The following is a 68,419-nucleotide window of genomic DNA, read 5'->3' as shown; positions in this document are numbered from 1 at the left end:
GTGACACGCGCCAGAGACCGGTCCTCTGCTCAGCTTGTTCTTACGGCGCCTGGGCCTGCGCTCGGCTGTCCCGAGAGAGGCCAGCTCCCAGCTGAGCTCCACAGCCTCCTCCGTCTGTCCCCGCTCGGCCGCGGCGTCACCCCTGCAGAGCTGCCGCCCGGTTCAAAATGACTGTGGTTCAGTAACAAGAGCACTCGGCGCCCGAGCCTCCAGCGCGGCTTGGGAACGGCCGGTGACGACCGTCGCTTCCAACGCAGGGACAGTCGGCTCCGGAATGGCCACAGGCAGATGTCCCCGAGCGTCCTGGCGAGAGAGAGAGAGACTGCGTCGCTAAGGCAACGCACATACACCTGGCTCCAGTGGTACCTGGCCAGCCCTCTAGGCAGTGCGAGTTACTGCGTCTTCTCCTAAACATCACCGCCACTGAGAGAGAGACCAGGCCTGTCCCGCCGTCCGCCCTGCCCAGCCAGCGTGGTCTGCCAGTGCGGCTGGAAGGGGCCCAAGCCCTGGGGCTAGCGCTGAGTCCCTCGGGACAACGTTCCCACAGCCTGGCAGAGCCCCGGCCTGCTCTCCTCCTCGGGAGGCTTTGTAGGCTCTCAGGCCATGGGAGTTTGGCACCAGCTCTCCCTGGCTAATTGACTTTGGCCTTCGCTCCGTTACCAGGCTGCCCTGGTATTCGGGGCGGGGGGGGGGGAGAACCACCCATGAAGCCGCCTCGAAACCCTGCTGTGGCTGGGAGCAGGCGGCTCCCGAACAAGCATTTCCCCCACCCCCACCCCCACGCATCACCTTGTAACGAGAGCAGTGGGGGCCTATGCAGGCAGATCTGCTGGGCAAACACCCCTGCGGCTCCACCGCTCCCAGCTGTGGGCGAGCTCTCAGGGTGGGTGGATATTCCTCTCCCCACCACTCAGCCTGAGATGCTCTGGCAGAGCAAACAAGCTGGCTCTTAGGCTGTGGGCCAGCCCCTAGAGGGGGATGGGAGCTGTGGATGCCCCGTGCATCCTCCCGTAATCCTCCTTTGCAGCATCAAGCAGCGTCCGCCCCCTTGCCCCCAGCCTCTCCCTCTGCATGGAACGGGCGCCCCAGAGCACACGGCCCGCAGCCCTGGGGTCGGAGAGCTGGCGTTCAGGCCATGGTATCTCACATGCTGCCTTTGCAGCATGGAGGTTAGTGACAGAGGTGGTTCCTCTGCCTCGCCAGGGCAGGACAGGCCCCCTCCAGCACCTGTGCCAGGCCTGTGAGGGGCTGCCAGGCTGCCCACTCCAGTGGTCTCTGAGCACCCGCCTGCTCTAGCTTTAAATGGCCCAGGCGATGGGGCTCCCACAGCCGCATCACCCTCCTGGGCTGAGCCCTCCCACCTGCCTCGCCATACAGTCGCAGGGGAAAGTTGCGCTCTCCAAGGGGTCCCTTGCTGGCACCCCCAGACCCTGCCCAGCTGATGTGGATTGCTATGAGCTGCAGCTGGCCCTGGTGCTGGCTGGCCCCAGGGGATGTGCTGCCCCAGATGAGTGGAGGGGAAGGGCTGGGTGGCGCCTCGCCTGGGGCAATAATGTCGCAGAGTCTGCGTGGCTCAGGCTATCCCCTGGCTATGCCCGGCCCAGTGTGTGGGAATTGGGGGGTGGGGAGGCGGTGGCGTGTACAGAACATCCCTTGTGTGGAAAATATTTCAGTGGGAGGGTGTCTGGGCCAGTGATAGCAGCAGCAGATTGTGCTCTCTGTTCCCAGCTCTGGGAGGGGACTGGAAGTCAGGACGCCTAGGTCCTATTCCCAGCTCTGCCACTGACTCACTGGCTAACCTTGGGCAAGTCACCGCCCTGCTCTGTGCCTCAGTTTCCCCTCCATAAAGCAAGGGTAATTTCTCCCTCCCTGCTGTTGGGAGGTGCGGGGGGGGGGGCGCTCTGGCATTGGGACAACGTGGTAGAAATGCAGAGCGAGCTGGCTGATGATCCGACAGCAGTGGCCCCAGGCACTGCTGTAGCCATCCGAGGCCATTGCTGCGGGGTTGGTAAGGCTGCTGTGGGGCCCTGCACCCCAGCATTGTGGGGCCTCGCCCATTCCCCAGCTGTGCCAGGGAAAGCCCCCGGTCAGCATGGCTCAGGGAGCGCAGCGCAGACCCAGGGCGGTGTGTGTGTGCCGAGGGGTGGTCTGTGGGGACTTGTGTCCTTTGGCCCTGCTCCTGCGCAGATCGTTGGCCAGCCTCGGTGCCTGGTTCCTGGGATGGAAAGGGGAGGGAGGAATCGGCATGGCCGGGGCTGAATCGGTGGCTGATCCCCTGGGAAGGGGCAGGACTGGAGCCCTGCAAAACGGAAGCACCTCGTCTTCAAGACAGCTTGATCTAAACCCTATGTTCCAACCCGGCTGCCCAGCGGCCTGGCTCGTCCTCCGTGACATTCCACCATGGACAGTCATAGCGGCAGCGTACAGCACCGTGCGCCTGGTTGCGTCTGCCCCTTGCTGCTCAATAAACCTGGATCTGTCTGAATGAGCCAGTGTGGTGTGAGTCTGGTTTCTGGGGTCCATTCTCTGCTAGTGTGTGGCACTGCTGGGGTGGGGTGCAGAGCTGCGAGGGTAAAGGGGCACCGTTCACTAGGGCACTGCAGACCCCACGGATTCAAACCAGGGAACCCATTTGGCCTCGAGAGCGCTCTCTGGCCATTGCACTGGGCCAGCCCCGGGGTCACCCCAGAAGGGTCCATTGGACCATCTCTGCTACAGTATAAGAGGGCAGTATGTGGCTGTTAGCTACTGGTATGAGCCCCCCACACTGTAATTTCTAAGTGCCCTCAGTAGGTTCAAGGGTTAACGACAGCAGTGAACTCCGCTAGTGGAGACTGGCTCAGCTGCGTTGTCCTCGCTGGAATTGTGCTGATTAGCACCAGCTGAGGATCTGGCCACCGGCTGGGGCCTCCCTCCTATTCAGATTCTGAGACCGGGCCCGTCACCGTGGCATCTGGCCTCTTTGATCTCACAGGCTGAACCCAGCCCAAAGTGAACGGTTCTGCTCTGATGCTGAGGCGGGTTCCAGGTGTGAGGGGAGGGGGCCAGGATCTAATATTCAGATACCTGCCCAATTGCCCCTCAGCTGCTGGGAGCTCCATGCACAAGATTGGGTTGGGCGTCGTCTCTGGAATGGCTGGGAGCTGTTACCATCTGACTGGCGGGCTGCCCTCATGCGATGGGTAGTGTCCTCCGCTCAGCTAGTGCACAAAGGTTCACCAAAGCAGCGTTGCCAATGCTCATGATTTTTGGTGCTTCTCCTAAAGCCCCAGCTCTAGGAGTCCTGTGACTAGGAGAGACTCTCACCGAAAACGGGACCCAAGTGCGATTGAAACCCAAAAGGCAAAGAAAACACCCCTCGAATGTATTAGGGGTGCCCCTTTTCTCCCGCCCGGGAGGCCAAAATCTGGGGGTTCACTGGGTTGCTTCGGTTAGGGTGAGACAGCAACCATATGAATCAGGGTGTTCTTGGGGTAAACTCGGATAGTGCACCCTGGCCTGCTTCTCCAGACAAACGAACAGCAGCTGGCCAGTCCCTGGCTAAGAAACCCCCATGCCTGCCCCTCCCACCAGCCCTGTGCCCAAAAAGCCATGGCTCTGCTTCCCATCGGGGACATGCTCACAGCTGCCACCCCCACCCCCACAGCCTGCAACTGCCCTCCAGGGAGCGGCCCCAGAGCCGCGAGGACACGCCTGCAGTCTGTTCTCGCGGGCGGCCCGGCCAGCACCTGCAGCTGGTCTGTCCCCATGAAGGGGCTTGAGGCGCTGTCTGCTGATCAGCAGGGTGCTTGACCGCCCTGGGGCTTTCCTGATGGCTATGATGGGCTTTGGGCCCAAGACTCCCGCGGCCGGCAGCCATCGGCCCCCTCCGTCACAAGGGGAGTTTTCAGAGACTGACGGTTTTAAACCAGCCTCGTGATCTTTGAACGCTAAGGGTTGGCCAGGCCGAAACCAGGCTCAAGAAATGCCTCCTTCCCCTCTCCCGGCCCACCACCCTTTGGCCCAACGCTGGCACGGGCAAGCCCCTGCCTTTGGCTGGGGGGAGCTTTCCAGCCAGCAGGTCACAGCAGCACCATTCAAAAGAACAGCCTCCTCTGTGGGGGGACACTGCCCAGATGTCAGCTGGGCGCGCTGGACCCTTCCCTGGGGGGAGACCCCCGTACCCTGTGGTCCCCCAAGCCATCCCCATGGTGGGGAGGGGAGCCACACCGCCAGCTTTGCCTGGGGATCATGCACTGGCCCAGATAGGCCCGTCCTTGGGGTTGTGACAGCAGCTGCTGGGGGGGTTGGTTGTAAGCCAGCCCTGTGGGGTTGTGTGTAGGGCACAGGTCCTGCCCCCCCTTTGAGTCTGACCCTGATGAGGGGGCATCTTGTGATCAGAGCCCTCCCACTCGCCGACCCTAGCAACCTGCCTGACAGCGGCTGGCCCTAGACCCGCCACCTCCTGAGTAGCGCCCCACGGCTGGGTGTGATGGAGCCAGTGAGGAGCTGGGATGGGGGTGGGCGAGGGGGGTTAGCTCAAGCTGTTACAACGCCAGCTCATAGCAATGTGGGGTCAGTCACGGTGGTGTGGAGCTGGGGCACCTCCCCGCCGCCAGCTTCGTTAAGGTCTGCACTTGTGAGGCCTTCAGCTGGGCGTTGGCATTAGACTGCGCCCTGCTCTGGAGAGGAGCGCCTTCACAGCCGGGGTTAGCAGCCACCAAAAAAATGATGGAGCTTTGTTCTTTGGGGAGGCAGGACTCCTGGGTTCTCTTCCTGGCTCTGCTGCTGATTCGCTGCGTGAGGTGGCACCTCTCAATTTCTCTGCTGCTCTCCCCGGGCCGCTGTCGGGCAGGAACAGCTGGGTTCAATCAGCCGAGCAAGGAGCCCGGGGAGGCGACCGGCACAGGAAATTCCACTTTGCAGAGACACTGATCCCTTAGTAACTTGGGCAAAATCAACCCCCCAGCAAATGGGGCTGCGCCGAGGGCGGCAGGGTGCCAGGATGGCACACGCTCGGGCAGAGGGGTGGGGAACGAGATCTCAGTCCCCTCCCATGGCCACTGGCTGCTCTTTAACACCAGCAGGTCCCGGCCCAGCGAGGGCTGCGAGCTGCGGCCGGGCGCGTCCATCAAGAGCCAGTGCTGGGGACGCAGCCGACTAAGCCCTTGAGGACCCCGCATGTGTGGGGTGGGGAAACCCCTCGGCCCGGCCCCCAGTGGGGACAAGGAGCCCCAGAGCCGGAGTCTCGGCGCAAGGGAGTTGGTGGCTTCCTCCACCCACCCACAGGAGGGGCAGAGATGCCAACGCTGGGAGATCGGTGTCCCCACATGAGCTGGGTGCCCCCCTCCTGCCTCATGCCTGGCATTCTGCCCACCTGAACTCCAAATCCGCCCTGCCCCAGGCTGGTCTGCACAGGCCCAGCCAGGGAAGGGTTAAGGGGCTGGCCCTGTGAGTGGGCCAGCTGGCTTATAAACCCCAGGGCTTGGGGGCAGGGAAGCAGTGTGTGCTGGGAGGAGATGGCTCAGAGCATGGGGCCCTGCACTGGTAAGGGTGGTTTTACCCCCCTGGGGCTGGGCTGCCCCACGTGGTCGGGGTGAGGATTAGCTAGTGCATAAGTTCTCTTCCTCCTCCTCCCCAGCTGGCCTGAGAAGCCAGGAGACCTGGCGGGAGGAAGGCAAAGCAGGATTGCTACCTGCTCCAGGGCAGCAGCTGGTGCCAGGTCCAAGACCACTCCCACTCGCTGGCACGGGGGGGCGGGGGTGAGCCCTGGTGTCCGGGCCACGCTCTGACTCGGGCCATTGCCCCCCCGGCGATGGAGCACGGCATGACTTCCTGGCCTAAGCTGCGTAGCGGTGTTAAAAGTGGCAGCCACGGCCTGCCCCAGAAGTGGTTGCATTTCAGCAGTGGGTGGCGTGTTCCTGCTCTGGGGCCCTTGGGGATCCTGCAGGATGAAAGACGCTGGAGACGTCTGTTAGCGGGGAGGGGTGCTTCAGAGCTCACTGACCCCCATCTCTGTGTGTACCCTGCTCTCTAGCAGGGGCTCTCAGCAACTCCCCACATCTTCCCCTTCCACGAGGGGTTCTGTGTTCCCCACGTGCCAGGTCCCCCAGTCCCCACCCCCATGGCAGGGGCTCTGTGTGCACCCCCAGCCCATCACCAGCATCGTTTCTCCCGCGGGAGGCTCAGCCAGGGGTGTTAATTGGGGCCAGGCCCCAGCTGTTTGAGCTACAGCCCCTTGCAGAGGTGCTTGAAGCTGTGGCTGTACTAAAGAGCTGGCAGGGGCTTCCCGCCCCTGGGGCCTGGAAACCTGGCAGGGCTGCCAACCCCTCACCCCATGGGCTGCCCTCTGCCCAGTGCTGTCTAGCCATGCTGGAGGCAGCCAGCTTCCTCCCAGGGCAAGGGGGTGTGGGCCCCCTGGAGAGAGGAGGAGCCGGGCGCCCCTTTAGCCAGGGAGGGCAGAGCAGGCCTGGGTGGGCCGGTGCTGCAGGGCGGGGTGGCAGGTGACAGAAGGAGCTACCGGGGAAGGCCTGGATGTGCCAACCTTGGCCAGGCAGGAGGCTCAGTCCAGACGCCTGCCCTGCAAGGAGGGGGCTGGGTTGGTGCTGCCCAGGACCCCCAACCAAAGGGGGGGGGTTGGCGTGGGTCTGCCCAGAGCCATGCTCAGGACCTGCGGGTGCCTCCTGCTAGTGATGGGGTGTGATAACTGTCTGACGCAGCGCAGCAGGCCATGACCACCCCACTGGGCACAGGGATGGCTGGGGGCGGGCCACAGGGCAGGAGGTGGATGGGCTGGTGGGTGGCACAGCCCTGTGCCAGTGAGGGGGGGAATCATGCTCAGGGAATAGGGGGGTAGCAGGCCCCTAGCGCTCTGGTCAGTGGCCTTTGCTAGTTGTTGTGGTGAAGGCCCTGGCTCCTGTCTGGTCTTCCCCCTTCTGCCCCCCCCCCCCCCCTCAGGAGGGAGCCAGGCACCTGGCTAGCACAGGCTGGGGAAGGGGGGGCAGGAGAGTTCCAGCCAGGACTCCCCACCCCAACCTGCAGCCCACAAGCCCCCCTCCTCCCTAGCACAGCTGTCCAGGGGCAGCAGGGGAGGGGGCCCATCACTCCCTGGGGGAGGAGGGAAGGGCTGCTGGGCCATACAGCTCATGGTAGTGCCCCTGCCCTGGCTGGAGCTGGGCCCGTCCTCCCCACGAGACAGCAGCCAGGTTCCAGGTGCTTCAGCGGGGTGTGGGGGGGTGCTGCACCCCACCCGCCACTTTCAGGAGAGCATGATACAGTCTGCTTGGGTGCTGCCCCCACCCAGGAGGGGCCTGCGGGGTCCATGTCCCGGGCACCGCTCAGGGCTGGTGGGTGGGTGGGTGGTGGTCCTTGCCCCGTCCATGTGGCAGAACCCCCCATCTCTGTTCATGCCGACTGGCCAAGGCCCCTCGCTGGCACAAAATCCCCTCCAAGGTGCATAAACACCCCCCCACCCCTTAGGCCAATCGCAGGAGGCTGCCCAGCAGCCGCCCGGCTCCCCCTGGGACAGAGCCCCCTCCTCAACCCCCCTTCCAGTCAGTGAGGCCTGAGGGAGCCCTGGTGAACAGCTGGCCATCGACCACCTGACTGCGTCCGTCTCTGGGTCCGTGCTGCCCATCCCTCCCCCCATTCCATGGGCTGAAGATCTGGGGTTTTCTCCAGAGCCGCACCAGCCTTGCAGCAGGACCTGATTTCTGCTTCTCGTCTGGCCGTGTTTCGGGGGGGGGAGGGCAGCCGTCGCTCTGCAGGCCTGCCTGATCCTGCCATCACGGCGAGAAACGCTGCTCCGTGCTTCCTGCCGCAGGAAATCGGCAGCAGACCCCCCCGAAGCAGCGTGAAGAACCAGGCGGAATGGCCTGGCTGTGGAATTCCCCCAGGGCAAGCGAGGGGGGGAGGGGGGAGAACCACATCTGTTGGGAACTTGAAAACTCCGACAAGAAACGCTTCCGTTATCCCCCCATGAACAGCCCACCTGGGCCCAGGCCTGGGAGGTAACGCTGCAAGGCCTGAAAGCTGGGATGGGAGAAAAGTTTGGGACTTTGCCAAGGTAAGTGTGGGGGCTGGGACTGAAAGAACAGCTGCCTCCCATAGCTCCTTGATCCCCTTGTGCTTTACAGGCTCTTGGGATAGAGATCCCCCCACCCCCCTGAAATGCAGCTGTCTCTGGGGTGGAATAGGGCAGCTGACTACTAGACACAACAGGAATTAGGACTCCTGGTTCTATTTGCTGCTGAGTGACCATGGGGAAGCCTCCTCCCTTCTCTCTGCCTCTATTTCCCCATGTGCAAGGTGGGATAAGGGGTCTTTGCATCCCAGGGGGTTTAAGTGCTTGGAGACGTTCAGTTGCAAGGCCCCTGTAGTGTTACTATTAACGATGGGCTGGGTCAACGGCTGACACTTCTCAAAAGTATTTCACCCATGGATCTAAACCTGAGAGGTGGGTTGTTTCCTCCCCCCCACACACACACATACACACACACATACAATGCCTGGTCACACTCTCTTTCCAGCAGGTCACACTTTATTAGGCTGCTGTTCCAGTCTGCGCAGGCTCTGCATGGGGAGGGCGCTCGGCTTGTTGGTGAACGGGTGCCACTGGCCCTGGATGCTGGGGTTGTCCGTATGGAAGGGCTTGCGGATGCGAATGATCTCCAGCCCCGACTGGTTGGCCAGCTTCTGGACCAGCTGCGTTATCTCAGCCACTGTCTTGTCGGCGATGATCTCTTCCCTCACTGCTCCGTTCACTGGAAGGAGAGAGAAGAACCCAGGGAGTTAGCCCAGACCCGCTCCTATCACCGGACACGCAGGTTACACAAGGCTAGTAATAAAGCACATGTCTGGGATCCCTTTAAATGAGGCGCTGCAATGTGAGCTACATGGACTCCCCCCCCCTCCTCTCCCCACTGCTGAAATGCAGCCACCTCTGGGGTGGAACGTGGCAGCTGTTTAACCGCGCGCAGCAACACTGCACAAAACTTGAGGATGGGATGCAAAGGAGAAACAAATTTAAACTGCAGGGGGCTTGGGGCGGTAGATCACCCTCCCCATTTGGAATTTGGACATTGAAATATTGCCCTGATCCACGCCTGCTTAGCTGTAGGTCTGGGCACGTGGCTGCAAGCCAGACCCCTCTGTCCTTCCCACCCAGCTACCCCTCGGAGGGGGATGCAGGAGAGACTCCTACACTTCTGCTAGCTTTGGGCTGAGGGGGCGTCTGGCTGTTCTGCCCCCAGCGGGAGGCACAAGGATCTGCGTCTTGTCGGCTGCCTGAGTCATCCAGCCCCCCCAGGAATAACAGGCCACGTGCTCCTGTGGGCTCCACAGGAAGACCCGTCTTGGCACTGTCAGTGTGTCTATGTGCTGGCACAGCACAGCGAGGGGGCCGTCTTCACTTCCCTCTGGCCTCCCACCATCGGCGCGCCTGGCCCTCCCAGGGAATCAACGCGGCCCAGGCCCAGGCAAGCCCCCTTCCCGCCAGACCCCGGGGCGATTCCTGTGCAAGCCGGGGAGAGGGGCTGCTGCTATTCTTAGCCCAGCGTGATGCGATCTGCAGCGGCAGGTCCCCTTCCACAAGCCTGCGCTAGAGCCTCCTGCGGTTCTTCATGGCCTGGTTTTTAAAACCCTCCGCAGCCCCCTCTGCTCAGCCAGTGCTGTCTGCTCCGCTCTCTAGCCGTGCTGCTGACAGGGGCTGGGCCGGCCGTGGGGGGAACCGAACAGGAGAGCTCCAGCTAGTGCCAGGGCAGGCTCTCCCCGCACCAGGGCGCCTGCCTCTGCTGAGCGTCGGAGAGCGGTTCTGAATGGGCCAGTTACCGGCTAAAGGGCTTAGGGAGCGCGGCGCTGGCCGCGATGCAGGCAGCTGGCCCCCAGCTGAGACCCCGCCAGCTCACTGCACCCAGGCTGCAGGACTGCTGGCCTCAATACCCTGCCAGCCGCATCCAGAGGTGTCAGTCAGGATGGGCAGGATTTTTGATCGGTGCCCAGGCACCTTACAAAGAGGAAACCCCACTGGCCTTTTGGCTTAAAGGCCAGCAAAGGACTCCTGCTTCCCCGTAACAACAACCGCGTCCCTGCGGTGAACCCAACAGCCCCTCCAGCCTGACCAAGGGGAGAACGTGCAGCAAGGCCCAGGTGGGAGATCCAGGGCCAGGAGTCTTTCCCGAGACCTCCCCACCAGCTATGGAGAGTCAACGGCACTTGTGGCCATTAACCCCTTTGCTGCTGGGGGAAGAGGCCTTGGCTTTCTCCAGGATGGGAACGATCTTAACGAGTGCTCAGTGAATGGCACACAGCCGGGTAACGCGCTCCCAGCAGGAGCCTGCCAGAGAACTGGGGGTGGGTAGGAAGGGGGCAGGCTGGAGGGCAAGAAGGGGCAAGTTCTCCTGTAGCTCAGCGCTGGCAGGTTTCAGCTCCGCTTGGAGCAGCACATGCAGGGACTTGGTGTCAGACCGTCCTGGCGAGGACAGTTCTCTTCCAATCGCTCCGGGTGTTCGGAGCCCACTCTGCGGGCAGGGGGACGCAGGGCTGAGGAAGGGAGTTCCCTGGCAGGCCTGGGGAGGGTTAAAGCGCCAGCAGGAAACTGCACTTTAGACAATTGCTGATCCTTCCAGAGCTGCTTGGGTTTGTCAGCTGGGATAGCCCCGCTCTGCGTGGTGCCCGGGTGGCAGCCCGGCTAAGGGGACTATGCGAGGGCACTCCTGAATGGAAGCCGGCAGGAGCAGGGCTGCACGCAGGCTGCAGAGAGCTACTGCCTTCAGTCAAACACCGAGCTCCTGAACGCTTCCTCAGCCAGAGACAGGAGACAACTGGCCATGGGGCTGCAGGCCCAGCAGGGCGGGAGAGGGGGAACCTGACTGGGGGGCCTCAGCGGAAAAGGGGGGTTTGCCCAGTGACCAGCCCCCTCTTCCGCCCCTGTCCCGATTACATCTACCTCCTCCCCTCACCCTGCTCCAGCCCATCCTAAACGCTGCCCCTGAACATCACTTAGTCCTGCACCCTCACCCGCTGTGAACCACTTCTCTGGCTCTCCAAACTGCTCTCCTTTTGCCTTCAGGGCCTTGCTACATCTCTGCTGGCATCCCTCCCCCCTTTCTGCTCTCCCAGGAACCCCAGCCTCCATAACTGCTCTCCCACGTGCCTCTGTCCTCAATGCCTGGGATACCCTTCCCTTCACAAACCTCCCGGGCAAATGGCGGCCCTCCCCTGAGCCACATCACTCCTAAAAACTTGCTTCTGCTGCATCACCTACAGGTAAGTACTTACCTTCTCTCCCCCCCTTCCCTCCCAGATGTGACCGACTGTGTCATCTGATCAAGTGCTAACAGGGCTCTCCTCGCCAGATCATCTAAGCAACTAAACTGAGTCATCCTCTTTTAGCAGTCTGGGTCCCTTCTTACCATGTGTTATATCCTCCCTTGTCTGTCTAGTCCATCATTCAGCCTGTAAGCGCTTTGGGACAGGGTCCTGTCTTCTGCCAGCAGCCTAGCTGCTTGGGGGCACGATGCAATTATCTCACCATTTCCAGTGAGCAAAACTCCGAGGCGGAAGTGACTTTCTGTACAGCTACCCCAAGCTCTGAACTGCCAAACAAATGGCCTACTGCCAGCGAGAGCTGATTCTAAGAGGACATGTCTCAGATCAATGCATTTCCACACGTGATCCCATGTCGATACCTCTCTAGCCTTTCCATCCACAGCAAAATGGGGAGTGCTTTGCATTTTCTTCTCCAGATACAGTTCTTTACCCTGCTTTTTGTCTTATTTGTGCATCTGAGAAATCTATTCTAGGGAGACAGCACCACCTACCCTTCAGAAGGCGTACTGCGATGCTAAGATAGTACTTCTCTGGCAAGACGTTAAAAGCCCATTGAAACTGCCTAGATTTCAAATTAGCTGTGTTGCTATAACCACATACCTGCCAGGAAATGAGACAGACAAGGTGGGTGAGGTAATAACTTTTATTGGACCAACTTTTGTTGGCGGAAGAGACAAAGACAAACTTTTGTGCTACACAGAGCTGTTCCTCAGGGCTGAGCTCTGTGTAGGCTGAAAACTTGTCCTTGTCTCTTCCACCTACAGAAATTAGGCCAATAAAAGATTATCTCACCCGTCTTGTCTCTCGTGGATTTCAAGCTGACAAACAATGACTTAAATATAGTTGCAGGTCCTACAGCTCGTCCTGACCAACTGCTGCGGTCTTACAATCACATTTTTCAATTGTTTTTTCTCTTCTTTGCTGCTGCAAGAGACCCAAAACAGGGGAATTGGAGTACATGAGGCATATGTGCTGTCAAAAGCAAGATTACACAAACTTCCTTCTAGTTTCTTGTTAGTTCTCTTTGTTGCTTTAACAACAGATGCATAATTTTCAGACTATGACTAAACTGGGTGTCCATTTAACAAAAGCCAGCATTTTCTTGGGCACTCTGACAGCACAATATGAACTGCACTATACTTCCAAAAGCTTAGTCCCCGAATCCAGCCATCAGTCTGGTCTGGGTATAGTTTTACTTGGTGGAGTTTGATTCTCTCCATCCACAAAAGACTCGCAGCTCTTCTGCCAGAGAAGTCTGCTGTCATAAGTCTAGAAGCTGGGGCTTGTCTATGCTTGAAAATTAATTCAGATTAAGATAGCATGTAAATGTAAAGCATTAGCTAGTCCTGAATAATTCCATGTGTGGACACTCTTATTCTAGAGTAAGAATGCCTAGTTCTGGTTTAACTTAATCCACTTTCAAAGTGGGTTTATCTTTTACCTTCATACAGCTCTTCCCTTTAATTCAAGCCTCTTTGATCTGGGAGGAAACACCCGCCAGTGTGATGCTTTAAATCCCCTGTTTTCCGGGATGACTGTTAAATAGCAGGGGAGTTCTCCACAAGTCTCCCCTTCAGTTAAGGTGGAAGCAGCATTTTTCATACTCACAATATTCTGCAACCACTGTGGGAGTTCGGCATTTCTGTGGGGTCACGTACACCACAACGCCAGGGTTCTGCTTGGCAAAGTCCAACACTTTCTCTTCTATGTAGCCTCTACAACAAAAAAGCAGAGAGAAATCAGAGGTGAGGGGTCAGTACTGTACCGCCTATGTGTGAGCTCTGTGACCCACCTTACAGAAGGCGTCAGGGTGCAGGTGTGCTCCCCCCACCTGGCACCTAGCAGCCTGCTGAGTGAGACACGGGAGCCAGGATGGAAGGTCTGAGTGCAGGGAGTAGGAGCTTAGTGCACAGATCTTAACGTGTCCTTCGTGAATGGTCAGCGCGCCTGGGGGTCAGGGGTTGGCTGTACACTCCTATCCCCCCCCCCCGGGGGAGAGGTCAGAGTGCAGGGGTCAGAGCGCCTGCCTGCCCACAATAGAGGCCAGAATGCAGGGGTCACAGGACCTGTCTGTCCCAGGCAGCAGTCAGAGGTCAGAGCGCCTGCCTGCCCTGGCTAGAGGTCAGAGTGCAGGGGTCAGGGGGTCACAGCACCTGCCTGCCCTGGTCAGTGTGCAGGGGTCATGGCACCTGCCTGCCCGGGCTAGAGGTCAGAGTGCAGGGGTCAGGGGTCAGAGCGCCTGCCTGCCCCCTTAGAGGTCAGAGTGCAGGGGTCAGGGGGTCACAGCACCTGCCTGCCCTGGTCAGTGTGCAGGGGTCAGGGGTCGGTCGGGACGCACCTGGCCCCGCGCGAGGTCTGCCCGCCGGGGCTGAAGGCCAGGCTGAGGCGCTGCAGCTGACACACGTAGCGGCCCAGCCCGTTGCGCAGGACGCTGCCCAGGTAGCGGCTCGGAGTCCCGCGCGCGGTCATGGCGCCGGGCGGCTCTTCCGGCTCCGGCTCCGGCCCCGGCCCGGACGTGACGCGGAGCTGTTGTGGTTCCGGGTCGGGGGAGGATGGCGCCTTCCTTGCGGCACGTGGGGGGCCCGAGAGCGGGCGGGGGCGCGTGGGGGGCGCCGGCCTGAGGGGCGGGAGCGGGGTCAGCACCGCTGGGGGGAGGGGCCCCGGGCCAGGAGGCGGCGAGGGGGGTTAGGGGGCGGAGGCAGGGAGGGGGCTGTGGTAGGAGGGGGTGTAGGGGGACTCCGGGGGAGCGGGAGCCGGGGGGGGGGGCAGGGGGGCAGGAGGCGGCGAGGGGGTTGCGCGGGGGGAGGGGTGCAGGGGGCTGCGGGGGAGTAGGAGGAGGGTCAGGGGGCGGAGGCAGGGAGGGGGCTGTGGTAGGAGGGGGTGTAGGGGGACTCCGGGGGAGCGGGAGCCGGGGGGGGGGCAGGGGGGCAGGAGGCGGCGAGGGGGTTGCGCGGGGGGAGGGGTGCAGGGGGCTGCGGGGGAGTAGGAGGAGGGTCAGGGGGCGGAGGCAGGGAGGGGGCTGTGGTAGGAGGGGGTGTAGGGGGACTCCGGGGGAGCGGGAGCCGGGCGGGGGGGGGGCTGCAGGGGGCTGCGGGGGATAGGCAGTTGCGGGAGGGCAGGAAGGGTTGTGGTAGGAGGAGGCGGTGTAGGGGGACTCCAGGGAGTAGGCGGGAGCCGGGGAGGCAGGAGCCGGGGCTGCAGGGCGAGCCTGGTGAACTTGCGGTGCCCTGTGCGGGAAGCTGGCACCGGCAGGATGATGGGGGTGCCCCCCTGCAGAGCCCCCCTGCGCCTGCTGCCTGCGCTCGCCGGCTGGGCGAGGGGCCGGGGTGCCCCACTGAGCACAGGGGACCTGACTGGCCCCTCCCGGCGGCACTACAAGAAGGAGACGCTCCCTGCCTCCGAGGGCCCCATCCCGCCCGTGACCGTCACTGAGATCCGCCAGTACCTGCGAGCCCAGGGCATCCCCTTCCACGACGGCTACAGCTGCCTGCACGCGCCCAGCCACTTTGTGGAGGGGCCGGGGGAGCAGCAGCCCCCCGCCGGCAGCGCCCGCTACAGCCTCTTCATCGACAAGACCACGGGCAGCTTTGTGTGCACAGCCACCCTGGCCGAGGGCACTTGGCAGGACTTCCAGGCTAGCGTGGAGCTGAAGCACAAAGGAGTCCCTCAGGCTGGCCTGCAGCAGCTTGACGGGGCGGACCAGGCTGGGGAGGATGCCCGCCATATCTGGGACCGGGCGCTGCCACTCTGGGAGCTGCTGGACGAGGAGGAGACTCTGACGGCCAAGGCCATGTTCGGCATCTCCAAGGTGTCGGACGCCACCCTGAAACGCTTCGGGGTGCGCTACCTGAGGACTGCCCGCACCCTGGTCTTCCCCTGGTTCAGCCCCCGTGGCACCGGCCTGAAGGGCCTGAAGCTGCTGGGGGCCGAGTGCCAGGGGGACACAGTACTTTACGTGGAGAACACTCTGCCCCGGCCAAGCGCCTATTACAACCTCTTCGGGCTGCCCCTGATCGGCCGCAGAGACACAGAGGTGGTGCTGACAGGCCGGGAGCTGGACACCCTGGCACTGTACCAGGCTACTGGCCTGCCCAGCTTGTCCCTACCCCGTGGGGCTACCTGCCTGCCCCCAGCCCTGCTTCCCTATCTAGAGCAGTTCAAGCGCATCACCCTGTGGCTAGGTGAAGACCTCCGCTCCTGGGAGGCTGCCAAGCTCTTCGCCCGCAAACTGAACCCCAAACGCTGCTCTCTGGTGCGACCCGGTGACCAGCAGCCCCGTCCCCTGGAGGCTTTCACCCGCGGCATGAACCTCTCCAAGATCCTCCGCTCCGCCCTGCCTGCCGGGCACAAGTCCATCATCTCCTTCCGCCAGCTGCGGGACGAGGTCTTCGGGGAGCTGTCCAACGTGGAGCAGGTGGCCGGGGTCAAGTGGGCCCGCTTCCCTGAGCTCAACAAACTCCTCAAGGGCCACCGCAAAGGGGAGCTCACCGTCTTCACAGGTGACTGGCTACCGGTGTGAGGGAGGGGGCTGGGAGAATGGGACTCCTCTGGCAGCTTCAGCCTCCGTCTTTGAGCACTTCATCCCTCTGTCTTTCATTGGCCTGGTGGGGAGGGGGGCGTGGGGAAGGGTCTCTCCATTCCTGCAGAGGAGCTCTTGTCACTCCCCTTGTCATTGATAGTACTCCTATAGCCAGGACTCAGTCGAGGTGGCTGCTGCAGACTGGTGGGTTCCTGTTTAATCCTCTCTTCCCCGCCTGGAATTGGTGGTAATGTCATGTCCTGCACCGTAACAGCTGACTGTGATGTTACCAGGAGCCAGTCTGATTTCCAGTGAGGAATGAACAGCAGGAGCTGCCAGACATTGAAGAGATAAAGAGCCTGTTTTCATACCATTGGCCTTAGAAATAATATTCCCCCTTGTTCCCGCCTCCACTGGAAAATGTAAGATACCTGCAGAAGTTTCCCAAGGACTCTTGGGCACAGCTGATCCTGTTGAAGTGCATCCAGATTAACGTGGCCCAGTTTCTCTTTTCCAAGCTGCTTTACGTGATGTGTAAATTCCCTGTGCGGCTAGCCCGCCTGTTACTGCGAGCATGGCCAGGAGAGGTCGCATGCTAGTCCCGCATCACTGTTCTCATCTGGAGAGCCCACGCAGCGTAACTCAGCGCAGAATCTGGCCCTTCAGTATTAGAGACAGAAAAGCCCTGTTGGGTCTTATTGAGTTCTTGGCCGGAGGAGGGCTGGGCCCTACAGGATCTTCCCCAGTGATTTCCCCACCCCAGATAAGTGGCTCCCAACTAGGGAGGTTCTTCCCTCTTCCTAGTCTCTATTAGGAAGAGTTTCCTGATGTTCAGCCTCCCGCAGCATTCTCTGGCTGGCAAGGCAGGAGAGCCCGGGGGCTCTAGCTCTCATTTAACCCTATTTCCGTTGAAACAGGCCCAACGGGCAGTGGGAAGACGACCTTTATCAGCGAGTACGCCCTGGACCTCTGCATGCAGGGGGTGAACACCCTGTGGGGAAGCTTTGAGATTAACAACGTGCGCCTGGCCAAGATCATGCTGACCCAGTTTGCGGTGAGGCGGCTGGAGGAGCAGCTGGACCAGTTTGACGAGTGGGCAGACAAGTTCGAGGACCTGCCGCTCTACTTCATGACCTTCCACGGGCACCAGAGCATCAAGTAACGTATCTGCCAGCAGCCCCACTCTTGCACATCCACCCTCGTGAGACCTTTGCACCATGTTCACCGTGGAGGCAGTGACCTGCCCCCAGAATATTTCGTATTGATATAACGCGCTGTGGGGCAGCCAGGGGGCTCAGGGACTTCCCCAGAGTCACACAAGAGCTGCCGGTAGAGTCGGGATTAGAACTAGGCACTTCTTGGCTCCAAGTCTCGTGCCCAGTCCACTGGACCACACCTCCGAGAGGGATCTAGGGGGTCCTGTGTTGCTATGCAGACTGTGATCTGGGGCGTTTAGATGGGCCGGATGGAATCACCAGAGATATTTGGTACCTAATGCCAAGTGTATGCCTGGGGCTCAAAACAGGTCAAAGACTCTGGCTGCAAATGCTGCCGTCTGTTGCAGGACACTAGAGGGAACACCCCCTTGCCTCTGGGGGAAGAGAGCAGCAGCTTTACAGACAAGGAAGGGTCAGGCCTTTGGTTTGGCATCATACAGCCCGAAGTGTGTCTGTGATGCCTTCTTGTGAGTGTCGATTTAATTAACCACACCGCCCAGCCTGTAGATCGGGTGCCAACCCCTGGTGTAGCCGGTAGGCTGAGGTGGTGACTTGCCCAAGGTCTTGCAATGAGTCAGTGGCAAGCTGGGAATGGCTCTTCAGAGTGCCCGTCCCATGCTTCAACCACAAGCCCCTCATTCCTCCTCTCACCTTCACAGGAACCAGCTTCTCTGGTGCCTCATTTGCCTGGGCTGAATGCGTGTGACTGAGGCAGCTTCTTCTCCTTTCCCCCTCAGGACGGTGATCGAGACCATGATGCACGCGGTGTACATGTATGATATCAGCCATGTGGTCATTGACAATCTCCAGTTCATGATGGGGCAGGAGCAGCTCACTGTGGACAGGTGACCCTCTTCCCTCTTACTTGCGGTGTTCCACTTACGCTTCCTCTCCCCGGCTTCGAAGCTCCTCATGCAGTCCTCTCTGGTGTAACCGGTGAACCTGGTTCCTTTGGGCCCCAGCTCACTCGTTCCCCTTCTTACCTGGACCCACGTGTCCCAGGGAGCCTTTCCTCATCTAGAGGCGCTGCCTGTATAATGTATTTAGGGAATCTGGTTTTATTACCATCTGCATTGTGGCAGCACCTAAGGGCCCTAAGTCATAGACCAGGTCTCGCTGTGCCAGGCGCTTTACAAACGCAGGACACGACAGTGCCTGCCCCAAAGAGCTTCCAATCCAAGTCGGTATCAGTCGATAAAATACCTTTGAAGAGAACATCCCGTTAGTCAGTGTCTGCAAAGTGAGCTCTGGCGTTTACACCGTTTCCGGGGTTTAGATTTTTTGGTGCAAAGCGTTTTCTCGGCTGGGAATTTTACGTGACAAGAAGATCAGGGCAAAAGGGAGGGGGGAAATTGCTGCAGGTGGGTTTGTATTAGGAGATGCATTAAAAGCTGTTTTATCCGGCATGTTAGGGGAATAGGAAGTGCCGGTAGGTGAAAAATGCCGGTTAACTAAGAGGGAGGGAGTTTGGGTGCGGGAGGGAGTTTGGGTGCGGGAGGGGGTGGGGGCACGGGGTGCTGGATGCGGGGGGCGCTCATCTCAGGCAGCTCCCCGCAAGCGGTGACCTGTCCTGGCTGCTCCTAAGAGGAGGCGTGGCAAGCAGCTCTTCCCCTGCCCTGCCCCAAGCGCTGCCTGGCCAATGGGAGCTGTATTTTATTTACTAGAATGATTTTGTGCTTCTCCAGCCCCTGCAGAATCTCCAGGAGCGTTGCAGTGCGCAGCAACACCAGGTAGCATTTTAGTGCTGGAAGGGCGCTTACTGGACTGAAGCAGCAGGGGGTTATAGGGAGGCAGAATGTACCTGAGTTTTGTCATTTGGCTTGGAGCCCAGGATTATGGGGTCTTTGTGATGCACAAGAGATGAGCACTTTGGTTTCTAGGTAGCAGCCTTTCCTTTTAAAGAGGCACCGCTTGCAGTTTGCTGCAGCCTTGGGAAGCTGCAGTCAGGACCCCGTGGTGCCGGGCACCGTAAAAACACGGCAAGAGACAGACCCTGCTCCGAAGAGCTTAGTCCAAAAATAGATTGACATGGAGATTTCTCGAGCGCTCGGGTCCCCAATAACCAATCTCGATGGGGATGACACAGGACCAGGCCCTTCATCTCAGTGCCTCAAAGTGCTTCCCAAACATCAGTGGCCAGAGCCTCTGCTGATGCGAATGGGTGCAGCTCCACTGAAGTCAACCCACCGGCACCTCTCTCAATCCCCACGTGGGGCAGGGAAGCCTTAGTAGAGGGGTACATTGAAATGCAAAGAGATTAAGCAACTTGACTATTGTCATGCTGGAAGCGTGTGCCAGAGCCGGGAATAGAACCCAGGAGTCCTGACTCTGCCTGCTGCGCTCACCGCTGCATGGCGCCCTAGCTGCTAGCAGGAAGGATGGGGAGAGCCTGGGACTTGGGTGCTGTGGGTTCAGTTGCCCGCTCTGCCAAAGACTTCCTGGGTGGCCTTGGGCAAGTCACTCAGTCTCTGTGCCTCAGTTTCCCATCTGAGTAATGGGGACAGTAGCTCTGCCCTGCCTCCCAGGGGCATCGGCTCCATCAGTGAGCCTGAGGTGCTCAGGTACTGCGGCGACGGGAGTCAGACAGTCCCTAGAGAGATGGATAATCACCAGGAAATGAAAGACCTAGAGAAACAGTGTCTCAGGCAGGGCTCATTTCACTTCCTAACAGTAGTGTAAGTTTCCCTTCTCTCCTCAGAACTGCATCTTGCCCTCACTTCATGCCCCACTGCTGTTGGGAACACCCCTCTCTGGCCAGCTGGTGACTGGCTGGTAGCCTGCTGCCGTTTACCATCCCCCAGCCCCATGTGAAATGACCCCCTCTGCTCGCTAGCTGGATGGAGAGCGGCATGTTTGATGCCACACTTCTGGCTCTTGGGCAGGGCCCGGTACCCTGCAGGAGCGGAACTTGTGACTCCCCAATGTTAGGCTGTCCCCTTGGGTGCGGTCAATGCCTATAAACTGGAATCGCCTGACTGCTCCTGTGAGAAGGGCTGAAGACAGGCTCCAGGGCTCTCTGGATTGCAGGGAGGCCGGTCTCTTTATTCTGCTCTCAGATTTCAGCCCGTCCAAACCCCCAGTTTATTGCTGAGATGGAACAGTGGGGGCTTGATCTTGTAAAGAGCTCTGCTTTTTAAAACCGGAGATAGCATGGCCATGCCTGGAAGAGGCATTTTTTTGTTCAAAGTCGGTAACAAGTGTTCTAGGCTAATGAGGGTGTGCTGAATCCAGATACGGTTGTTCCTAAGCTGTGTGTTGTGTACAAAGGCCTCTACAGAGAGGACGAGGCAGCCCATGGAAATCACTGACGGTTCAATCTTTACTACCTTTGCGTTTAGGATTAACAAACTTCAGTTGGATTTTACTGAGCTGCAGGATGTAATAAAAGCGAGCAAACAATATGCACAATCTTTGCTCACGCTATTGAATTTCAATTTTTATTTGGCAACAGGTACTCGGAATATTTGACTGTAATATTTCCCACCAGGAAAGAGCGTGTTTACGCAGCTCTTATATATTGAGCATTAGCACCTTGAAACAAAAGTGTGCAAGCTGATTTAACTATTAGAAACACAACACCTCATCCGAAAACACCTGCTTTGAAAACAAGTGAAAGTACTTTCTTGACTGAACGTTAAGAGGACATTTGAATGCACGCGTGTTATTGTTGTACTAGATCAAGGAACTTTGGGTCTTGACGGCGGCAGATTGAATCAACTTTGGTTTAGGTCGCTTGTTATGACACAGCTAAGTGTCAGAGACATTGACACAACCTTGTTCCAGTTCTCTACGTTTGCATGCTCCTGCACAAACAAGCCATGCTGTCCTGTGCCTACATCACTAACTTTTGCACCCTCTTGTGCAGCCACAGAATATGGTGGTATTGGTGGTAGTGATATGAGCTGTGGCACCGGACTCTGTGCTCTTGTTTCCAACCCATTGTATTTGGTAGAGGAAGTATTGGATTTGGGCAGTGGGCCTGTTTCCAAACTAGTGCATGGTAATGAACCCGCTGTATGTGGAAGAAAAGAGCATGACTCGTTGGGGGTAGAGCTTCTGATGACTGACGTGTTGTCAGTGCTGTGAGCCTCTGGCAAGCCAGACACTTCACAAACAAACTCTTCTGCACCTGAGTCCAGCTCTCCCTGCCCAAAGTGTGTGAGAAGCTGATGGTGTCACGTCTTCTTGCCATGGTCAGCAGTAAAGGAGGTAGAACCACAACCAGGCAGGGCATGAAATGGGAGCAGAGAGTCCAGAACAGTGGGTCTGTAGTGTCGTTTCTCACATGAACAGGAATGGGAAAGTACTTCGGTTCCTTGGCTATGCCAGCGTTGATCTGGAGCTGCCTACATGTCCTCCTGCGATAGTGAGCCAGTGAAAGGCTCTGCGTTCCTGCCTGTCGCCATTGCAGTAGACAGTGTACAACCATTCTTGTGTCGTCTTCTTCCTGATGTGCACACAGCCGACTGGTGTCGAGCGCCATGCTTCAGCCTCACCCGGAAAGCCACCAGCCAGAATGATGGTTTTATCACACGGTGCTTTTGTCTTTAGTGGCTCAGATAAAAATATGGCGAAGTCGTTCTTATTTTCTGCAAGTGCAATGAGATTTCACCCTGTTACTTGGAAGCAGCATGTATCTGCCTTCCACCAGTCGTCAGATGAGTCTTGTACCTCTTGACCATTTTTTCCTTGTACCACCCTTAATAGATTCTTGTCCTCCCTGTGGAAGTCTGCTCCTGTCCTACCTACTGTTTTTACACATGTCTCTGCAAGGTCTCCAAATATTTTGGCTCCAGACAGCTTTCCTGTGGCTTGTACATCTACCACAAGACATCTTCTCCCAACAGGGGCAACTGTTGGTGGGAACTGGACATCAGCTGTCAGTACAACACCCAGTGATGCTTCTGTGCCTGTTCTGAGACGGCCATGTGCCTGCTAATGCCAGAAGGAAAGGCATTAACTTACAATTCAAAATCTGTGGCAAATTCGCAGTCATGGCTTCATAGCCACCAAAACCTGAAGTTCACACGACCTTGACCGTGGCTCGTCACAGAGGTGGAGGTGAGATCTTGTGAAGTACAAACTGACGTGAGCTCACCATAAAAGTGTGACCCGTTGCCTCTGTGCTTGAAATGTCAGATTGTGAGCCTGCGTTGCCCTGGCATGTGGCTTGCCATTCAGAGCTTGTTCTGTTGAGTTTGGTCCAAGAACTCCACTTCCCATCCAGGCATCTGCTGGCCCTGACGCCAGTGTGTGCCGACCTGTGTGTTTTTGAAAGTTTATTGAGAAGTGGAGGCCTCCTAATCCTGATGTAAGCCGCTCTCTGTTCTCTGGTGTGGCCCATTTTCGTTCCATCAGTTTACAGTACAGAGCTCAACAGAACCACGTACTGCTGCCCAAGCACTGACGACACGTTTGCATCTCTCCAGTAGTCGTTATTTCTGGGTCTGTTGTCATGTGCAGTTGGTTGAAATGTGTCCACCTGGAGTTCTCGTTTGGATGTTTAGCGATAAAGCCCATATCAGAAGCTCTTTCCTCCATAGCAGGTTTGCAGTTTTCTTCAGATTCAGAGCACCACGCTTTGCAAACACAGCCCTTGAATGGACTGGTTTTGCTTTCCCATTTCATACATTGGCTCATGCGACTGTGTCGATGGCATCAGGAACACGGAGTGTGCTGCAGTTTGTAGGCTTTGGGTCAGTCAGTATCGGATACGGAGCAGGTTGTCTCTGCCAAGCGGCGACTTGGGTTGCATGAGCGTTTGCCATCCAGAGAAGAGCATTTATGTCAATTTGGCCGGCTGTGTAGTGAACAGACTTCCTGGGAATCGGGTTGGGAGAAGGAGCAGCACCGTTCTCAGCATCCATAGTTCGGAGGGTTTTCTCTGCTAGGGCTGTGTCCACCTTTGAGATTCCTTGGTAACTATTGCAGTGGCCGGCCTTATGGCCTACGACTCCTACCACTGATGTAGGAGTGTGGAATTTCAGGACCAGCTTCCTGTGCAAAATTGCTATAACGATTCCCAACCTCAGATGGCTCCAGAACGTGGCCTTGATTGGCCACAGGCTGAAGCTCATTCTGAAGCCAAAGCGTTGCTGTGTCAGTAATTTTGCTACCCTCACTCTTTGTCATCACAGACCCCACAAACGGGATGTAACCAATCAAGTGGTTCTTACCTTTACGGCAGCTAAATGAACTCTTGTTTTGTGGCCAGACACCGCCTCCTTCATCTGTTCATTCATCTTGAAAGTAGTTACAGAGATGAGCCTCTGTTTAAGGGGCACTTCTTGACAAAAGATGCAGCATCTCCAGTCCATAGGTTTCACAGAACTAGACTGGCTTGTAATACAGACACTGGTGTCTTTATTGGAAGCACTACAGTTTGCCACACATCAGTTGCAGATCCTCTTGCTTTGCGTAACCGCTGGATTTTGCCTTTGTCAGCGTATTGGGCACGGCAGTTTCTGTGCCATGGGACTGATACCATCTGACCTGAATGAAAGATGGACTCCATTCTGTCAATGGCCGCTCTGTGTTTGACATCTTGCGTCTTCTCTTTACTGGCTGTGCCTCTCAAACCTTTCTAGGGAATTTTAACAGCTGTGTTTGCTTGAGGGTCTAAGCGTCAGAACTCAGCTTGGTGACAATCATTTTCAAAGTCAGCAGGTTCCAGTTATGGTAGAAGAAGTCGGTATCAGCTTTTAACAAAGAGTGCGACGAGACCCTTCTAGAGGATGGACAGATTTCTGTCTAGTTGAATGGTCCCATTTGTTGGAGCAGGAATCTGGCAATCAGGACTCCTGGGTACTAGTCCTGCCTCTGCTTGCCTCCATTTGCTCACGTGTTAAGTGGGGATAATGGTCCTTTTAACCCGCCACCTCCATGGAGCTGTAGATGTGCAATGTGTCTGAGCACCTCATAATCATTAGCATATTTATCCGCACAGCACCCTTGTGAGGCAGGGCAGGGTTGTTACTCCATTTTGCAGATGGGGAACTGAGGCACAAAGAGGCTAAGTGATGTGCCCGAGGTCACCCAGTCTGTGGCAGAGCAGAGATTTAAACCCAGCTCTCCCAAGTCCTCGGTTCGCACTCCAACCATTAGACCATCTTCCTCCTCAATTGTTGCCTGCATGTTGGAAGCACTTCCCAGAGCCGTGCCACAAGCAATTTCTCTTCCTCATCAGCCCCTTGCTGTCTTGCTGTTCTAGACTTGCCGTCCAAGACTACATCGTGGGCGCCTTCCGGAAGTTTGCCACAGACAACAGTTGTCACGTGAGCCTGGTCATCCACCCTCGTAAGGAGGACGAAGAGCGAGAGCTTCAGACGGCCTCTATATTTGGGTCTGCGAAGGTGAGCGGCTCTTGGGAATAACCCCAGGCTTGGATCTGCTCAGGCTGTGTCAGCAGCTGGCCAGCAGTCATGTGTCGAATGGAGCAATTTACAATGGCCTGTCTTCAAAGAGTTGGTGGCCCATGCGGACTCCATCTCCCAGAATGCAGTGCTCTGTTGTGATGAGTCTTCCTGGCTGCGGGGGCCCTTGTATATGGCTTTGCATGGGATAGAAACGAGCCTGTGCCCATGCGGGGCTGTTCCCTTCAGCACTGGTAGCGGTTCCTGCACTTGGGTCACTGATAACTTCTGGTCTCAGCCCAGAGAGGAGAGGGTGTCTTGTAAATTGTGAGTAAAACTGGTTTAGGCAGATCCGGGTCTGGCACCTTCCCCTAGTATCGAGAATCCGCTTCCATAGCTCGGGCACCTAGGAGTGAAACTTCCAGTGGGTTTGTTTTGCAGTCCTGGTGGTAGCGCTTTCTCCCTTTGGGACCAGGGCGGGTTGGGAGCCCTCTTCAGGGAATAAAATAAAGAGTTAACAGCGGGACGTCAGCTAAGGGCATGCTCTGGTGAAGGAGAGACCTGCAGACACTGCAGTGAGGGAGCCAAGCGCCTGGGAAGAGGACACAGTCTGGAGGTTTGAGGATTGAGCCTGATTCTTCATTTGTCTTTCTCGTTGATGCTAAACTGGTGTTTGCTGTTACACCCGGAGCGCTGGAGCTCTGCCGGCTTAAGCCCCGGTGTAGACGCAGCTAGGGCGACAGAAGAATTCCCCCATCGACCTAGCTCCTGCTGCTCGGAGAGGTGGGTTAACTACGCTGGCAGAAAATCAGGAAGCTACAGCGCCAGAGCCGTGCCAGCATAGTGCCCGTAGTGTAGACGTACTCTTAGTGGGGAGACTGGGGCAATGTGTGCATGAACAATCCTCCCTGAGCTGTATGGGGCTCTCTAGGCGAGCTGGGAGCGCACAGTCTCTCTTAAAGGGGGGGAGGTGTGTATGAAGGCGAGTCCCGACACACAGCGGGGCATGGGGGCCACGCCAGGCTGCAACAGGCTCCTGCGAGCCACAGTCGTACATCTCGGTTCAGTGGGTTTGTCCTCACATTGCTTTAAACGGAGAGCCTTTGAGCTCCTAGTTTAACCCCTTCAGGGACAGCGTGGCAGAAAAGCAAGGAGCACAGGGGCTTTCCCAGCCACTGGAGAGTGACAGCTCATTGCAAAACCGACATTCCTGAGACATCCCTGCCTCCCCCCCCCCCCCCCCCCCCCCATGCACTCCTCTGAGTCGGGAGTCTTGTCAGCGTGTCAGGCCAGGCAGAGCCCCTCCTGCCTCCCCTCTCTCTAGCCTGGGCTGCCCCCCTCCCGTGGTCTCTGCCCTCTTTTGCCAGGTGCCCAGGGTGAGAAACTCCAGCCCTTTCCCCCAGCCAGGCTCCTGCCTAGAGAGACTTCATTGTTCCGTGGGGTCGGGCCAGCAAATCCAAGCTGATGGGCCGAGGTTGCTCTGGGACGGCTTCCCAATCCTACTCATTCAGCCCTTTCCCAGCCCGGCACCTGTCGGGAATGCAGCCCCCAGGCTGCCCTTGGCGAGGGCTGGCAACTTCCAGCGCAGAACCAACTGGGAGACAGGGTACAAACAGAATCTGACACAGGCACGTCCCGCTCTGTCCCACTCACAGTTCGGTCATTGCCGATCCCACCGCGCTTTCCCCAAGCGCCAGGGGCTAAATTCCAATTGAGCGAGTCATGCTCCGCTTACCGTCTCCTATAGTTTTAATTGGCCGTGGAATTCTTCACTTCCTATCCCCTAGTGTTGCTGGGTGCTGTTAGATGTGCGTTCCACCCCAGAGGTGGCTGCATTTCCGAGGTGCACGAAGCATTTATGTTTGCATAGGCGCTGTCTGAAGTGCTCTGGGACCCCTCAGTCTCTGACAGGCGTGTGTCCAAGTCCAGGTACCTCTCTCCCCATGGCCTTCTCCTTTCTGTCTCTCGCACCCAGGCCAGCCAGGAGGCCGACAACGTGCTGATCCTCCAGGACAGGAAGCTGGTGACGGGGCCAGGGAAGCGGTACCTGCAGGTGTCAAAGAACCGCTTTGATGGGGACGTGGGGGTCTTTCCCCTGGAGTTCAGCAAAGCATCCCTCACCTTCTCCACCCCCGTCAAGGGGAAGGCCCGGCTGAAGAAGGTGAAAGATGACAATGGAGCGCCGCCGAAGCAGGCTCCAGCTGGGGGCAGCGGGGCCTCTAAGAAGCAGTGACCCAGCCCGTGGAATGGGCTGCTCTGGTGCAATCCCTTCCCCGGGGCACTCGGCCAGTGTGCACACCAGCCCTGAGGGGAAGGGGCTGGTGCCCGGTGCTGGGGCAGAGGAGATGGGGACGCAGCACAGCCAATCTCCATCGGAGACTCTCAAAGCCAAGGAGTGTTCCCTGTGCTGCTGCCACGCTGGCCTGGCCAGGCCTGGGTTTGCTGCAGCTCCTCGCCCCTCTGGGGGGGACCTCGGGCGCGTTGCGTTTGGGGAGGAGGAATCGCACACCTGCCTCTGCGTTACAGTCAGACGATAAGCTATAAACGGGCGCTTGGCTTAGAGCCTGCCGGGGGCCCACGACACCCCGGCTGACGGAAGGTGAGATGGATACAGGCTGGCGCACAGGGGGAGTCCTGTGTGTTATGCCCCCGTCCGTTCGCTTAGCACAGGTCCCCGTCGGTTTGTCCCTGGGGAGCCGTATGTCCGGACGCTGGGGTGCTGAGTCGGTGGAGCCTTCGGGCTGGATGTCCGTTTGCCAGACCCTCTCTCCTTGCTCCCGTCCCTGGAGTATTTCAGCCAATGTGGGTAAATCCTGACCCCAGACCCTGGCACCGAGCAGGACACGGCGCAGGTCACAAGCCAGTGTGAGGTTGCCAGGGGCTTCTCCACTCAGTCCCTACTGCACGTCTGGTCTGTGTCATAAAACGGCTGCTGAATTAGCTCCGGAGACCTCCCTCCCTTCACTCCAGGACCGGGATGGTGGGTTCTGCAGGCCAGTCTGGAAGGGCACCAGCAGAACTGGGCAGGTCCCGGGGCTGGGATAGCAGTGGCTGCAGGTCAGGATTGAGAGGCACCGGCAGAGCTCTGCAGGGCTGGGCTAGCAGGGGGCTGCGGGTCGGGATTGAGAGGCACCGGCAGAGCTCTGCAGGGCTGGGCGAGCAGTGGCTGCAGGTCAGGATTGAGAGGCACCGGCAGAGCTCTGCAGGGCTGGGCTAGCAGGGGGCTGCGGGTCGGGATTGAGAGGCACCGGCAGAGCTCTGCAGGGCTGGGCTAGCAGGGGGCTGCGGGTCGGGATTGAGGGGCACTGGCAGAGCTCTGCAGGGCTGGGCGAGCAGGGGGCTGCGGGTCGGGATTGAGGGGCACTGGCAGAGCTCTGCAGGGCTGGGCGAGCAGGGGGCTGCGGGTCGGGATTGAGGGGCACCGGCAGAGCTCTGCAGGGCTGGGCGAGCAGGGGGTTGCGGGTCGGGATTGAGAGGCACCGGCAGAGCTGTGGGGGGCTGTATGTGATGAATGAGGTGCATAGCCAAAGCTGTGGGTTGAGGGATACCCAGCTCCAGCCCACACTGTCCCATGAATCCCTCACTTCCACAAGCCCTGGGAGAAGGCAGGAGGGGAAGGGGGGTGCCCGGTGACTTGGGGGCTCATGGCAGAGAAGCAGAAGGGACACAGTTGATGGCACTTGTTCCTGCCTGGTGCCCTTAAGGCAGATTGTTGGGTAATCACCAGCTGTGCTTCGGTAGCATGTGAGTGGAGATTGTGAAGTCCCTGTATGGCAGGTCAGGAGCCGGGGCGCCCTACCATCGTGACACCAGTGTCATACAGTTGTCACATCTGGAGCCTGCGGGCTGCACCTACTTTGCGTACACAATTATTTTAAAATAGCAATAGGCCCAAACCAGCAATGTGCCGAGAGCCCTTCGTTGCCATCAACCGCTTCTGAGCTCATGTGGCCGGGACCCCTTGTTACAGGATTCTCTCGGATTCGAATTGCCCCACAATCTGGGGGAGAACAGGCCTGTGTGAATGCACCAGCAATAAAATCCCAGCTGTTCAGCTCTGCCCTTGCCCTGCAGCAGGCCACGCTGTAGTGACCACTGCTCCGCTCAGCTGGGCTTGGATTCCAGCCCTCACTGCCCCAGCAGCGCTGGGTTCTTTGAAGGTCAAATAATGCTGCTTGTGTCTGAGGCGGGGCATTGTGAAGGAAATGGAGCCCTCCAGTGCATGGGAGGGGGGATTTCTGAGAGGGTTTTATAACCGTGGTCCCAAAAGACATTTCAGAGGACAGTTTGGATTTATTCCCTCCTTCCCCAGGGTTTGGAACCCAGACATTGCAGCCTCGTGCTGGTGTGTGGGAACCGGACCCTGAATCTGACTTCACTCTCGGCTGACGGGAGCTGAGAAGGCAAAGGGAATCCATCATGCAAAGTAAATTAGGGTTTTATAAATCCCTCTGGCTAGGCCTGGCCGTGCTGGCTGGTCTCTAATGTGACCGTGATTATGAAATGGTTTGCAGAGTTCTCCTTGTATGGCCGTCTGCAATCCCCTGTGTGCGTAGGAAGGCAGACTCGGGGGGGGGGGGGGAGAGTAGTTTTCAGTGTCGAATGCTGAATACTGTGATTTGGGGTCCCATTGCACTAGGAGGGAAAAACCTCCACAGTGATTGGCTCTCTGCAATAATTTTGTACACACGAGGGTGTGAAAAAGATCATGTTGATCAGATATTTTGTCTACAGCTTGTCATTTGATTAAAAACAAAGGTGGCTTTTCCATGTTGCTTTGTCCTGGTTTTGTCCACAGGGTGTCAGTCTGCGTTAGATTTTCCTTTCAAAAGGAAAACTTGATGGAACTTTCCTCAAATTCCCAGGCTCAGGGGCAGTTCCTCTGCGTAGCACTAAGCGTCTTGATTTTACGCTGAGCTCAGAAATCTCCATTCCTCAGGCTAGGGCTGCTGGCTGAGCCAGCACTTTCAGAGCGTGGGTTTGCTTTACCTTTGAATGACCCTTTGAAATTCACGCAGGGCCAGATTGTCAGAGCCCCCCACTCCCAGTGGGTAGTGCGTGACCACGTCCATGGAACAGCGAATTCACAGCAAGAGTGAAGGTGCTGGAGAGGGAGAGAAATCCAAACGCATCCCTGGAATACCACTGCTGGAAGGGTGTCAAGTGATTGACATCTGCTGAGTAGTGTCAGTCGACTGCTCCTGTAGGTGCAGGCTGTGGGCATACCCAATCCAGCTGCCCGCCGTCCGAGAAAGGAACCCGCCTGGATGATACACTCCGATCTCCATTACTTAGGAGGACGAGGGGTGTGCATTGCATGCCGTAACAGAACGAGGATAAGTACCGTCTGCCTGGGAATTGGAGAGGTGTACAGCCCGAAATCCCTAGTAGGGCTCCAGAGGGAGGAGGAGAGACCTCTCCCCAGGGTGCCTGGGCTGTCTTGGTGCACGCGCTGGGTTAGATGCTGAACCAGAGAGCTTTGTGCAGACAAGTCCAGGGATACGCCCGTGCCCAGGTCTGGGGTCGGCGCCGATCAGGAGGAGGTCAGGTGCCTGGACAGTTGTGGGACAGGAGGTTTGCCATGGTATCTCCTAAACATTGCCCTGAAGAGCCCATATGGGGATCCCGCCTGGCCTCCGCCTGGCTGCAGGAGCCCCTGGAACGCAGCGGCTCTCAACAGGCTGAAGTGTAAGCTCTGTGGGTCACCTCCTGGTGCCTCCAGCCCCCCTCAGCGCACCCCAGTCACACGCCCCATGCGTCCTGCAGCCCCCCACGGGCCTTTGCCCTAGGGAGGGGGAAGAGATGGATTCCACTGTCCGTCTGTCTCTAGCATGTTCTTCCCTCTAGTTTGAGAGCTCCGCCCCCAAAGGGGCTCGCTGGAGCCAACGTCCTTGAGTTTAGGGATGGGGGGTGGGGGAGGGGCACTCCAAACCGGACACAGATTGGATTGTGTAACGAGCAGCACCAGAATCGAACGCTCCCTTGCACCCCCAAACGTCCGGCATGTCCCCGGCCGGGAGCGGGGTTGGGGTTCTGCAGCTGGACTCTGGCTCTGGTGCGATGGGGTTTGTAACCCTGGCAGAAGCAGAGGGGGTCCCAGCCCGAAGCGATTTTCAAACACCCTTACGAGGCGCTACCGCCCGGTTCCCCAGCCCGGTTCACCCCAAAGCGCTTCACTCTGATCTAGCGTGTGTCGCTAAGGGAAGAAACCGCTGCTGCCCCTACTGAAATGCAGCCACCTCTGGGGTGTAGCCTGGCAGCTGTTTAACAGTGTGCACACATCCCACATGTGACTGAAACTGCCGGGGGAATGCAGGGAGGAAGACTGCACTGCCCCAAGCTGGGATCTAATACCCGCAGATACCTGCAGCTCTTTAACAGCCCCGAGCGGTCAGGGCCTGCAAACTTAGACAACCAGCTGCTCCCTTTGCACTTCACGCCCTCTGCCATTAAGGGCAAGCTGGTTTTTCATGCAGTCAGTTACTCCTACCACTGGGCACCCTGCTAGCCACAGACTTCAAGGGCCTCCTCTCAAGCATCTCTCGAGCTGCTGCTGCTGCTCAGAGGAGACTTGGAGGGAGCGAGGGCCATGCTGGGGCCCCGGCTGCTGGTGGGCTGGGAGAATAAACTTCCCCTGGGCGCGCTCTGCTGCCTGCCTGCCAGATTTCTGTTGCTCTAGTCCAAACAGCAGCCTGGCTATGTCCCCTTCTGTACACGGTGGGTGGAGCTCGCTGTCTGCCCTGCCCTGCCCAGCCCTCTGCCCCGGGCTGACCCCGATCAGCAGAACGCTCTCACGCTATGGGCTGGGACGTGCCAGAGCGAAATGCCATGGGGGAGGTGTATGCAGTGTTGTGGCAGCCGTGTTGGTCCCAGGCTATGAGAGACAAGGTGGGGGAGGTAATATCTTGCATCGGGCCAACTTCTGCTGGTGAGAGAGATGCATTTCAAGGGACCATTTAAGGTGAAGTGGCCCATTAACTTCCCCCAACCCCAGTCAGAGGGGGGAAGAAAAAAACTGGGGGCAGGGGTTGAATTTGGATGATAGATTGTTGTAATAAGCCATAAATCCGGTGTCTCTGTCAAGTGTGTGGCGTAGGGGCTCTAGCAGAGTTATGAATTTAAGCTCCCAGGCTCATCTTTTGAAGCTGTCGTGCGGGTTTCCTTTGAGGATGAGGCCCGAGAGGTCAGAGACAGAGTGATCGCTTTGTGAAAAGTGTTCGCCCACAGGTAATGTGGTGGTTTTGTGTTTGATCCTTTTCCCGTGTGAATTCATTCGAGAGCGTCAAGATTGTCTGGTTCCACCCACAAAGTTGTTGTTGGGGCATTTAGTGCACTGGATGAGGTACACCACGTGTTGTGATAAGTGTGTGTGGGACCCATGGATCTTGACAGGTGTGTTATGGAGGGTGTTGATCATTGTATCAGTGGAGTCTGGGGGTTTGGCATCTGTTGTTCTGGCAGGGTCTGGTGCCGCTTTGAGTTGGTGTGTCCTGGTCTCTAACTAAATGCAGGTAAATCTCACCTTCAGAGATGTTCCAATAAACTTCTTTTACAGACTAGACTTCCTCCTAGTCTGGGTCCAGCAATCACTCACACCCCTGTAGGTACTGTCCTTTGTTCCAATTTCTTTCAGGCATCTCTTTGGGGTGGAGAGGCTATCTTCTGAGCCAGCTGAAGACAAAATGGAGGGGTTTCCCAGGGCCTTATGTAGTCTCTCTTGTGGGTCGAAACCCCTTGTGTTTTCCTATGCAGAATCACAGCTACAAGATGAAGTTTTGGAGTCACATGGGCAAGTCACATGTCCATGCATGACTCAGTTCTTTACAGGCCGACGCTTGAACGTTCCCAGGAAAGCTCAGATGTGGATTGGCGTCTCTCAAAATCCATTGTCAGTTTAAGTGTTTCTTGATTGGGCAATTACTGAGAATAGTCTTTTCTCAAGAAGCTGGCCAAATGTTCCACTGAGGCTACTTAAAATCAAACAAGTACACAGCCAATATTCATAACTTTGACTACAAAAATGATACATGCATACAAATAAGATGAATAGATTCAGTAGATCATAACCTTTGCAGAGCGATGTTACGTGGCCATATGTAGCATAAAACATAGTCCAGTTATGTCATATTTACACTCATGAGCATATTTCTATAAAGCATTATGGGGTGCCATGGCACAGTCCTAATGCCAGCTGTGCCACTCATGCAGCGTCTCATGCCACAGGTGAGTCCAGCATCTCATGCCACCGGTGAGTCCAGCAGGGGACTTGGTAAGAGCTGGCACCCTCCTGTGCTGCCTGTTCTGCTCCAGTTCGGAGGCTGACTGCTAGAGTGCGCCGCTGGGTGCTCTCTCACCGAGGGAGACTTTACGTTGGTTCTTTCTTGGCCGGATTTTCCTTAATCTGAAATAAATCGCCTGGAAATCCCTGCCCGGCTTGACCCGTCTGTGTTTGCCCCAGGCGGCTGGAGAGGAGCACAGCAAGTTGTATTTAAACATAGCCTTCGCTCGGCTGGGCGCCCTGCCACCGGCCCAGTGGGCAGGACGCCAGCTCTGTGCTCTGCCTGGCCTGACGTGATGGGGAGTTTGATTTCCCCGGGGTGCTGGTTTGGGTGGGGTTTGCACCACCCGCTTTGCCCTGGGAGTGTGGGTTTGCATGAGGGTAGGGTTGCCCTTGGGGTGCCAGGCTGCATGGGGTTCGTGCCCTCTGAGTTTCCCATGGGAAAGGGCCCACAACCCAAAGCAAAAAGCAGCTGGAGCCACCAGGTTGCCGCTGGTTTCCTGCTGAAGCTATAATTCAGCCTCTGCTAACCCCAGAGCTCGCCAGCGGGCCCCCTCAGAAAGCCAGGCCCCGTGTGACGCTCTGACTCCTCCTAACATACAGGGCCTTCTGGGGAACACAGCCCCCAGGCTTTCTCTGAGCCACGGTGCGCACCTCCTGCCAGGGCCCTGTGCCGACAGCAGTCAGCCAGGTGCCACCTTGCCTGCCCCACGCTGCCCGTTCCAAATGCAGGGCCTGGCTCCCAGCGACCCTGCTGTCCCCTCTGAGGAGGCGGACAAACAGCAGGCGAGAAGATCCAGCAGGGGGTGCCACTTCAGGACCCCGTGGGAATCATGGCTGGCGTCATCAATGGTCTCCCTCTGCCTTGGGACCGAGGAACAAACCCCAGTGCCGAGCTGCCCACGCTCTGGTGGGGATCATCTGACTGGCCCGGGACAGGCCCATCTAGGTAAGGATCTGGCTGGTGGTCGGGGACGGTGCTGGCTGAAGGGTGAGAGGGACAGGGATAAGGCTGGGAGGCGTGTCTCTGAGCACCCTACTAGCTCCCCATCCCTGCCCCAAATAGTGGGCTGCTCGCCTGGCCCTCTGGGCGGGAATCAGTCTGTGTCATTGCTGCCTGGGCTCACCCCGTATCCTGGCAGCTCCGGGCCCCATGGTACTGTGCTCAATGGGAGAGACAGAGACCCCTGCTCCATGCCAATGTTGGTTCCGAGGGTGTGAGCCCTGTTCTGCACAGGGGAAACTGAGGCACGGCGCAGTGAAGAACCTTGACCAGACAAGAGAACCCAGCTGTCCTGCCACAGGAGCCCCAGCACCTCTCTTGGAATCCCTCGCTCAGTTCCCAGGCAGCTGGAGAATGGGGAATTGGAGCAAAAGAGGGGGGCCTTGCTGGTGTCTTGGTGCTGCAGACTGTCTGCATGAGGATGGACTTCTCCCTGAGCCCAGCCTGCTCCTGCTTCTCTTTCCTGGCTAGGACCTGGTACTGCACGTGCCTCAGTGCAGGCTGTGGCTGGATCGCTGCAGAGGTCACTGCTTCTCCCCCTCCCCGCAGCTGTCTGTCTGTCTCTTCTCACAACAAAAACACTAACCCAGGAACCAATCCCTGCAACAAACCGCATTGCCAACTCTGTCCACATATCTATTCAAGGGACACCATCATAGGACCTAACCACATCAGTCACAGCATCAGGGGCTCGTTCACCTGCACATCTACCCATGTGATATATGCCATCATGTGCCAGCAGTGCCCCTCTGCCATGTACATTGGCCAAACCGGACAGTCTCTACGCAAAAGAATAAATGGACACAAATCTGACATCAGGAATTATAACATTCAAAAACCAGTAGGAGAGCACTTCAATCTCCCTGGTCACTCAATAACAGACCTAAAAGTGGCAATTCTTCAACAAAAGAACTTCAAAACCAGAAACTGCAGAACTGGAATTAATTTGCAAACTGGACACCATCAAATTAGGCCTGAATAAAGACTGGGAGTGGCTGGGTCACTACAAAAAGTAACTTTCCCTCTGCTGATACTCATACCTTCTTGTCAACTGTTGGAAATGGCTGACGTCCACCTTGATTGCATTGGCCTCGTTAGCACTACAAAAGTAATTTCCCCTCTCTTGATATTCACCCCTTCTGTTGAGAATAGGCCACTTCCACCTTAATTGAATTGGCCGCATTAGCACTGACCTCCCACTCGGTAAGGTGTGTGTGTGTGTGTGTGTGTGTGTGTGTGTGTGTACCTGCTACTGTATTTTCCACTCCATGCATCTGATGAAGTGGGCTGTAGCCCACGAAAGCTTATGCCCAAATAAATTTGTTAGTCTCTAAGGTGCCACACGGTCTCATTGTTTTTGTCTCCGCAGCTGGCTCTTCGATGGGTGTGAGCGCTGGGCTGCAGCGAAGGCCCCTTTCTCGCTGCCTTTTTTGGCTCCTGGGGCCTGAATTTCTATGGGATAAAGGGGCCCAATGAGTCAAAGGGGTAACATAACCCAGGCACCGTCCAGCATTAAACAGTGTTAACCAAGGGTCAGGAGTGGGCATCCAGAGACCTGCTTAGCACCCCCGCAAATGCTCCCTTGAAAATCCTTCCAGCTGTAGCCCGCTCTATGAATCAGATATTAAGAATGCCCAGTTCTCTCTCTGAGCATTGCCGGGTGCTTGTCCCCAGATCAGGCCCGGTGTTAGTAAAAGTGCTGTTCAGTTGGGACCCCCCCCCCGGGACCCCTTCTGTATTTGCAACAGTTGGTGTGTGACTTTGCCCAAGGTGTGAATATTCTCACCCAGTCCGGGAGAGATGTGAAGAGCTCAATAAGATTTCACAGGAACAGCCTCCGGTGCCCCTTTCCCTTTAGCTGGGGAGAGTTTTTAGAAGGAGCCCCCCAGTCCAGCCCCCATTTGATGGTAATCCCTGTCCTGTGGGGGGGAGATGGGAGCTGAGCTGGGGGGTGCTGTCATCCGTTCCATCCCCTTTCCTGAAAGACATGAGCCAAGGCAGAAAACGCAGCTTCTTTCTCTGGTTGACTCACTTGCAACCTCCCTGCTGGAAAAACACGGGCCCGGCCCCCCCAGTCTGATCGGCCCCCCCAGTCTGATCAGCCACCCTGTGACCGGGCAGACTTGCGCCAGCGCTGGGCCCTGGAGGATGTAGCTTCTAGCTGCCTTTCTCTGGTCGCAGGCTCGCAGGGGGATGAGCCAGGCCCTGGCTAGAAGGCACAAGGAGAGAGACAGCAAAGGGGAGAAGGAAAAGGAGTGGGTGGGGTGACAAGTCTCCCATCCCAAGTGCTGTTCGGGATGGAGCCAGAGCTGGATGGACAACTCGCTCCTCTTGTCTTCCAGCCAGCCAGTGTCACTCCTTTCCCCACCAAAGTCTCCCCTCCTAAGGCCCCCACAAGGGAGCAGGGGTGGAGGGAGACTAGCCCATCCCGTCCTTATTTTGTCCTTAGGCCTAATTTCCGGCACACCAACCTCCTCCCTCCTAGAAGCTGTGTGAAGGTGCCGGGCTCGGCGCCAGCTCCGGGAGAGAAAGGCCGGTGTTCTGGGGAGGAACCATGCCAACGCAGTCAAACTGCCACTGGGGGAAAGGCCAGAGCGGCTAGAGAGTGAGACGGACACGCTGGAGGGCTCGCGCTCCTGTGTCGAGCCTCAGTTTCCCCATCGGTATAACGAGGAGCCTGATCTGCCTTATGGGAGGGAGGAGTTTGTGTGAGATCCTCCAGCCCATCTCCCTGCTGTCAGTCCCCGTGCTGGTGGATGGGCTGCAGGGCAGGGAGCTGGTTGGGATATAGAAATATTGGCCTTTTTTGACGTTTTTCCCCCCAAGTAAATGCTTTGATTTCCCCACAAACTTTCCAGATTTTTTTAGGAACATCCCCATTGGTCAGTGGTGAGTTTTAGGGTTCATCGTCCCCCCACACGCCCCCAATCACCAGTTTGGTTGGCTGTCGCATGCTGGGAGCTTCCAAAACCAAAAAGGAAAGGGGAATTTTCCCAGAGCTGTTTGTCAGAGTCCAGGAGTCTTCAATGCCCCATCAGCAGCCGCGCTCCCCTGGCTCAGGCGCTGCTCAGGTCCTGAGTTCTAATCCTGTCTGCGTGGGAGAGTCCGTCTAGCTGCAAACTCCAGAGGGATTTCCTTGCCTAGGATGTTTTTATTTATTTTCCAGCCATCCCTATCTTAGGGGATGGTAAAATATTTACCAGCCCCCCAGCCTCAGTTGTTTTGCAGCACCAGGGGCAGCTAAAATGCAACCTTGTTAGCCAAGGGAGAGTTTTACACTATAGACTACAGATCCCAGCGTGCAATGCGCTCTGCTAATCAGAGCAGTGCATCCTGGGACCTGTAGTCTCTGAGTGCTGGCTGGGAGCTGCCCTGGGCTTCATGCTGGGAAGATGCTGTGGGTGAACGTCCAGGGTCCGATGGTGCTTGCTGATGTCTCCCCTAGCTGGGTACATGCATGCGCCAGGCGCGGTGTAAAGCTCTGCCACGCGGGGCTGTGGGTAACAAGGGGCGAATGGTGACTTTTGACCCGCCCCGGTTCCCGCGGGGCACCGCGGTCCCTGCCCTGAAGAGAACGCAGGGCAAGAGGGCTAGAAGCTCATGTTGTTTTAAATGAGAGCTGAGCATCTCCCGGGCTCCCCTGACTCCAGGAGCTGGGGCTTAGCGAGAAGCAGGGAACGTCCCGAGACCTGCAAGAGCCAGTGCCACTGCTCCAGGTACTGGCCGAGAGTGCGGGAAGGCAGCCGGGGGGAGATGGAGTGGGGACCAGGAAGGGGAGCATTGCAGGGTGGGCGGGGGGAGCTTGCCCTTGTTCTCTCCCAACTGCAGCGTGGCCCCACATCTCTTCCTGCTCTCGGTGAATAACAGCCCCCTGCCCTCCCACAGCCCCGACCCCAGCACACACAGCACTGGGCAAATGAGAGCAGCGCGGCCCTGCAACATCTCCCCCAGCTGTGGCATCGCGGGCAACAGAGTGATGGGCACAGTGCCTCCATCCCTGAGATCAGTGTCTCCCAGAGAGCGCCAGGCAGATCTCGCACACGTACACATGTGTGTGTGTGTGGCAGAGGCTGGCACAGAGATGCACCCAACACCACACAGACTCTCTCCCCCTGTAATGCTGCCCGGGGCCGTGCAGAGAGGTTCTCTCTGGCTCGTGCTCTGCCCTGGCGTGCTCTCCCCTCAGCTGGGTTTTAGGCCTATCAGACAGGCTGGAGCCGGCCGGCACTCTAATCCAGCTTTAATCATTTCCAGCAGGAGATTGCACTGAATCCGGCTCGGCCCTCCGAAGCGAGCCCCTGCCTGCACCACGTGGTGCCCCAGCCGGCAGGACGGAGCAGCGTGGGGCAGGGGACCGCCTGGCGCTGGGGGGCCACAGATGCTGCTTGGCCCCTGAACCTGCCCCTTCCCCAGCTCCCCCCGCACATCCCGCACGTCTGGGCCCTTCTCCAGCTACTCTGGGTGCCCCCTTTATTCCACTTGGCCCTGCCCCTAAATCCAGCCGCACCCGCTGCAAGGACCCTTTGGGGAGTTTGGGGTCCAGCTCCTGCCATCCCCACCAAAATTTAGTGACCCCCAGGGCCTGCCCCACCTCACCCTACTGCCATAGACTCGGGGGTGGGGGGCAAGGGGTCCTTCTTGCTGGTGCTGGCGATTTCAGGTCGTGCATCCCTGTCTCCCTTTGGCCACCCCCACGTGGGCTGGTGCTAGGCCTGCGTGAGCTGCCAGAGCAGGGTTACTTCCCTGCTGCTGGAGATGGTGCCCAGATGCCATGGTGATGGGCAGCTGCATAAAACCCTACGCCAGACAGGCCCAGCTGTAGTCCGATCCAGCAGCCTAGAATTCCCTGTAGTGGATGTGATGGTCCATTCAGCTCCATCCTGAACGCCCCTCTGAGACACCCCCACCCCCATACACCCCCCCCCCCCAATTCTCTCTTGCAAGATGCTTCTGACAGGAAGTCCTCGTGTAGCCATTCCCCGCCCGGCTCCAGGTTCCTGTCCTCGGACCCTGGCTGGAGCAGTGAGTGCACCCCAAGTTTCCCAGGGGCACAGACCGAGATGCTGCTCCCTGGGGATTTCATTTCTCTCCCCATCACGCTTTCCCGAGGGGCAGACGAGTGCCGTCACACGCGTGCTGACCCGAGCCGGTTGCCCAGCCCCCTGGCCTGGCCTCCGGGGAGGGCTGGAAATGGTGGGGGAACCTTTTTTTCCTAAGGGCTCTTTTCAGGGCTGAGCAGGAGTCGGGCACCACAGTGCTCAGGGAGGGTCAGGGCCTGGTGCTCAGTCACTGCTGGTTTGGTGCGTGGTGCCCTGGCCTTGTGGGCCCGTTGCCTGTGGCGTCAAGGCTGCGATCCCGCAGGGCCTCAGGCTGAGGGCTTGGCGAAAGGTTGGATGAGGGGCCAGACAATTGGGTGTTTCTCTCCCCCAGCCCCACCTTCAAGCGCTGGCTGTTGCTGTCGGCGATGACTGCGGTGTCACAATTCGGGGTACGACGCCTTCACCCCCAGGGCGGGCTCTGAAGCGAGGCTGGCGGGTGTGTGACGTGCCAGGAGCACTGAATTCGAACTGTGGAGCCAGGCGGTTCCTGGGGGCCTTTGCTAGGGGGATCCCACCTCTGCGTGTGCCCCCGAAACAGCAGCCAGGCAGAAGAGACGGCGGTGGATGGGGGTGAGCAAAACCTGCCCCAGTCAATGCTCCCCCCTTTAGTGAAGCGGGGTCTGTGTCCACTCCAATTCCTGCATCCAGACCCCTTGGCTGCAGGGGGTTACCAGCTGTCCCCGGGGATTAGACTCCAGTCCTTTGGGGGTGGGAGGAGTTGACGAGAACCCAGGAGTCCTGTCTCGCTGTCCCATGCTTCCACCCATTAGGTCGCACTCCCTCCTCCAGCTGAGCATAGAACCCAGGCGTCCTGCTGTCGGGCTCCTGCTTCCACCACCGGATCCCTGGTGAGCAGCCTGGTGCATCTGCCCGCTGTGTCTCGGCGCCAGCCGGAGCGCCCACCCCAATGCACAGCACTGGAACGCCCGAGCCCCACGGCCCTCAGCCCCGCCCTGCTCCCACAGCCTGGCCCCCCCTCGTCTGACCGCCTGGTGTGTCTGCTTCGTGAGCCCCGCGGTGCTGCTGGGTTAGCGGGTCAGCGCCCTCCCCTGCCCGCCTGCAACTGCCCTAACGAGGGCCCAGCAGCAAAGGCCAGTGAGCCTAGAGGCTGGGGTGATGGGCACAGAGCAGGCGCCTGGTCTGAGCGTCTGGATCCCACCCTCCCTGGGGTGCTGGGGGTTTGCTTCCCCCATTGCACAGGCACGGAGCAAACTGCAGGGCTTTGCCTGCACCTCCCCAAGCGAGGGGCTGTTTGGCCCTGGGGGCGATTCTAGCTCTTCTCGCCTGCAGTGCTCCACACGCTGTATGAAGGAGGTCAGGCTCATTAGCCCACATCCAGATGGGGAAACCGAGGCACGGAGATTTTCCCCAGGTCACCCCGTGGCAGAGCAGGGCATGCCCCAGCCAGTGCTTTGCAGTCAAGCCCCCTTCTCCAGCACATTGGCCGTGAGGCACAGGACGGCCTCCTGGCATGGGGCAATGGGGAGGTTTGGCCTTGGGGCCTGTGACACCAAAGTGGCCCGTTAGATTCGGTGAAACCCTCAGACCCGTTCGCTCCTGGCACTGGGGGTCTGTGGCATCGTCTTCCAGCGCTGGGCACCCCGTTACGTGGGTTGCTGAAAACGGGCCTGGCTCTGTGGGAGAGGCCTGCTCAGGTCCCCCGCGGACGGGCTGGCTGGTCTAACAGGCCCCACGGGCTGAGTCACTGAGGATCCCGTGATGAAATGTGAACCCCAGTGGCCTGGTCACATTCCAAGTGGCTACAACCTGAATTGCCCTCCTAGAGCTCTTAGGGGGTGTTGCCAGGCAGCTGATGTGCCACACCCCAGAGGAAGTTGCATTTCATTGATGGATCAAGAGATTCCTTTGTATAGGGAGTTCGTAAAGACTCTTGGATTCTTTCAGAATGAAAGTAGCTATCTATCAATCCCCAACCGCCCCCCTCACCCACCCAGCATCTATCCATCCCCCATACCCACCCACCCAGCATCTATCCATCCAGCTCCAGCTCCATCCCCACCCACCCATCATCTATCCATCCATCCCCACCCCTCCCTATCTTTCCCCCCTCTCTCTCAGGTTTCCTTGAGGTGCCTGTCACTGCTATGTCACATACGACCATTGTTCGGATTCCCGGCTGTGCCCTTCGCCAGGCGCATGGTACATTGATGCCACATCACCTAGGCCCTGGCTTTTCCCGGAGATGTCCGGGCGGTGGACCGGGCTGTGTGTAGGGTTGCCAACTTTCAACTTGCACAAAACTGAACACCCTTGCCCCGCCCCTGGCCCCCCTCCTCCGAGGCCCCATCCCGGGCTCACTCCATCCCCCCTCCCGCCCCGTCGCTCACTCTCCCCACCCTCACTCACTTGTTCATTTTTACCAGGTTGGCTCAGGGGGTTGTGGTGCAGGAGGGGGTGACGGCTCCAGCTGGGGGTGCGAGCTGTGGGGTGGGGCCAGGGATGAGGGGTTTGGGGTGCAGGATGGGGCTCCGGGCTGGGGGGGTGGAGCTGAGGGGTTCGGAGTATGGGAGGGGCCTCCAGGCTGAGGCAGGGGGTTGGCGTGTGGGACGGGGGTATGGGCTTTGGGAATGGGTGTGGGTTCTGGAGGGGCAGAAATAAGGGGATCAGGGTGTGGGAGGGGGCTCTGGGCTGGGGCAGGGGGTTGGGGTGGAGGGGGTGAGGGATTTTGGGTGCAGGAGGGTGCTGTGGTCTGGGACTGAGGGGTTTGGAGGGCAGGAGGGGGATCAGGGCTGGGGCAGGGGGTTGGGGCACGGAAGGGGGTCAGGGGTGCAGGATCCAGGAGGCACTTACCTCAAGCAGCTCCTGGAAACAGCGGCATGTCCCCCCTCTGCCTCCACTGCAGAGGCGCGGCCAGGCAGTTCCGCGTGCTGCCCTGTCTGCAGGCACCGCCCCCCAGCTCCCATTGGCCACGATTCCCGGCCAATGGGAGTGGCAGAGCCAGCGCTTGGGGCGGGGGCAGCGTGGGGAGCCCCCTGGCTGTCCCTACACGTAGGAGCTGGAGGGGGGACATGCCGCTGCTTCCAGGATCCGCAGGGAGCCTGCCTTAGCCACGCTGCGCCACCGCCCAGACCTTTAATGGCCCAGTCAGCAGTGCTGACCGGAGCCACCAGGGTCCCTTTTCGACCGGACGTTCCAGTGGAAAACCGGACACCTGGCAACCCTAGGCACACAGCCTGCGTGGTCAGGCCTGGAGGTGCCAGACGAGTGTGTTGCAGCGTCCGTACCTGGGCTCAGGCGGGGGTGGGGGGTGGAGTGCTTAGACTGTGCTGGGTGCACAGGATTGGGTGGGGGAGTGGCTGCCTCCCCGTGGGGTCTCCTCTCCTGCCTCCTGCGCCCCATGCCCAGGGTAGGAGCTGTGCTGAGCGGGCCCCTGGGGGAGCAGGCCGGGCTGAGCCTGGAGCTGGGTGCCAGGCCGAGCAGACCCCACTGGGTTCCTTGTGTCTCTTCCCTGGGCTAGCTGGAGCCCTGAGGCCTCAGTGAGGGACGAGCAGCCCCAGCAGAGCAGTGGGCCATGGTTCCCCATGCGGGCATTGCCCCAGGCACCCAGACAATCTGCGGTGCCCTGCGTTGGCGTGTCGGGTGGGTCATCCTCAAGCCCTTGTGTGTGACGCCAGCCGAGATCTCGTCCCCCAAGGAGCCCTCAGGCACTCACCAACCCTCCTGCCCCCAGGAAACGCCCCCCTGGGCCCAGCATGGACGCCCACTTCTTCTCACCACCCAGCGGGTCAGCAGTCCGCCCGACACCCCTCACTGAGCCTGCTTCCCAAAACAGTTGCTTTGTTGCAGTGTCACCAGCTGGACTTCCTCTGGCTGGGGCCCAGCTGTCTGAGCTCTGCCTCCCCCTGACCCTGCTGCCCGGAGTCCAGGCCCAGTCCAGGATCACCCACGTCGGTGGTGTCTCCTGCCCAGAGCAGCTGGGCTCCGGCGCGGCGCCAGGGCTCACAGATCGAGGAGGAGTGGAGCACTCTGTTCCCCCACCCCCGGCTGGCAGAGAAAAGTTGGCGCTCTCTGGGGAAAGAGACACAAACCCGGATTGTCAAGCAGAGCCAGGAACTCGGAGGCCTGTACTGAGACAGCCCCAGCGTGGCCTTGGGGGAATGCACCCCGCTCCCAGGGCTGGCACGAGGCCAAGGCACCAGCTGCGACTCCCTGAGCCTGAGCTGCCCAGCCCTGGCAAAAAGGAGAAGCTCTAACCTACCCCAGTAGCAGACAGGGCATAGCGGAGCTCTGCCCCTGCCCTGCCCTGGCCTGGCCTCTCCCTCTCTGGATGCGAAGGGTAGATGACTGGTGCAGGAGGTGCCAGCTGTCCAGTGGTGGGGAGTTCCCCTGCCCCCCAAGAGAGAGTTTTCCACTGGCCATCTCCAGCTGCTTTAATGCCACTCTGTGCTGTGGGACTTGGCTGCCTGGGTAATTGGGTTCGTTATTTTTGCCGAGCCCTGATGAGCCCCATGGCTGGCGTGGTGGGCAATGCTAATCAATGAGCAGACTGAAGGTGGAGCGAGGAAGGCTGGCCTTGGGGATAAGGCACTGAGCTGGGACCCAGGAGATCTGGCTCCAGTTCCTGCCTCTGACACAGACACTCTGCGTGATCTTGGGCGAGTCATTTAAGCTCAGTGCCTCAGTTTCCCCATCTGTAATTTGGGGATAACAAGCTGAACTGTCTGCTTAAGCTACCAGCCCAGCAGGGACTGTGCCTTGCTCTGTCTGTCCAGCCCCTAGCGTGATGGAGCCCGGCTGTAATACAAACGTTAAATAACAATCCAAGGGGGCGGTAGAAGCAGGAAACTGTAGTTTCTCCCAAAGAAGATTTCAAGCTACACAAACCTGTTGCTGCAAGCAAGAGAGCGACGGAGACCGTGGTGTCTTTCGAACCGCCCTGGAGGGCTGGGCATCTCTTTAATAACAGCCCTGGCTTCACCCCGGCATGTGCAGTTCTTATTAACCTCTGTCTGCTTCATAGTTTGAGGGTGAGCCCTAATTAGGGAGACGGGCCAATAACAGGGTGAACAGAGCTAATTGCTGCTTCCCGGATGCATTCGGTGTTGGCGCACGCACAGCCGAGGGAAGCAGAGCGTAGAGCCGGCCTGGCCTGGCTCTGAGAAGTCCTCAGATAAGGCAGAGGAGGACGACAGAGACTGTGGCTGAGGTGCTCTCGGGAGGGAGAGGAAGAGGACGGGGGGCCCTGCCGGATCAGCAGGTAATTCATGGCCCCGTTCGCTTTGCCATCGGCTGATGGACAGGAGGAGGGGGGGAGGGCAGGGGATGGGATGCTCCCAGCCTGCGGGCAGCCGGGTTGGGGCCTAAGCCCTGCTTTCTGGGCTATTTTGCTGCCGCCTGGGCTGTGAGCACTGGGGTGAATCCATGGCTCTGGGGAACAAGGGCCCCCCCATGGCTTGTCACGGCTGGACGTTTCCACTGTCATTCTCCTACCTCCAGCCACTTGCAGGACCAGAGGTACCTTCATGGGCGGGAGGCAGGGCTTAATTTGTGCCAGGTCAGAGCCCCGGCACCTCTGGGCTTGGCGGTTCAGAGCGCGGCCCCTCTGGGCCCGGCACATCTGGGCCCGGCGGTTCAGAGCCCGGCACCTCTGGGCCCGGCGACTCAGAGCCTGGCACCTCCGGGCCTGGCGGTTCAGAGCCCCGGCACCTCCGGGCTCGGCGGTTCAGAGCCCCGGCACCTCCGGGCACGATGGTCCAGAGCCCCGGCACCTCGGGGCCTGGCGGTTCAGAGCCCCGGCACCTTCGGGCTCGGCGGTTCAGAGCCCGACACCTCCGGGCCTGGCGGTTCAGAGCCCGGCGCCTCTAGGCCTGGCAGTTCAGAGCCCGGCGCCTCCGGGCCTGGTGGTTCAGAGCCCCGGCACCTCTGAGCTTGGCGGTTCAGAACCCCGGCGCCTCCGGGCCTGGCAGTTCAGAGCCCCAACATCTCTGGGCCTGGCAGTTCAGAGCCCCGGCACCTCCGGGCCTGGCGGTTCAGAGCCCGGCACCTCCGGGCTTCCTGCGTCAGATATGAATGTAAAGAAAATTCCTTGAGCCCCGGCACATCTTTCATTGCAAATTAAGCCCTGGCAGGAGGGGGATGAAATTTTGGAACAGCCTTCCGAGGGAAACGGTGGGGGCAAAAGACCTCTCTGGCTTCAAGATTAGGCTAGATAAGTTTATGGAGGGAATGGTTTGATGGGATAACATGATTTTAGTCAATTAGGCAATAACGTGTCATCGCTGGTAAAATGAGGGTCCGGCTGGAGAATCTTGCCTGTATGCTCGGGGTTCTACTGATTGCCATATTTGGGGTCGGGAAGGAATTTTCCTCCAGGGTAGATTGGCAGAGGCCCTGGAGGTTTTTCGCCTTCCTCCGCAGCATGAGGCAGGGGTCCCAAGCTGGAGGATTCTCTGCGACTTGAAGTCTTTAAATCACGATCTGGAGACTTCAACAGCTGAGTTAAGGGAAAGTGGGTGGGTCAGCTTTTGTGGCCTGCATCACGCGGGAGGTCAGACTAGATGACCATAATGGTCCCTTCTGACCTTAAAGTCTATGAGTCTATGAGTCTATGACATGACCTCGTTTGGGAGCTGGTTTTATTGATCACCTCCTGGGCTGGGGGGTGGCAAGTTGCTGTGAGGGTCCAGGGGCTGCGGCTTGGGGAGTCACAAAACACAATCTCACGCTGTGCCGCTGTCCCGCTTGTGTTCCTTCCAGAAGCACCCAGGCAGGCAGGGTTTAATTCTTGACTGAGCCTCGCCTCCGGGCACAGAGAGCAGGGTGAGGGCGGGGGGCTGGCAGGATGCCTGGCCTCGCTGTTTGTATTGTTGTTATTTACTAGGGGTGTTGTGGTTGGTGCCCTCGTCCTGGGCCAGGACCTCACTGTGCAAGGCGCTGTACAAACACGGGCACAGAGACGGCCCCCGTCCCTGAGCTGCCCGGCTCAGCTTTTCCAAGCAGCAGGCTCCTCCAGCTTTAGCTCTTGCTAGCTGGCTCATTATGTGAAACGATTGTGCAGCCTCTGGGCTGCTGCGGCCTGTGGCTTCCAACAGCCAATCGCTGATGTGTGCACTGGGTGATTGGTCATCTGAGTCACATGGTGTTATTTCTTCTGCCTGATTGGGTGACTCATGGGGGAATTTCAAGATGGCAGTGGGCAAGGGGCTGAGACTCGGGAGACCGGATTCAATGCCTGGCTCTGCTGCAGACACCTTGGGTGACCCACTTCAACTGTCTGTGCCTCAGTTTCCACATCTATAAAGCGGGGGCAATGATCCCTCCCAGCCTTCCAGGGATGTTGTGAGGGGAAGCCATGGACTCCCAGACTCGACAGCAATGGAGGCCGTGTAAGGACCCAGACAGACAGACGTTCTTGCTTCTCCGGTGGTACCCAGGACTCTCCAAACACCTTGAAGACTGAAGGCCTGTTGTGGTTTTGCTGTTTCCTGTTGCTGACCCACCATTGGTGCCCGCAGTGGGATTCCATCCAATGAGCAGCATGGCGCCTGAAACCCTCCTGATTGAAGCAGCAGCAATTTATGTGGCAACAGCAACCCCACCTGCAGCAGTTTACACGGCCGCAGCAGGGGGCGTTCAGTCTCCCTGTTTCATGTACCACGGTCCGCTAATCACAGAGATCTGCTGCAGCTAGCCATGTGCACACAGACTGACTGCCTGTTCCACCTCCAAACGCCTCCCTCCTGCAACCTGTGCTTCTCCCTCCGAGTTCCAGGCAGGTTTCTCCACTGCCAGGCCAGAGTCTATCAGGAAAGCAAGGACCGTGGGGCTGCCCAACTCTAGAAGCTGGAGCAATGGGCCCCACTCAGGCCCTTTGATTGCCTTGGGCGGGGGGAGCTGGTAGTGCCAGGGGATGCCATTAGATATTAGTGAAAGAAAGTGGTTCGCCTTGCCCACCCAGTGCCCCAAAGCCACCCCTGTTGTGGGACAGATTGGCACAACTAGGGGGGAATGAGTTACTTGCCGCGTCCAGATGGGCATCCCCAAGGAACGCCAAACCACCAAGGAACTTATGTCTTAAGCGCGGCTTGTTTCCTTCAGCACGCTGGGGGTTAACGTAACTCCTTCCTTGGGCCCCTGAGGCGGGAACAGAGAAACAGCCCCAGTTACCTGGGCATGTGGAGGGGGAAGGGCTCGCTTATTTGCTTAGACTTTTTGTGTTTTCCCCCTTAATCCTGCATTGGCTGCAGCGGCTACCTTTTTCTTGGGATAGTTCTACCTATAATTGTCTGTGTTCTTTAGCAGCTGTAAATAGCATCGGGATATGAAGGTGATCGAGGCTTTTAAAACGACTTTCAATAAACCCTGAATTTGTATTTGTTTCTTTCTAAGTAGCTGAAATCCTGCTAGTGTAGGTTTCAGAGTAGCAGCCGTGTTAGTCTGTATCCGCAAAAAGAACGAAGAGTACTTGTGGCACCTTAGACACTAACACATTTATTTGAGCATAAGCTTTCGTGGGCTACAGCCCACTTCTTCGGATGCATAGAATGGAACACACAGAAAGAAGTAGTGTATTCATGCTTGGCTGGTGCGAAGCCAGCACTGCGGATTTATACCAGCTGAGGATCTGGCCCTCTAATTAATTCAGACTTGAGAGCGTGCGGCTAATTTGAAGCAAATCATTTGTTCAATTCATTTCACCTTTGGTTCCCCTATTAGTGGACTGTCTGTGAAGAGACTGTGAAATTTGTTAATTTATTTATTGTTCAAAATTATTCAAATTTCTCCGGCCGATAATTTTGGCAGACTGGTCCCAAGTTGCCAATTGCAGAGGTTTGTTAATTGCATTGTGTGAGTTAATTACGGGATAACAAATCACAGCGCTTGGCGCTCACTTTGCACTCTTCCTGCGTGGAGCTCAAAGTACTGGCTAGAAAAGGGTAGATATCATTACCCCCATTTCATAGATGGAGGAAACTGAGACACAAAGAGGCAAAACAATTTGCTGAAGGCCAGGCTTTGAGTCAACAGCAGAGTCCTGCAGTGCTGTTTGTGTTGGCTTATGTAATCAGCCACCCCCGTGTGAAATGCAGATTGCAAATATGACAACTGCACATACGATCTGACATTCCCATTGGGCGGACTGGGTGATGAGCAGCACTAATCTCTAAGACAAACAATCCCGCGTGGTTTAGGTAACTCACCACAGCAGCCGGCATGTCCAATTACAGCCTTGATTGTAATATTCACAAATTTGTATTTCACGCTGCGTCGGTTAGTTACATAAGGCCTCCAGCCAGCGAATGCAGACAAGGACACGTGATTTGTGAAACCCCAGTGGGAATGTGACAACTGAATGTCGACTTTGAAATTCACCTTCTGAGAATAGTCAAGATTAAAAATGGCTCGTTGGAAGCAGAGCTCAAGTGTTCGCTCTTGCCAGGGATGAACGCAGCAGCATCACACGGACGATTGAAACAAGATTCACTTCTGAACTCAAATGAATATTTGGGGAGTCGAAAATGTTCACTGTTTATAGGGCTTTGCACAGCATGGCTACTGGTAGGTAACAGACATCCAAAAGAGCAGCTGTCTACCACTCCAGATAGTGGAGGCTCTCCATTCGCCGTGTGCAGTATAGGGCTTGTGCCACACAGGTGAGCAGTTCTGATTCTATCCAGCAGAGGGCAGTAGGACTAATACATGCAGGTCAGTCCTTATCTAGCTCACAGGTGTGGTGTGTGGATTGAAGTTTTCCTCTGGTGTTGGCAAAGTGTGGAATAAATTCTGAATATTATTAGTGCTCAAGGTTCAGACCATCACATGCAATACTATACTGGGACAGGGGCTTCTTTGCTGCCCGGAGACGTGATCTCTGCCCCAAAGCACTCACAACTCATTATATTCATGTCACCAGCGAGCAGTGGTGGAAGTAGATTTTAATTCTTACTGGTACGCATAGGTGACTTATGGGAGGGACACAAAGGGGCACCAGCTAAAGGGGGGGCATGTGACCTCCCCACATGACCCCCCACGGGACTCCTCCCTGCCCGGGGCCCCCACGCTCTCCCCATCCCTTCCCCATCCCATGTTACTGGGCGGGGGGCTCTGTCCTCCCGCTGCACCGGATACCGATTTCTGAACCACAGGGCTCTCCCGGGAAGCGCAGAGTCGAAAGGAGCAGAACACGGGGCCACTGGCAGCTCCTCCGGCGCGGCTGTACAGACCCCAGACAGGAGACGCAGCCACGTGGAAGGGCTGGCGGCGGGGCGGGGGGCGGTACCAGCGTACCGGAGGAGCTGCCGGCAGCCCCACGTTCTGCTCCTTTCGCCTCTGCGGTTCCCGGGAGAGCCCTGTGGTTCTGAAAATGTGTCTTTCCGGTACAGCATACTGGCAATAAATATCTTAATGGTATGGCGTACCTGACCGCACCGGCTTCCTTGCCCCACAGCCAGCGAGAGTCACAAACAGCAGGGGTTTCCTATACCACGCTCCTTCAGCAGCAGCCACGTGTCTCGCTGGGCCCAGCAATTGCTTCTGATACCTTGTAAGCTCGTGTTGTTCTTGCCCTGCTTCCCAGAGGCCGCAGTCAGAATCCGGGCCCAATTGTGCTGAACGCTGCACATGCAAAGACCTGGGGCTTGAGTCAGCAGCGTTACAAGGCGGTAAAAGTTCTGTAGCACCCGCCCGCCCTGCCCCAGAGCCATACGCAATCTCGCAGCGTGCAACGGAGAAGAAAGCAGCAGCGTTAGCCGCAACGTTCGGAAGCGCCGAATGACAATTCCATTGGAAACCCTAGTTAATTAATGACACGCCCAGCCTCATGCTCCGGTTAACCTGGCCCGCTCCAGGAGCTGCAGTCACGGAGGACACAGTGGTGCACCCCGCAGCCGGGCAAGTTCGCTTTGCTTCCTCGCCCCCCTAAGTGGATGTGGCTCTCGCCTTGAGCGGATTGGCAGCAGTCCCTGACAAGCTATTATTTTTCTACTGGGAACCATGGTGTTATGGCATGCCCCGGTACTACCTTGTGCTGGGATCCTGTCAGCTCTAATAAGCTAAGCAGGGTCAGACCAGGTTACTGTATGGATGGGAGACAGACAGGACCTTGATGATAATTTAAAAGTGGTTGCTGACCAGTAGGGTATTTGGGGGTGCTGTTTGGGTGGGTGACTCAGTAGAGGGTGCTGTTCCCTTGGAGTACTTGCCCCAGTGTTGGTACTAGGGGGTGCTTTGCCCTCCCAGTGCCACCCCCCCATGCTGTGCTGCAGGGGTGAGTCAGTAGGGGGCACTCTGCCCTCCCAATGAGTACTGACCCCTGATGTGTAGGGGGCTGCTGCCTTTTGAACAAAGCAAAGATCCAGTGGCATTTTGCCCGAGACCCACATGCTGACCCTGCTCCTAAATGCTCTCTGCCCGGTGCTGCTTCCACTGGGTCTGGGATTCCTCTGCCCCGTGGTTTGCTCCCGAGGGGTGCAGCTCAGCCCCACCCGATGGTGTTTCCAGGCCAGCCCCTGGTCCCTATGTGGCAAAGCGGGGCCGTCCTGATGCCGTGGGGCTGTGACACCCACCTTGGTGGGGAAAGGCCACTGGGGCAGCAGGGCAGCTTTGTACAGCACCTGGCACAATGGGGTCAGCCTGGTACATAACTGGGGGGTGGGGCTAAATGCTACCATAATATACACAAGAAATGGGTACTGACAAAATCCTGACCCCCCCCACCATCCCCATAGCAGGATCCTATGGTCTCCTGCCCCTAAAGGGCCCCCAGGGGAGCGCTGATCTGGGGGATTAGGGGTCCCCAGCCCCATAGCAGGATCCTATGGTCTCCTGCCCCTAAAGGGCCCCCAGGGGAGCGCTGATCTGGGGGATTAGGGGTCCCCAGCCCCATAGCAGGATCCTATGGTCTCCTGCCCCTAAAGGGCCCCCAGGGGAGGGCTAGTCTGGGGGTGGGGCGGGGCCGTCGCTGGGGCCGGGCTCCGTCTGTAGGGACCCCCCCGAGTCGGGCCCCTCCCCAGCTGCGCTCCTTGTCGGTGCCCTCCCCGCTGGGGGGGCTCTAGGGGGGTGGAGGCGGCCGGGCGGAGCCTGGCGCTGGGGGCTCCGGCGGGGGTAGGAGCCGCCGTGCGGGGGAGCGCGGGGCGGGCGATGGGAGCGAGCGGAGCCGCCCTGGCCCGGGACGGGAACGGAGCGCGGAGCCGGGGGGCGCCGGTGAGTGGCCGGGAGGGTCCCGGGGCCAGTGGGTCGGGGCGGCGGGGGGAGGAGTTTGGAGGGAGTTTTGGGGGGATGCTGGGAGCAGCGGGGTGAGGAGTTTGGGGGATGTTGGGGGAGTATGTTAGGGGATGGGGGAAGGGATTTGGGGGAGTTGTGGGGAGATGTTGGGGGCGGTTGGGGGAGGAGTTTGTGGGGAGTTGGGGGATGGCGGGAGGAAGGACTTTGGGGGAGTTGTGGGGGAGGAGTTTGTGGGAGTTTTGGGGGGGTGCTGGGGGCGGCGGGGGGAGGAGTTTGGGGGGATGTTGGGAATGGTGGGGGAAGGAGTTTGTGGGGAGTTTTGGGGGGATGTTGGGGGTGGCGGGGGCAGGAGTTTGGGGGGTTGGGGGGAGGAGTTTGGGGGGATGGTGGGGTAAGGAGTTTGTGGGGAGTTGTTGGGGGATGGCAGGGGGAAGGACTTTGGGGCAGTTGTGGGGGGAGGAGTTTGGGGGGAGTTTTGGGGGGATGCTGGAGGCAGTGGGGGGAGAAGTTTGGGGGATGTTGGGGGTATGTTGAGGTGGGGGAAGGACTTTGGGGGAGTTCTGGGGAGATGTTGGGGGCAGTGTGGGGAGGAGTTTGGGGGGAGTTGTGGGGGGATGTTGGGGGCAGTATGGAGGAGTTTGGAGGGATGTTGGGGGCAGTGGGGGGAGGAGTTTGGGTGGAGTTGTGGGGGGATGTTGGGGGCAGCGGGGGGAGGAGTTTGGGGGAGTTGTGGCTGTGGGAGGCTGGGGCATGTTGGGGTGGTGGGGTTGGGGGGCTGGTGGAGTGAGTGGGGGATATAGAGGTCCAGTGTGTCAGGGATGAATGGGGCGGGTTGTTGGGGGAAATGGGGTGAGGGTTTGGGGGATGCGTTGTGGGGGGATAGGGAGTGTTGGGGGTGGTGGGGTTTGGGGCCATAGAGGGGTGGGGTGAGGAGGTAGGAGGTGAGTTGTGGGGGTATGGGGCATGTTGGGGGGTGGTGGGGTTGGGGGCCAGGATATTGGGGGTGACTGTGGTCTGTGGGGGGTGGGTGGGGTGAGGAGGTGGGAGGTGAGTTGTGGGGGGATGGGGCATGTTGGGGGGCAGTGGGGTTGGAGGCTGGGATGTTGGGGTGAGGACTGGGGACTGCGGTGAGCGGGGTGTTTATGGGTGTTACTGGGCAGTGGGGGGGACTGTTGGGTATTGGGGGAGGGGGCAGTGGGGGCATGGGGACGGTTCACACCACGCCGGGCACTGCCCTGCTGCCCTGATTGCTCCGTGTCCCCGATCCCCAGTGGCGAGGCCCCGTCCCCAGAGTGCTGGGAAAGTGTCTGGCCCCTCGCTGGGCTCAGGAGGGTGACTTACAGCAGAAGCAGCCCCTGCCCGCTCTCCCTTTGGGTTAAAAGCCGCAAGGGACCGACCCCTTCTGTGTGACCCGGGCCAGCCAGGCCTCTCTTCCCCCAGCCCTGGCCTGCCCGTCTAGCCTGGGCAGCTGCTGTGGCATATGGATCTCCGTCCTGTTTGGCAAAGCGCAGGGGTGTGTGTTAGGGGAGATGTCCTCTTTCTCTGCCCCCTTCCCATAGGGCTGCCTCTCCTGTCACCTTTGCTGCCCTATGCAAACTCCTGCGGTCTAGCGTGAAAGGCGGTTCTGTGGTTAAGACACTGGATTTGGACTGCGGAGAATCTGGTCTCAGGTCCTGGTTCTCGGGCGAGTTGTTGAGGGCCGGACTGGAGTCCTTCCATTCGCTCGGGTAGGGGTTGGATCCTCCCCTTAGCCTCTCGCTCCGTCCCTCGGTGGAATGTAACGGCCGGGCTGGAAAGCGAGTCTGCAGCGCAGTCCTCCAGAGCAGAGAGTCTCATTCCGGAGAGCATCGTCCGGAAGCTTCGTCTGGGGAGTTACGATGGGAGAACGCCAAGAGTGGGGCTGGCAGGGTGCCCGGAGAAGGCTAGGAAAAGCGTGTGTAGGGGGATGCGTCAAATGCACCCTGATCTGGTTTTGGAGGAGCTGGCTTTCACCTCCGCTCGATGGGGAGGGCGAGCCCTCTCCTCTCCGGCTCACTTTGGCTGCCACGAGAATGCGTGGTTATTGCTGCGCTGCAGCCAGCCCCGGATTTCGAGCCGACGCCAGCTGCGCCGTGAGCTGTTCCTTGAGCCCAGCATAATGTGCCTGTTTGCGGCCGGAGCTCGAAGGTCTGAAGGGATCTGTAATGTGATTCTTGGATTGGGAAGGCTGGTGGGGGAGGAGGGAGAGCTGTGACCTGCTCATGATGATGCCAGCTGGAAGGAGGAAAATCTCACAGTCCTTCCTCTGGCTTCATGCTTTGCTGCCCTGCAAGGACACAAGCACCCTCTTCCCCACCCAGTTGCTGCATTAGGGCCTGATCCCGAGCCCACTGAGGTCACCGGAATGGTGGCCATTAACTTCGGTGAGGCCCGTAGGGCGGGCCGTATGGGAGTGGGTAAACGTGACCGGATTCCCACGTGTGAACGTGCACATGGGATCCAAGCCACGAGCATGAGAGAGACATGCAGCGAGAGGCAGGCCTCCCCCTTCCCCCAGTGCATTCTGATTAGCTGGGGAGGATGTTTTGATGTGACGTTGGAGCCATCGGCGTCGACTTGAAATGGCAAATGGTTTGTTATTGCAGGGCTTGTGAGCTGATCTCATCTGACTTTCTCCTGTGCAGACAAGCTTCTCCAGCGGGTTGTCATTCCTTTCTGAAGGCTGGCTGCTTTCCCCTTTTCATTTCTCCTGCGTGTGTCTCTTTCTTTCCCCCACCGCCTCCCTTCCCTCCAGCGGGGTCACGTCGCTGAGGCATGCACAGAAGCACCCCGGGCTGGAGTGCTTTCGGCTTCGTTGGCAGGAGCGTGTGACGATGCCTAGAGGAAACCTCGGCCCTGCCCTGCTCCCAGTGGCATAAATTTCACTAGGGAAAACGACACCCACTGTTTGGCGGCTGTTACATTAATTGCTTGTGTTGTACTTTGGAGTCCAAGTCTGGCGGCTTGGGTGGGGAATTCAAACTCGGAGCAGCGGGAGGTGTAGTAGGATCAGTGCTGTGTGGGAGAACTGGCATCTCATCAGCTGTGTGGAAAACCTGAAGGTAGAAAATAGTGTGTGTGTGTGTGTGTGCATTGCTCCTATGCTTGGATTCTCGATTCTAGTATCAGCAGGGTTATGAACATTGACCAGGCACCTCTGAGCCTGAGGAATAAACCTAGTAGCCCTAGGCAGAGAAGAAAAACCAGCAGGAAAAAGCTTTCCCAAGCAGTTTCAGAGTGAAATTGACATGATTCTTGTCAGTTTCCCTTCTGCCTTGGCCTTCTGAATAGCTGTTGTGATACTGACCAGAGTCTTGTGAGTTTCACACTGCTGCTGCTTCAGAAACTTCTGAGCAGCTGCAGAGGAGAGCTGTCTGTCTGCAGACTCAGGGTGGAAGGCTTTCTTTGCAGCCATAAGGGATAGAAACTCACTCACATGTTCCAAATTCATTCACACAGCACACATTAAAAACTGACTAACTGATAGGTCTCAAAATGTAACAGGGAATCGTCGATGACTGGGTCCGTTTCCACTGGGGTCCTGCAGGGGTTATTTCTTGGTCCTACGCTATTTAACATCTTTATCAATGAGTTGAGAGAGAACGTACAATCATCACTGATAAAGTTTGCAGATGACACAAAACTTGGGTGAGTGGTAAAGAATGAAGGGGACAGGTCACTGATTCAGAGCGTGCGATCTGGCTCGCTTGGAAAACTGGGCGCAAGGAAACAGTATGCGTTTTAATGCAGCTCAAGGTAGATATCCATCTGGGGACAAAGAATGCTGACCATACTTATAGGGTGGGAGAGTCTATCTTGGGAAGCAGTGACTCTGAAACAGATTTTGGGCCGTGGTGAATAATCAGCTGAATGAATGCGATCCTGGGATGCACAAACAGGTAGGGTGACCAGATGTCCTGATTTTATAGGGACAGTCCCGATATTTGGGGCTTTTTCATATATAGGCCCTTATTACCCCCCCCCCCATCCCGATTTTTCACACTTGCTATCTGGTCACCCTACAAACAGGGGAAGCTCGAGAAGGAGCAGAGAGGTTATTTTACCTCCGTACTTGGCACTGGTGCGACCGCTGCTGGGATCCTGTGCCCAGTTCTGGTGCCTGCAGTTCAAGAAGGATGTTGATCAGTTGGAGAGGGGTCAGGGAAGAGTCACGGGAAGGGTTAGAAAACCTGCCTGATAACGACAGACTCAAGGAGCTCAATCTATGTAACTTAACAAAGAGAAGGCGAAGGGGTGATTTGATTACAGTCTATAAAGTACCAACACGGGGAAGAAATCTCTTATCTGGCTCTGCAATCTAGCAGAGAAAGGTATAAAACGTTCCAGCGGCTGAATGTTGTAGCTAGACAAATTCCGACCGGAAATAAGATGGACATTTTGAACGGTGAGCGTGAGTAACCATTGGAGCAGTTTACCAAGGGTAGACATGGGTTCTCTCTCACTCCCCGTTTTTAAACCAAGAGTGGATGTTTTCTAAAAGATCTGCTGTAGGAGTTATTTGGGGGCAGATCTCTAGCCTCTGCTACACAAGGGGTCAGAGCATCACAATGGTTGCTTCTGGCCTTGGAATCTATACAATTCTACCGAGATTGATGGTTTCCCCCCCCCTCCCCACCCCATTCTAACTTTCAAGATGTCCCGTGACACTGGTGTACTTGTGTACACTGAGGAAAGATGGAAACTATAATCACCCTTCACCATCTCACGGCCCCATGAGGCGGTTGCTTAAGAGGGAGGACATCTGTTGTGATTCCCCGAGGGGGAATGACTGTGGAGCAAGTTACAAAACAGCATTTCTGCGGAGGCCACGGGGGCGCTGGGACAGAAGCTCCAGTGAAACTAGATGACCTTCTAATCCATTTACCCACATGCTGGCAGTTCCCGCTTCCAGGCAGAGGAAGTAACAATGAGCGCAGAGCAATGAAAGTTAATCTGCGTGCAGCGGGGAAGGAAGATCCGGATGGCCACGGGTCCGGCATCTTCTCCTGGGTGTCTGGCAGTGTCTGGAGATGGCTGTTGAGCATCACTGTGGTACAACTGCACGGTGCTGGGCCGGCTGGGTGTCTCAGGCTAAGCAGGGGTGGGTCTGGTCAGTACTTGGATGGCAAATCGCCAAACAAAACCCAAGTTCTGGAGGAAGTGAAGTTGCTTATTTCCTAGGAGGTGCCCTCCTCTCTCTCTCTCTCCATCCCCCACCATGGTGCTGCGCTGCCGGAGAGACCGTCTTTCAAAAGAAATGTCATTCCAATTAAAGGTCTCCTGTCCCTTTCCCCAAGAGCGATTACAGGCGTCTAACCTAAAATTCCCCATGGAATTTCAACTGGACCGGGGGATCCCTTTTCACTTCCTCATCCAAACAGTCCCCTCGCGTTGCTGTGTGACATTACACAACCCAGAGGTGGCTGCATTTTGGTGGCGGGCGCAATAATTCCTGCCTACGTTGTTCCTGTCTAGCGAGCTGCGAAGCTTTGGGATGTCCCACGCTCTGGTTTTGGTTAAAGATGAGGCCAGAGAGGCGTACTTGGGAAGGGCTTTGCTGGTCGGCTTCCCCCACGTGCCCATTTCAGGCAATGGCCCAGCTCAGTGGCCCTAACCCCCCGATGGCCCCATTGGCAACTTCTCAGGAGCCAGAGGGCGACTCCTAAACACTGCCCCAGTCATAGCCCCCCCTGCATGAATGCAGCTATTGTTATTTGTCTGGTGGCGGTCCCGGGAGCAGGACCCGTCTGCGCTAGATGCTGTACAAACAGCACAAAAGACAATCCCTGCCCCCGAAAGCTCAGCTTGGAGGTCCCGACTCCTGATCCCAGGGGAGACCGGTTACATCACGATGGAGAAGCGCGCTCGGGGTTTTACAGCCGGGGGTGTGCCTGTAACAGAGGAGGGCAGCTACGGGCCGCGTGCCGGCGGGACGCCCGCAGGCTGTCCCCGGCAGAGTGAAGCAAACCTTGACTTGGACACGCTGGTTTCTAACTGACCCGTGCCCGATCGGTGCCCGTGCCTAGGACGGTGGCAAATGAAGCGATCGCTTTCCCCTGGCAGAGAAGGGCTCCCTCCAGGTCTCTCTCAGAGGCTGGGGGGTGGATTGGTGAGGACACACGGGGCAGGAGTTGGAAGTGGTATCCAGGGGAACTAGCTTGAAATATTTACGCTTTCTGGTGGAAAAACCAGCTCTCCCCTGCTTTGCTAGAGTCCTGGGTCCCCAGCCTCTTCTGTGTAAATGCATCCGCTGTCCAGCCCTGCTAGCCTCCGTGAGCATATTCATGCTTGTGATTTATTCACAATAGGTTTAAACTGTCCCTTCTGCCCAGGCCTGTATGTCCCCCACCCTCCTACGATCCGTGGAGACGCTGCCATGGGTCTCATTAACCTGGCCCAAGTGTGTTTCTCTACCAGGTTGTTGAGTGGAGCAGCCGTTCCCCGGAGCTTTATTTCTCCTCGGCGGTTCGTCACTTAGCGTCTCAATTAACCCTCCCATTGTAGTGGTTCAGCTACACCTTGGGGGGGACCCACTGCCCTTACTTTGCCACCTGCCCCTGTGGGCAGGCATGTCTATGTGGGTGGAGCCTCTCTGCGGAAGGGGGTGTGGCTATTCAGAGGGCGGAGCCTGGCTGCTGAAAGTGCCGCTTAGCCAAGCGGGTGATGGAAAACCCCCAAGTTGATCAGCTCAGCTGCTTTTCTTTTGGGGTTTTCTCCTGAATGTAAATAGCTGCTCGGCAGAGCTCCTGGGGAGAGAGAGATGCCGTGGGGCTGAGCTCACCGCCACAAGGGCTTGATTGTGGGTGTGATCAAGGGGAAGAGGTGCCAAGAGACTTGAATGAGCTACTGGCCCCTTAACATTTGCCTTCTCCTGCTGATGTCCCTTTAAAGTGGCTCTGGACGATGTTTGATCCCCCTGGCTCATGGAGCAGCATTTAGCACCCAGGCGCTTGGCATGCTGGGCATCGCCAACGCCGCTGAGCGGGTGCCCAGGTGGGCCAGAGGTATGGTAGATTGAGGCATCACCTTGCGTTCTGCTCCTTGTGAAATGGATTGTGGGTAATTGGGTCCTGCTGTTTTGAATGAGTTTCCCGGCGGTAACGTTAGTGTCCGGCTCCCCCGTCTCAGGCTGGCTGTGCTGTTCTGTGGGACAGCCGGCAGCAGAGCAGGGCCCGGGGGGAAGGACTGAAAACGTGTCTGGTGGGAAGGGGCGTGAGGCCCGGGGGGCTGGTGCAGAAGCGGCTCCCCCAGGAGCCGTGGGTGCCAATCACCCGGGAAATGAGTTTGCCGGCTCTCAGCAGCGTGGTGCGGGTCGTGGTGCTGCCTCCTGCCCTGCGCCGGGAGCCTTGGCGGCTGAGGGGCCGTGCTCCGGAGAGACGCAGCCTGGGCATCTCTGACCAGTGGGAAGAGGCAGGAAGGTGTTAATTAGCCAGGGGCTGTGCAAGCCAGGCCATGTGGCCAGGTTGGAGGGGACTCAGAGAGGGGGCGGCTGGACACAGCCTGGGGAGCCGTCTGGGGCTGGAGCAGCTGCAGTTGGGTAGCCTGCCAGGCCCAGGTGTTGTCCTTCACCTGGAAGGAGCTGGGAGCTGCGGGGGCTGGGAGTTTTTCTGCTGGCGTTGGGTGACTTGATGTGACCCCGGGGTGACTGGCGGCTCGTCTCATTTCTGGGTGTGTTTCTGGCCTGGGCCCTGGCTCCTGCCCACCCCAGTGACTGAGGTGCTGGAGGGGAGCTCCAGGGGCCCATGAGACGGGGTTTGAAATCAAATCCTGCCTCTCCCCCGGCCCGGCAGAACGGCCCTGGCTGTGCCCCCCCGCTGTGGGGTGGGGGGCAGGGCCAGTCCCCGAGAGGGGGCTCCGCAGGGGGCTGTGACTGGGCGCCGAGGCTGGCTCCCCCCTGGCTGTGACGAGGGCAGAGCCACAGCGTCCCAGCCCCGAACGGGGACGGCCCCCTGTGCGCACCCCGCTGCGTGTCTGGGGGGGGGGGCTTCCCCCCGCCTTCCAGCCCCACCCCGGGGCCCTGCTGCCAGGGAGGAAGATCTGCCGCCTGGGGAACTGCTGGGAGACTGGCGCAGGGGACCCACCAGCTCCTGGCACCCGAGGCCCTTCCCTGCGGGTCCCTCTGCGGCGGGTGGCACAGCCGGGTCATTCTGTCCCTTGGGCCCTACGAGAGCCGCCCCTGGGCCACGAGCTAAACAGACGAGAGAGGGGAGCTGGGCCTAGACCCCCCTCTCCTGGGCCCCGAGCTGCACCCTGGTCTCCTAGGCCACGCTGCCCTGCACGCTTCTGTCGGGGTCCCCAAGCTGAGGAGGGGGCCCCGGGCCAACCTGAGCCGCACTCACATTCTGGGCTGTTGATTGCACAGTGCCACGCAATGCCCTGCTGCCAGACCAACCCGGAGGCCGTCCGTGTCCCCGGCCGGCCTGGGCGATGCCCTGCTGCCAGACCAACCCGGAGGCCGTCCGTGTCCCCGGCCGGCCTGGGCGATGCCCTGCTGCCAGACCAACCCGGAGGCCGTCCGTGTCCCCGGCCGGCCTGGGCGATGCCCTGCTGCCAGACCAACCTGGAGGCCGTCCGTGTCCCCGGCCGGCCTGGGCGATGCCCTGCTGCCAGACCAACCCGGAGGCCGTCCGTGTCCCCGGCCGGCCTGGGCAATGCCCTGCTGCCAGACCAACCCGGAGGCCGTCCGTGTCCCCGGCCGGCCTGGGCAATGCCCTGCTGCCTGCCCAACCCGGAGGCCGTCTGTGTCCCCGGCCGGCCTGGGCGATGCCGAGCTGCCTGCCCAACCCGGAGGCCGTCTGTGTCCCTGGCCGGCCTGGGCGATGCCCTGCTGCCTGCCCAACCCGGAGGCCGTCTGTGTCCCTGGCCGGCCTGGGCGATGCCGAGCTGCCTGCCCAACCCGGAGGCCGTCTGTGTCCCTGGCCGGCCTGGGCGATGCCGAGCTGCCAGACCAACCCGGAGGTTGCCCGTGTCCCTGGCCGGCCTGAGCGATGCCCTGCTGCCAGACCAACCCGGAGGTTGCCCGTGTCCCTGGCCGGCCTGGGCGATGCCCTGCTGCCTGCCCAACCCGGAGGCCGTCTGTGTCCCCGGCCGGCCTGGGCGATGCCCTGCTGCCTGCCCAACCCGGAGGCCGCCCGTGTCCCCGGCCAGCCTGGGCGATGCCCTGCTGCCAGACCAACCTGGAGGCCGTCTGTGTCCCCGGCTGGCCTGGGCGATGCCCTGCTGCCAGACCAACCCGGAGGCCGTCCGTGTCCCCGGCCGGCCTGGGCGATGCCCTGCTGCCAGACCAACCCGGAGGTTGCCCGTGTCCCCGGCCAGCCTGGGCGATGCCCTGCTGCCAGACCAACCCGGAGGTTGCCCGTGTCCCTGGCCAGCCTGGGCGATGCCCTGCTGCCAGACCAACCCGGAGGCCGTCTGTGTCCCTGGCCGGCCTGGGCGATGCCCTGCTGCCAGACCAACCCGGAGGCCGTCTGTGTCCCTGGCCGGCCTGGGCGATGCCGAGCTGCCAGACCAACCCGGAGGCCGTCTGTGTCCCTGGCCGGCCTGGGCGATGCCCTGCTGCCTGCCCAACCCGGAGGCCGTCTGTGTCCCCGGCCGGCCTGGGCGATGCCCTGCTGCCTGCCCCTTTAAGGAGAGTTTGTTTTTCTCCACGCCCGGCAGCTATTTTAGTGCCAGAGCAGCTGAGAAGCGTGTGGGCTCTGGGGCTCCACCCGCGGCAGGAACTGGATGGGCTGCTTGCCCAGCCTTGGCTCTCGGGTACAGGAGCGCCGGCAAAGCACCTTTCTCTGCCTCGGGTCTGCCTCTGCCATCCTCGCTCTGGCAGGGCCCGGGCGCCTTCGGCCAAGGCAGGGCAGCACCCGCGGGCGCTGGGAGCTCCGGCGGAGAAGCCAGCCACGCGCCGGCGGAGCGACTTGGAAGGCTGCCGCTTCAGAGCTTCTTGGAAGCTGATTGTGGGGGGCCGGGCACAGCCCTGTGCCCACTCCCTTGGCAAGGGAACGGTGGGACACTACCTTCCCCAGCAGGGAGCGGCCTGCGGGGCTGCCCCCTTGGGCAGGCGGGCGGCATCTGTGCCAGGTGGCTCCTGGTTTTGCAGCCTGTGCTGCCCCCTCTGCTGGTGCCCCTCTGAAATGCCGCGGGGTCCCTGTGCCGCCCAGCAGCCGCCGGTCCTCACCTGCAGGCCGGGATGTGGAGGAATTGCATCCGGTCCCGAGGCGCCAGGTCTCTGCTGAGTCTTCCCAATCCACTGCAGGCCTGGCCGCTGTTGAGGGGGGGCATGTTTGGGGGGCAGAAGGGTCCCGTGGGTCGGGACACTGGCCCAGGACTCCAGAGACTGGGTTCTCTTCCTGACCTTGGGCAAGTCGCTGCACTGCTCCGTGCCTCGGTTTCCCCAGCTGTAAAATGCAGATCACCATCCCGACCTCGTCTGGAAACTGCTCTGAGATTGGCTGATAAGGGGCCGTTCGGCGAGGACGTAGGGTTATCAGACCACGTCTCTGCTCTGCAGGGTCTGGGCTCGTGACCCCTTCGCAGCCCTCTGTCAATGCGGATCGCCATTCCCCCTCTCTGGGGGGGATTAGCCTGCGCCCCAATTTACAGATGGGGAAACTGAGGCACAGAGCAGGGCCCCAGTGTGTTAAGGCCATGCTGCGGATAACAGCCCGGGATTAGCCTGCGCCCCAATTTACAGATGGGGAAACTGAGGCACAGAGCAGGGCCCCAGTGTGTTAAGGCCATGCTGCGGATAACAGCCCGGGAGCGCCGGTGCTCAGAGCACTAGGTCGCGCTGCCCTTCACCACAGCTCTCCCATGTCAGTCCTGCCCAACCCTGCCCGGTGCCCTTCCCGGAGGGGAAGCTGGCACTCACCCTGCCTCTTGTGCCAGGCAGCATTTCCCTGGGACATGGCACCACAGTGCCCCCCATAACCCATGAGGTATTCGTCCGATGCCAACTGGGGGGGGAGCGCCGCCAGCTGAATAGCTGGGGTCTGGGGTCTCCCCTCCACACGCTGCCCACGCCTGGCCCTGCTTGGCGGGCGCAGCCTGCGTGGGTGGGGGCTGCTGGTGTTTGCAGCCCCTCCCCCAGCCTGGGGCCTTGGTTGCTGAAGGTTTTGCTTGAGGAGCTCCTGGGTGGGGTGGAAAATCGGGGTGGGCGGGGACAGCGACCTGCCTGGGAGAAACTAGCAGCCCTTTGTCCCAGGGCCTGGCCTCAGCGGCAATTCAACCCACGTAATGCTCTGGAAACAAACAGCCGGGGCTCCCGCGGGGTGGGCCTGGCGTCTTTCCTGGCAGGGGTCCCTGCAGCCATGGGACAAATTGACCGGCTGAGCAACGCTCTCGTCGGGCCTGATCCCCAGCCCCACGTGGGCTCCTGGTGCCGTCAGTGGGGCAGGCCTGGGGGTCGGTGTGGGGCAGGTGGGGAGACGGGAACCCTGTTCTAATGAGTGCGGCTGGCGACTGATCGGGCACAACTGGGCTGGGGCTCCTGTGAGATGCTCTGTGTCTTCCTCCTCCTCCTCCTCCCCCGCCTACCGCCAGGGCTCACCCCACAGCTAATCGCCAGCTGCCAGCGAGAGGCACGTGCTTCCCACGGGTACCCCAGAATCCTGGCCTGCCCCTAGCCCCCTGCCCCTCTAGACGGGCCCTCCAGCGGGCGCTGCTCCAAGCGGATCAGTCAGCTGGTGCCCAGGTGCCCGGCTGGGTGGGCATGGGGCACGGTGGCTGTGTGGGGCCAGCCTGAGGCCGTTTCCTTGGCACAGCCCAGCAGGACATTCGCTGACCCCCTTGTGGCTGGCTGGGGACACTCTGGAGTTGTCTCAAGCTGGGGATCGGGGTGGAAAGGCACAACAGGGGGAACCCTTGCCCCAGAGCTGTCTTGGGGGCCATCAGGATTCCTGGGTCCTAATCCCGGCTCTGCCGTTGCCTCCCTCTGGGGCACCTCCCAGCTCTGTGCCTCGGTTTCCCCAGCTGTAGCCTGGAGGGGGTTGGGAGGATGGGGAAGTTGGTGCTTGTGTGGCGACGGGGCTAGGGAAGGGTTAAGTGCTGGACAGCACCAGACGGGACTCCCCGAGGCCCTCCATCCGTGGGGTGAGGTACATGCCTGGAGCTCCGTCGTGCCCCGGGGTCATGACGGGTGAGGGGGGCTGATCTCACCCTACCCCATAGTCGGTGGGGCAGCATGGACAGTGGGCACAAAGCTGGGAGGAGGGTGGGACCAGGTGGCTGGTGCTACCCGGCGGTGGGGCTGTTCGCTCCCGGATCCCAGGGCTGTGGCCCGTGCAGGGTGGTCCGTGCAGGCCGAGCGCTGGCTCCTGGTGAAATCGACAAGCCCCTGTTCCATGCAGCGCTAGCGGGCCCAGCCGAGGGCTGAACGATAGTGGGACCCAGTAGGCCGGGGCTGAGACGGGTTTGCCGAGCAGCAGGGGAGCAGTTCAGACTGGCCCCTACCAGCAGACAGGTGGGGGCTGGACTCCAGGCCCCTGCTGAGCCCTGTGTGCCTGGAGCAAGGGGAGATGTTGAACTGTCCCAGAAATCGGCTGGAAATGCGGGTGCTCAGTGCTGGCTGCCTTGTGAGCGTGATTCAGCAGGGGGCGCTCTTCCCTCCAAGGGGATGAGCCTGGGTGGCCCTGTTCCCATGGCAGCTCTGAGCTCCCCCGGCCCAGTACCGAACGCACGGGGCAGGGACTTTGCGTCCTCTCCCGCTCTGTTAAGCAACATTGCGGTGGGCTGTTAAACAGCTGCTGTGCTCCGCTCCAGAGGTGGCTGCATTTCAGTGGCGGGTGCTGTAGTCACTTGTAAAAGGTCTCTGGGGTGGAAGGAGGCCGGGGAAACGCTGGGCCAGTCGGGGTTTGATGAGATGCCTCAGAGGAGGTTTGCTCGGGCCCAGACGGCGCAGAGCCTGTAGGACACAGAGCTACAGGGTTTGTCAGCCGGCGTGGTGCCAGGAACAGCTGCTGGCGAGTCATGTGGCCGCCCCGGGCTCGGGACTGCTAGTTAAAGAAGCAAAGATCAAATGAAGGCCCGGGCCCACAGCTGCCCGAGCTGCGCTCCCTGGGCGCGTGATGTGGAGGGTGGGGAGGGGGCTGGGGGCTTGGCATGATGGGTAGATCCCTCCCTCCCAGAACCAGCGTGTGGCCAGGAGCCCCCATCGCTCCCACGGGGGTCGGGAGCCAATGTCAGTGCCAGTGAACTGGTGAAAGAGGGTAGGGCGGTGGGGGCTGGGTACCTCCCCCCACAACTCTGCTGGTGCCCCTCACTCCCGACCCGCAGCCCCCTGCTAGCCCAGCCCTGGGCTCCCCACTCCACCCCCACTCTGCCGGTGCCCCTCACTCCCGACCCGCAGCCCCCTGCTAGCCCAGCCCTGGGCTCCCCCCCACCCAGCTCTGCCGGTGCCCCTCACTCCCGACCTGCAGCCCCCTGCCAGCCCAGTCCTGGGCTCCCACCACCCAGCTCTGCCGGTGCCCCTCACTCCCGACCCGCAGCCCCCTGCTAGCCCAGCCCTGGGCTCCCACCACCCAGCTCTGCCGGTGCCCCTCACTCCCGACCCGCAGCCCCCTGCTAGCCCAGCCCTGGGCTCCCCACTCCACCCCCATTCTGCCGGTGCCCCTCACTCCCGACCCGCAGCCCCCTGCTAGCCCAGCCCTGGGCTCCCCCCCACCCAGCTCTGCCGGTGCCCCTCACTCCCGACCCGCAGCCCCCTGCTAGCCCAGCCCTGGGCTCCCCCCCACCCAGCTCTGCCAGTGCCCCTCACTCCCGACCCGCAGCCCCCTGCCAGCCCAGCCCTGGGCTCTGACACCTCACTCCCCCCCAGTGCAACTCCTTGTCCCTTGTGATCCTACCCAGAATTTGCACCCAGGTCTGTGCTGGGTAGAACAAGGTTCTGGGCTGGATGGGCGAGTGGTCATCCCCAGGGGGCCAGTCTCCCCCCATCCTCAGGGCCCTTCCTGCCCCCCCATTGTAGTGCGGTGGGGCTTCCGGGGGGAGGGAGGGTGTGCCCCAGGGCAGAGGAACCCTCCAGCTCTGCAATGGGCCAACTGGCGGAGTGCCGAGGTGCTGGGGGTGCCAGGGTCATTGGGCTGCAGGAGTGGGGGTGTCAGGGGGTCGTGGCCCCAAGGGTGTGAATAGAGCGTGTGCGGTGCCCTGATGCTGCAGGCCTCTCGCCCGTGGCCCTGGGTTGGGGCCGCACGAGGTCCGGGTTGTGATACTGGCTCTTGGGGGGGAGCCGTTGCAAGCAGCGGAGAGGTCGCTGGGGGCCTCCATTTCTGTGCCCGGGGTGGTTCGCGCTGCCCCCAGGAGCTGCGGGTGGGCGCTCAGGGCGGCGGGTCGCTTTAGTCTCCATTCTGCTGGGAGGAGTAGGGGAAGGGCTTGTTGCCCTGCCCCAGTGCCCCCGTCACGGGATGCCCACAGGGGCAGGGCCTGGGGAGGGGTCCCAGCCTCAGAACTGGGGCGTGGGGGCTGCAAGGGAAGGTCCCAGAGTGGGGACGCCGGGTGTGGAGTCCGGGTCTCGCTTTGGACTGGAACCTCCTGCCAGCCTCCTGCCTACTGTCCGCCCCCAAACCCTTGGGTCACCAGGGTGGGCGAGGGAGGCAGTGCATTGGGGGAAGGCCCAGGGCATGGGGGGTCTGGATCCAGCAGCTGGATGTCCCTCTGCCCTGCCCCACCACCGGTTTGAGTCCAGCCTGGGTTGGCTGGGACTAGAAGTTGTTCTGGTCAATGGCCAGTCCGTCTGCCTATCCAGGTCCTCGTCTGGGCCTCACACGCACTGCTGGGCCTGTCCTCCCGGCATGCCCTGATTCTGATCCCTGTTCTACAGAGGGGAAACCGAGGCACATGTAGGGCAGGGTCACAAGGAGTGTGGCAGAACTGGGGATTGAACCTAGCCTGCTGCCTTAGCTCAAGCCCATCCTTCCCGAGTGCAGCGAGTGCGACAGGCCTCAGCCCTGGTTCTCACGGGCTGGCGGTCACCGGACCCAACCACGGCTGGGTGTCTGGCAGCTTGGTGGCAAGGCCCAGGGATACCTGGGGTGAGGTTAGAGGGGGCTGTTTAGGGAGCAGCCCCTCCAGGACCTAGTGCCCCCTGGTTTGGTGCCTGGGGGAGCTCTTCCATGGGGGGCAGGAGGAAGAGCAGGGGCTCCGGCCCCACCCTGAGCTGGGCATGGCAGGGTGAGTCCACCCAGCTGCCGAAGGGCATGGGGCTCTGAGTGTGGGGTGGGGCCATGGGGCACAGGGCGGCCCACGGAGGTCTCCTAGCCAGAAAGTTTGGCCCTCGGGTCTCCGCAGATGACGGTTGCCCCTGGGCTGGGCCGTGGCACCGCGGGCACATTTCTGTCTCAGCTGGGAAGGCAGAGCCCCCACCCATGGGGCTGGGGATGGAGAGGGGCAGGAGTTACTGGCATCTGGCTGCTGTGAGTCCGTGTCTGTCCCCCGGGGTCCGTCTGTCTGTCAGGGCGGTTCCCAAAGGGCTGTTGCCTGGCGCTGTCTGCCACTGGCCCAGGGCTGGGCTAGCAGGGGCTGCGGGTCAGGAATGAGGGCCACCGGCAGAGCTGGGGGTGGGAGCCCAGGGCTGGGCTAGCAAGGGCTGCGGGTCGAGAGTGAGGGGCACTGGCAGAGTGGGGGCGGAGTGGGGAACCCAGGGCTGGGCTAGCAGGGGGCTGCGGGTCGGGAGTGAGGGGCACTGGCAGAGCTGGGAGGGGGAGGAGAACCAAGGCTGGGCTAGCAGGGGGCTGCGGGTCGGGAGTGAGGGGCACTGGCAAAGTGGGGGTGGAGTGGGGAGCCCAGGGCTGGGCTAGCAGGGGGCTGCGGGTCGGGAGTGAGGAGCACCAGCAGAACTGGGGGGGAGCCCAGGGCTGGGGGGCAGCAGGGTGAGGGGTCTCTCATGAGCACCCAGTTCCCCCCTGGACGAAGCTCCCTACCCTGAGCAGCGCAGCGACCGGGGTGAGCTGATCTCGTGGGTGGGCTGATGGACAAGGGGGATCCCCGCACCCCCCACCTTCACCCCCCTGCCTTGTGCTGGGCTGGGCCCCCTCCCCACCCTGCTGCCCCAGGGCCAGGATCCCTGTGTTGCCCCCTCCCTGGGTGATTTTCTGCCCTCCCCCCTCGCAGGAGGCCGTTGAGCTGCCTGGGGTGACCTGGATCCGAGCTGGCCGGGGCGGGTGAGTCGGGGCTGCAGCTGTGGGGGTGGGGTCTGGGGCTGCAGCCTGGCCCCAGGGCTGTCCCATTGCAGAGCGGCCAGCGGGGGCTGGTCCGTTGGCCCCAGCCCCAGTGATCCCCTGACCCGGTTCCCCTGAGGTTCCGCCCGCGCCGGTGCCTCTGGTCCAGGCTCTTTGGGATGGGAAGGGGCCTCCCCCGCCCGGTGCCCGGGTCCCATGTGGTTCCAGGGTCAGGTTAAGCAGTCGGAGCGTCTGGGCCCGGCCCACACGGGGTTAACACTGGCCGGAGGAATTCTGTGGGGTGGGGGTGGATGAGCAGCGCTGCCCCCTGCTGGACGGTGCCACAGCGCCATGCGCAGCCCTGGGAGCCGAGCAGCTGCGGCTGAGTGGGAATCCCAGGGGCACAGGGACGTCCGTCTGTCTGGGAGGGGAGACGCTGGGGTCCACCCTGGGGTGCTAGCAGGGTGGCAGGCGCAGAGGACCTGGTGGGGGGATACTGGCAGGGTGGCAGGGGTTTGGAGGTGCTGGCAGGGGGCACTGGGGTGCTGGCAGGGTGGTGGGGTCTGGGGACCCTGGCGGGGGGGTATTTGGGGTGCTGGCAGGGGCTTGGAGCCTGATGGGGGGGCACTGGGGGTGCTGGTGGCGGTGGGGCTGGGGTCCCTGATGTGGGGGGCCCTGGGGCCCTGGTGGGGGGTGCTGGTGGGGTGGTGGGGCTGGGGGCCCTGGGGGTGCTGGCGGGGTGGTGGGGGCTGGGGGCCCTGGTGGGGGGGTGCTGGGGGGGCCCTGCATGTCCCATGTGCCTCTGGCCCGTGTGGCTCCTCTCCCTGCGCGTGGGTGGATTGATTGGAGGTGGCAGCGAGGCGCCGGGCTCTGTACTGCCAGACCCGTGCCAGCTGCATCCCTGGCTGCGGGCACTTTGCAGCCGCTGTGCAGCGTGAGACCAGGCAGCCGAGTGGGGGGGCGGTGGTCTGACCCCTCGGCTGGCGCGTGTCACAGGACTGGCTCATGGCGTGGGCTGAGGGGTGGGGGATGTGTGTGCCCAGTTAGGGATGTGTTCAGGGCCTAGGACAGGCGTCGTGGGGGGTGGGGGTTGTGGAATCCCCCCCCCTCAGTCCCAGTGCCAGCCTACGCCCCCCCCTTCACTCCTGCACCGGAGCATCCATCCCCCATTGACCCGGCCCCCCGCCACTACCCCCACTGGTCGTCCCGCCCCATTAACAGCCCCACTCCTCTCCTGCACCCGGGGGGCTCCCTGGCCCAGGCCTGGCGGCTCTCAGGGAAGGGGCTGGGGTGTGAGCAGG

The 68,419-nt window shown here is 59.5% G+C and overlaps 2 protein-coding genes across 2 annotated transcripts; one reads left to right on the top strand and one right to left on the bottom strand.

Moving 5' to 3' along the window:
* Nucleotides 1–8,485: 8,485 nt before the first annotated feature.
* On the bottom strand, nt 8,486–13,795 carry MRPL43 (mitochondrial ribosomal protein L43). The gene is made up of 3 exons (XM_065408012.1): nt 13,646–13,795; nt 12,916–13,022; nt 8,486–8,741 (listed from the first exon to the last, which is right to left on the bottom strand). The coding sequence occupies exons 1-3, from the start codon at nt 13,774–13,776 to the stop codon at nt 8,512–8,514; spliced, it is 468 nt and encodes a 155-aa protein (XP_065264084.1). The 5' UTR covers nt 13,777–13,795; the 3' UTR covers nt 8,486–8,511.
* Nucleotides 13,796–14,560: 765 nt separating this feature from the next.
* On the top strand, nt 14,561–26,628 carry TWNK (twinkle mtDNA helicase). The gene is made up of 5 exons (XM_065408487.1): nt 14,561–15,806; nt 16,744–16,984; nt 17,781–17,888; nt 24,254–24,395; nt 26,371–26,628. Exons 1-5 carry the CDS (start codon nt 14,561–14,563, stop codon nt 26,626–26,628), a joined length of 1,995 nt encoding a protein of 664 aa, XP_065264559.1.
* Nucleotides 26,629–68,419: the final 41,791 nt, after the last annotated feature.

Source organism: Emys orbicularis, chromosome 7 (genome assembly GCF_028017835.1).
Source record: "Emys orbicularis isolate rEmyOrb1 chromosome 7, rEmyOrb1.hap1, whole genome shotgun sequence".
NCBI classification, from domain to species: domain Eukaryota; kingdom Metazoa; phylum Chordata; order Testudines; family Emydidae; genus Emys; species Emys orbicularis.
The sequence above is the reverse complement of the archived record's forward strand: the minus strand, read 5'-3'. Positions and strand labels throughout refer to the sequence as shown.

Excerpts from the sequence above, each read along its gene's own strand:
- MRPL43 (XM_065408012.1), bottom strand. The coding sequence starts at position 13,776 with ATGACCGCGCGCGGGACTCCGAGCCGCTACCTGGGCAGCGTCCTGCGC. Across the intron at positions 13,023-13,645 it reads CAGACCTCGCGCGGGGCCAG|AGGCTACATAGAAGAGAAAG; the intron begins GTGCGTCCCGAC and ends TTTTTGTTGTAG. Across the intron at positions 8,742-12,915 it reads CACAGTGGTTGCAGAATATT|TGAACGGAGCAGTGAGGGAA; the intron begins GTGAGTATGAAA and ends CTCTCCTTCCAG.
- TWNK (XM_065408487.1), top strand. The coding sequence starts at position 14,561 with ATGATGGGGGTGCCCCCCTGCAGAGCCCCCCTGCGCCTGCTGCCTGCG. Across the intron at positions 15,807-16,743 it reads GGAGCTCACCGTCTTCACAG|GCCCAACGGGCAGTGGGAAG; the intron begins GTGACTGGCTAC and ends CCGTTGAAACAG. Across the intron at positions 24,396-26,370 it reads CTATATTTGGGTCTGCGAAG|GCCAGCCAGGAGGCCGACAA; the intron begins GTGAGCGGCTCT and ends TCTCGCACCCAG.